Source organism: Alligator mississippiensis, chromosome 3 (genome assembly GCF_030867095.1).
Source record: "Alligator mississippiensis isolate rAllMis1 chromosome 3, rAllMis1, whole genome shotgun sequence".
NCBI classification, from domain to species: Eukaryota; Metazoa; Chordata; order Crocodylia; family Alligatoridae; genus Alligator; species Alligator mississippiensis.
Genome location: NC_081826.1, coordinates 238624756 through 238696844, shown reverse-complemented (window position 1 = coordinate 238696844; position 72089 = coordinate 238624756). Strand labels below are relative to the sequence as shown.

General features: G+C 41.7%; 1 protein-coding gene across 1 annotated transcript; it reads right to left on the bottom strand.

Annotated features, from left to right (window-relative positions):
• Positions 1–27306: 27306 nt before the first annotated feature.
• PCSK1 (proprotein convertase subtilisin/kexin type 1) lies at positions 27307–65100 on the bottom strand. The gene is made up of 14 exons (XM_014597215.3): positions 64610–65100; positions 62840–62944; positions 57788–57898; positions 53476–53622; positions 52240–52316; positions 50187–50275; positions 45173–45345; positions 42048–42260; positions 39293–39393; positions 38104–38337; positions 36341–36498; positions 34236–34369; positions 31865–32026; positions 27307–30604 (listed from the first exon to the last, which is right to left on the bottom strand). The coding sequence occupies exons 1-14, from the start codon at positions 64802–64804 to the stop codon at positions 30242–30244; spliced, it is 2262 nt and encodes a 753-aa protein (XP_014452701.1). The 5' UTR covers positions 64805–65100; the 3' UTR covers positions 27307–30241.
• Between the last annotated feature and the right edge of the window lie 6989 nt (positions 65101–72089).

Sequence of the window (72089 nt, the reverse complement as noted above, 5' to 3'; positions counted from 1 at the left end):
GATTTCTGTCTTTAAAATTAAGACTCTTGAGCTACTTTAACTTGTAGTGTATAATAAGTATTTTGGGGCCAAAATACTTGTATGTTTTCTACATAAACTATTTACTGGGTCAGGACTGGCCACAAATGGGTCCTGGTGCAAAAAAAGTTGAAAACCACTGCTCTAGCCTAAAGTCTAGGTAAGGCTGGGTGGTGCTAAAGCTGAGGCATTGTGCAGTAGAGAATGCAGAATTCATGAGGCCAGAAGCAGTGAAAACAAGGATCAGGACTCAGTGGTCTATTGGTTGGGGCACTTACCTGGGCTCCAGTCCCTGCTTTCAGGGTTTTTTTAATCCAAAGATTGTTTTATATAAAATGTATAGTTTAGGGAATAAGACTTGGAAGCCACTACTGTTCTCTTCCAGATGAGTGCCCTACTGGACCTAAACTACTTTGTCTGGTTCCTGCTTGCACACTGTATTTCTGGATACATTAATCTTGTGTTCATTACTATCTAATGGCAGAGCTTCAATAGAAGGGGTGAACGATATTTTCCCTCACTAGCTAAATTGTTAGGGCCCTCTCCTAGGAGATGTGGGTTGTAATCTCCTTGGGTTGAGAAGGGCCTTGAACTCAGATCTTTCATTTCCTGGGCAAACTCTTGAAACACTAGGCTATTACAGAAAAGATGGAGTCCTCTTTCAGCTGTATTTTTTAATGTAATACGGCTGTATTTTTGTTGAATCCAGTGCACTTCAAACTGGCCTACTCAATCAGAAATTACAGACAGCTGACGTGCCACATCATTTTTTTCTGGAGCTAGCTGCTGAGGTGGGACCTAAAGCCATTTGTACACGACACGAGGGTTTAATTCTCCTTAAACTGAAGTGGTGATTTTTTAAAAACACCACTCCAGTTTAGGGCAAAGTAAACCCCTGTGTCATGTACACCCATGTTGAAGCCTGATCCTTACCTGCCTCTGCAGCAGCGGGGAGGGGAAAGAAAGCTGCTGGTGGGCTGCTGAGCTGCAGCGGGGCTGCTGGTGCTTCCCTTTGTGGCAGCCCCACCCCGCAGGTGGCACCCGCCTGAGGGCACCTGGCATGGGCAGTCCTGGGGGCAATACAGCCGCAGAGGGAAGCACCGGGCCCTGGCACAGCCCAGGCAGGCAGGCAGGCTCTGGGTGGGGGAAAAAAAAAAGATCAAGCTCACCGCTTTTTTTTTTTTCCTTCTGTGGAGCCTGCCTTCCTGAGCTGCTGCCGGGCTGCCTGCACCATCTGCCTGCACAGCCCCTGAGCCGCACGGAGCCCAGTGCTTCCCTCCGTGGCTGTAAAACTCCTTGGAGGTGTTTTACTTTGCAGCACCCCAAAGTCATTTGTTCCGTCCCAAAGTCATTTAAGGCATGTTGTGCCACCCAATGTGCTACAGCGGCTGGAATTAACTCCCAATACACTACTGAATGTGCAAACAGCAATGCCATTAAAGCGATGCTAAAGGTATTTAACCCACTTTAAACCTGCTTTAAAGTGTTGTCTACAAATTCCCTAAGGCTACCTGCTCAGACTATGGTAGTTCTTAAATCTCTTGAGTATATTTTAACAAACGATTTCATGCAGTGGCAGGACACTGACAGTGGTTTCATTTCCCTGCTTTCTCTGTGGCAAGTTAGGGCATTTTTGATGTTTTTTGGACATAGTGCCTGGTAGCTTGTGCAGTTTAAGAACAGGTCAGGCAAACATTTGTAGAACATTATTTAGATAGGGATGATCCTGCCCTGAGCAGGGGGTTGGACTGGATCAGTGGTACCCAAATGATTCAGCCTCACACTCTCCCCCATGGTGCACAGCCCCTGCTGCCAGCAGCAGGAGCAGCAGGCTTTTGGGATACTCATGGCCTTCGGGGTACCCGGCAGTGTGCAGCTCCAGCCAGTTCCAGGAACTGCATGTAGAGGCAAGGAGTGGAGCCAGGCTGGCCCATCTCTATGACACAGGGCTCCTCATGACTCATGTACAGCTCCTGGCACTCACACGCCACTGGGGGGGGGGGGGGTGAGGGAGGGGGGAGGCCTACACAATTGAACCAGTTGCCTTCCCTGCTCCCTGCCACCATGTGCAGCTCACAGGACTCCACTGGGAAGCAGGGGAGTGGGACATGAGGGGCCAGATGAAGATATTTCAAACAGCATCTTCTGTAACTTCTGTTACAGAACATCGGTCTGCTCTGTCTTCCAGCCTCAAGCTGTTTTCAGAATGGGAGGGAGGAAAGGAAGCAGAAGGAATTTAGTCTGGGGTTTTTCCAGCCCCTGCTGGAGGCTGGAGCAGGTGTATTGGGGCCCCCCCCACCCAAGGGTGTGGGGTGTCCAATTCACCCGCCCCACCTTCCAGCACTGGTTGGAGAACCCCTAAAATGAGCTCCCTCTCTTCCCTCTCTGAAACAGGGACAGGCTGTGAGAGAGGAGGGGCCATTGCTAGGGGAAGCCAGCTGCAAGCTCTGTCAGCAACTAGATTCCCCTCCCCCTGGAACCAACAGTGACCTTCTGTTTGGCCCGGGGATCATTGTAATTCAGAATGCTTTCTGCAAAGCACTGTTTCATTTAGTAAATGCCAACATAATATAAAGCAACCAACATATATTCTTTGTTTAGTTGCCACTTGTTTGTTTTTAAGACAGCCCCCACACTGTTTCTGGCCCTGCTAATGAGTGTAGTTGGGTACAGTTTTTAAAAATGCTCATAAAAGCCTTCCCTGCGATGGATGCCATATACACAGCTGCATGCCTAGTTTTTGAGTGTAGAGGCAGTGTGCCAAAGTAAGGGGCTGCCAGTGTTAGCTTGAGTCAAGAATTCATCAAGGGGTTTAGATCATTCCTGGATATTTAACTTTGTCCTTCAGCTATGCTGCAAGCATCCCAATGATCCCAGTCAGTCACTGGTGTGAATGTTTGCCTTTATTTTTATTTAAAACTTCATAACTGCAAGTGAGAAATTCCTATCAGGGCATCTGAGGGCAGTTATTGCACTTCTCAGATGATTAAAATAACTTGATCATCAGCCTTTATTGCACTCCCCATAATTGTTCAGAAATGTGCTATAATATCTTAACGTCTGGTCGCTGCCCTTCTGTCTCCATCTAGTTGCTAAGGCTTATGATTTATCAAGTTTCATTTGTACTCCACTTAGAGCAATTTAGACAAAACTATACTGCATTTTCCTTGCTTTACATGATAGCTTGTGGCTTATGCATTTTGAGCAGTATGATTATCTCTTTTACAGAAGGAAAAGACCTGTGAGATGACACATTCTCTGATTATGCAATTGTACTTAAAGGCAGCTTGATGCTCCACTGTATTATATTTTCTAATATTGTGTCAAGTCTAATTTTTAAAAAGCTCCAAGTGACTGAGTTTCCACTAATTTCCCTTGAAAACTATTCCCCATCTGTGATGTAGAAAGGAGCTGCTACTTCCCTGCTCTGTGATGCAATCCTGATTTGCTTTGGCCTTTGTTACAGCTGTATCACATTGAAACTGTGTGTGTATCCACTATCACCACTTGGGCCCTGTCAATGTTACTGCTTCTTTTGTTTTTTTTGCTCACACCAGGGTAGCAGAGTGCTTGGTTTCCCTGCTGATGCAGTAAACCACCCCTCACCCCCCCAACTACTCAGTCTTTGAAGTGTCAGGCCCAGCAATGAGGAGTAAGGGTATCACTGACATTCATATTCAAGACCTGAGATTCCAACATGCTCCAACGTGTCAGTGACTTGGCACATATGTGCATATGTAGACGCACATGCTTAGTGCTTACTGCCCAGTAAACTATGCTACTTCATAATAAAGCATCTTGTGTAGATGCATCCATAGAGTGAGAATTTCAGATGAATAAAATCTGTAGTGGGAGTGAGCTATTTTTTGTCATGTGCACAGCCATTCATTGTACTGAGAGATTGTTTCTCTATTTGATGCCATCAGGGAAGAACTATTAGTGTAGTCAATTATTTGTCTTATAATGAATGCAAGACTTCTGCTTTGTCTTTTCATGCCAAGTGGGCTCAGCTATTCATGAAGAAAATTATTAGTACACTAAATGAGCTCTAGTGATATGAATATATTGGTGCCTTCTTAAATAGCAGTGTGGGATGCTGTCTGCTGTCTATTCACACCTGTGGGTGTTTGTTTGCTTTGGTTTGGCAACCTCTGTAGAACAGTATCCAAAATGGCTTCTCAGCTATTCTCAATCATTTTTTTCAGATCCATTACTGTCTTGCAAGAAAAAGGTTTCTTCTTTCTTACCTTTACATGTTATCTGTGTTAGAATGACTTGGATCAGAAAAGAATACAGCAAAATGTCAGATTTCAATGAAGCAGTTGAACTTTTTCCTTGTTTCCCCTTTTAATTCCTTTGTGAATCATTTTTACTCTTTTTAAGAGACAACTTGTGCTTTGTGTCCTTAGTCTCTGATTTGTTATGGCTCTTGTTGGTGATGTGCCTGCAAAGAAGTTAAGTGATGAATGCGGTGTTATTCATGATTTGCATTACAGCAATGTCTACAAGTCTCAGCTAAGTTTGGGACCGTACTGTTATATGTTCAATATTACACAAAGGGTTAAATTATGATTAGTAGTTTCAACTTCAATAGGTAGCTTCAACTTAAATTAGTATCTTCAATTAGTAAATGCTGAAGCAAAATGTTACCCCATTCTTCATACTTGTAATATCAGAATTTGATCTATGATAAGAAATGATCCCTTCCTCAAACTACTTATAATCTAAATAGAACACATACACAGAGAAAACAAGAAAAAGTAAAACATCAGTAAAGTTAGAGTCAAGATTAGAGAGTTAATTTCATGGGTTCCACTTTGTAGTGAAATCCACTGTCTCCCTGTAGAAGTCTTCTCTCCTTGCAAGTATGGAGATTAAAAAAATATGTGCCTTTTCTACACATTGGGTGTGTCAACATGTTAATTAATGCACCTTTGATACTGTGCACTTAGTTTAGTACTTCCTTAATAAAGTACTCACTAAATGCATAGTACCTAAAGTTACTGTGCAGCAGCACCAGTACAAGGTTATTTAGTGATGCTTACTGGGCATTAGCCTAATAACACTGTGCAGTGGGCTATTTAGCATGTTTTTTTATTATGACATGCTATTGCGCAGTGTTATTAGGCTAATGTGCAGTAAGCGTCTTATGTAGACGTGCCCATTGTCCTGTCTCTTGAGAGCTGTTTATGCAACAACTGACAAAGAGTGAACTCAGCATTCCCTGAATTTGGACTCAGTTTAGTCCTTTTTGTCTAAATCTGGGTTAGTCTGAAAATAGGGCTGTGTTGAGAATTCCTTAAAATCAGTCTAAAACACAAGAGAATTCCCTGGCAATCAGTCTCAGAGAGTGGCAAGGACACAGCTCTCTGGAAACTGTTAACGTAAGTCACTGTAGTTCTCTCTAAAATTATTTCATCCTTTTCTTTCTTGCTAGGCAATAGAAACCACTTTGTTGGGAAACTTTAAGGGTGTGATTAAGATTCTTTAGCAAACAAGTAATATTTTTTCTGCATGTGAGGGATTTACCACAGGGGGATCATGACAAGAATACTAAATATGAGGCTGTAATCAAAGGCCTGGACTTTGCTCAGAAACATAAAGCACAGCTGTTAGGAAGTGGGATACAGATGATAAACTGTGATTATCATGATTCCTAAAACTGACTGGCTATGATCTGCATGTACAAGTCTATCTCTTTGATAAAATGTCCCTTTTCTTTTAACACACACATCTCCCCCTCCTCTTTCTTATCTATGTCTTTATCTCCATCTTGCCTTGTGTTTTAGATTTCAGGCTAGGAACCAGCTATAAGAGGTGCTCACTGCTTAGTGAAATGAAGCTTGCTGACCTTGATATGGCTTCTGGTTGCTACAGCAAAAATAGTAAAGTAATAAAATAAAAGACTCAGTTTTAAGCAGCTTGATGATAGCAAAATGATAAGGAACAGTTAACAAGGGTTTGTCAAAAGCAAGTCATGCTTAACCAACCGAATTTCTTTCTGTGACAAGATGACAGGCTTTGCTAATGCAGGGACAGCAGGAGATGTAATATATGTGAAATATGGTCTACAAGAAATTGTTATAAGGAAATGCATAGCTACTTAGATAATTGTGCTCAAAGAGTAGTTTTCAATGACTGAATGTCTAGCTGAGAGGAATTGTCAAATGGGGATTTTTAGTGGTCTCTTCTGGATCCAATATCATTCAATATCTTAATTAATGACTTGGAGGATATAACTGAGTCAGCACTTAGTAAATCAGCAGATGAGTTCAAGGTAGGTGAGGTAACAAACATCTTGGGCAGGATTAAGAGTCAAAACAGTCTTGATCAATCGGAAATGGACTGAAAAAAATTGCTGAAATTCAATAAGGTGTTTCAGCTAAATATTCCACTTAGAATGGAAAAATACAACATACAAAATACTCCACATACGATGGAACAATTGAATGCACATATACAAACTGAGGAATGACTGGCTAGGCTGCAGTACCTCAGAAAAGAACCTGGAGCATGGTGGGCTACGAGCAAAATATGAGTCAACAGGGTGATATTGGTGTAAATATAGATAATAGCATACTGGGCTGTATTAACAGAAGTGTTGTTAGTAAATCATGGGAAAGGATTCTTCCCCTCTGTTCGGCATTAATGAGGCCTCATCTGGAGTACTGAGTCTAGTTTTTGGTATCCCATTTTTAGCAACACCTGGACAAATTGGAATCCAGAGAAGAACAACAAAATAATTGGAAGCCTAAAAACAAGACATATGTGGAAAGGCTGGAAGAGGTGGGAATATTTAGTTTGAAGAAGAGAAGGTTGAGGGGAGAGTTGATAACAATCTTCAAATATAAAGAAGGGGTTCTCTGTACCTACAAAAAACAGGGCAGCAAGTCATGGTCTTAAATTATAGCACAGGGGATTTAGATTGGGTGTAAGGAAGAGCTTTCTAATTATGAGGGTGGTTAAGTGTTGGAACAAATTACTTAGAGTGTGAAATCACTGTTATTTAAATTTTTAAGTGCAGATTAAACAAACGTTGCCTGGGATCATTTACAAAGGGATGAGCACTAACACAAGGATGATCATTAGATAATTTCCTGGGGTCCATTCCAGGCCTATTTTTCTGATTCTGTGATTTGAATGATTCTATGCCATTGTGGATTCAGTAATCCATCCCAAGTGTCTAGGTTCTACACCTAAAACAGGTTCTACCCCTGTACCCACTAGAATCTGGGGGAAAAATTCCTGTATCAGGACAGTTAAGAAATTTCCAAACTTGAGGGTTGTTTCTATTAGTAGTTATACAGATGGCATTCCATGCACCTGAACATGAAATCTATCTGAAGATAACTCAGATTTCCACAGCTACAGAGTAAAGGAAAGGTGACTTTGGTCATTTGTCTCTTAACTGTGCTGCTAGTGTTAGTTTTACAAACCTGGCCATCTGTAGTTCGAATAAAAATAATGCCTAAGCAGTGGAGTGGTATTGTTGTGATGCTATATATTCAAGCTGTTGCCTACAACTGATTAGAAAACCTTATCACTCTAAGAAATAATTAACACTGCCTGTGATAAAAGTTAAAATGACACTCATCCTTGTAAATACCTTTATCAAGCTATAAACCAAAAAGTATCATTAGTACCTTGAGGCATAAGCACCAACTTTTATTTTTGCCAGGGGGGGACTAGGATGATGGACATATGGAAAGTTTTATGCATTTCAAGTGACAGCCCTCTTCCGGGGAGGGCAGGGCCCTTGGGCCTCCAAGTACTCAGCACCCATGCCTTGAGGATGAGTAATTCTATTTTACAAGGCTGCCCTACAACATTCAAGTCACTTTACACATTTGATATATTGAGCCTGCCCTTATTTTAAGCTGATCAAGATCTGGAAGCAATTTTGAAGTTCAGAGGAGGTCTTGATTCATAAGGCCTTGATAAGAGCCTTATATAGCTATATCAAACCCCAGCTCTGAGACGAGGGCAGTGCCAGCTCCTACTGTGTTGCTTATGGGGACTGAGGGGGATTTAATAGCAACCTTCAACTATATGAAGGGGGGTTCGAAAGAGAACGGAGCTAGACTGTTCTCAGTAGTGGCAGAAGGAAGTTGAGTTTAGATATAAGGAAGAATTTTTTCACTAGGAGAGTAGTAAAACACTGTAACAGGTTACCCAGAGAGGTGGTGGAAGCTCAATCCTTGGAGGTTTTCAAGACCCAGCTAGACAAAGCTTTGATTGGGATGATCTAGTTGAATGGTCCTGCTTTGAGCAGGGGGTTGGACTAGATCACATCCTGAGGTCCCTTCCAACCCTAACTTTCTGTGATTTTATGAATCAGCTGCTGCTACAGTGGCTACTTTTGCACCCCACCTCCCCCAACAAAGGTACCTAGGGGTGCTGCCTTGGTTTTGCATCCATCAGTTATGCCACTCTATCTCAGTATTCACAACCTGAGTTCACACTAGTGAAGTTACATGAATGTTTTATTGCGATTTGTAGTTAGTTTTACAAAACTGAAAATGTACTGGGATTGAAGATTTTCAGTATCAGAGAGAAGTAAGGCTATAAGGGGCCTCAAGATCATCTAGTCCAACCTGGGATCAAAGCTATGACTTTGGTGTTATTAGCACCACACTCTAACCGACTGAGCTAAGACATGATTTTGCAGTTTGTATTGGGGGGGGGGGGTGTTAAGTTACCTTATTGTGCAATGGAAAAAAAATTCTTATAAATATTAGGTAAATATAGAAGCAGTGGGCATGCTGTTATAAAATTTGCCTTTGCCTATAAAATTAGTGCAAGGATCCAGTTTTTTTTTCCTCAGCACCTGATACTTTGGGTAGAAACGTACTGTACTTGAGTGGCATATGCATTGTGGTTTCACATCAATTTGTTCACAAAGCTGAAGTATCTGTCCCAGAGATTCCAGATAGGCTTCAGTATTTGATAATGTTTTGGTCCCTATAGTCACGTAAGCATATATTACTTTCCCAATCAAAAGACATAGGGCACATCTACACAAGATGCATTAATGAGCGTTAGCCTAAGTTAATGTGCATTATGGGGGTGTGTCTATACATGCACTCCCTTAATGCACATTAACTTAGGCTAATTGCACCTAAATTTGATGCATGGTGCCTGGCTCTGCCCCCACCCCCACCTTGCATCAGGAAGGAGCCGCTGCCTGCCACGCACCACTCTCCCTCCCCACTGGGATGCTGGTGCAGTGAGAAGTGGAGTGCAGCCAAGTAGTAACTTACTGCTGGTAAGTGTCCCATGCTGGCCCTGGTGCCTCTGCCAGGATCCAAGTTTCCAGGAAGCCACAGCCCAGCTCCTGTCCGGGTGGGTGTGCGGCATTAAAAAGTTAATGTGTTGCCATGTGGGGTCAGGCCAATACTTAGGATTTCAATATCGTGCTGTTAGACAAGAGGGCGTGGTGTACAACTGCACATATACACACACAAAAATCAATTAGGCGCGCGCACACTCTAGGTGCAAACACCCCCACCAGGCATGCACACACACACTACCAACTCAGGCACATACACATCCAAAATTACCAGCCTAGGCACATGCACACCTATCACCAATTTAAGCACATACACGCTCTAATGATAATGACATGAAATCATACACAATACACACATACATACACATATACACACAGGTTAAACACTGACTCAGGTGACAGTGTGTGTGTGTGTAAGTGCCTGTGGTACCTATGCTTGGGGTGCTTGGTAACTAAAGCGCAAGGGGCAGAGATCAGGGATGTGAAAGACAGTGGGGATGGGGCAATAGCAAAAAAACAGTGGTTTGCAGGCAGAGAGGAGCTCAGGATGACTGGACCCACAGAAGCATAGGACAGGTGTTGGAAGTGGTGGTGAGCCAGAAGCAGGAGAGGGAGAAATGAGGCAGAAGTTAGGGGGGTGAGGAGCAGAGATTGGAGCAGGGCCAAACCATAGTAAAGCAAAACCCAACTCAGGGTTCCAAATAACAGCTTTATTAAATGAACACTGTACTGTACAGCTTGGTTCCCACACACACTCACACAAGCACCCCCCCACACACTCACACAATGGTAGCAGGAGAAAGAGACTCAGTGGAAGGGTTGAAGTCTAGGTAGGGAAGAGAAACAGAGTCCAAGTCCTTGGTTGAAGAGAGAATGGGGGTGATAGCTACCTATCCAGGCTGGGAGGGGGTCCTCGATGGCCAGTTGGGGCCTTTCTCCAGTAGGTGGTGTCCAGAGGGGGGTCGCCGGCAGGGCCTCTGGGTTGATAGGCAGCGTGATGTGGAGCAGGTCTGGTCCAGGTGAAGATGGCAACCCCAAGGAGTCAGTCTTCACCACCCCTTTTTATGGAGCAGACTACCTCTGATCTCCTATGGGGAGGGCATGTCCAGGCAATGTCAGCCCTGTTCCAGAGGGCTCCAGATGTTCATATTGAGCATGTGTAGCCTGGCACAATGGTGGTTGCCTCATCTTTTGTTTCTTGAATGCTGAGGGTGGTTGTGGTTTCAATGGCTGAGTCATTGGTCCAGGTATTGGTTTTGATGGTGGGGTGATTTAGTAGGGGGTCCTGCTATCATTGTGTTTCACTCATCCATTCACTCTTATGTTTCAGGCATTCAAGGCAAACCAATTTACATGGGAGAGGTTACAGAATTGCAACATACTTACACAACAGGGCATGAGGACAAGATAGGAACAAGATGGGAATGGATACTTGACATCACTTTAGACACAGGCCTAAATCATATAAATCCAATATAAAACAGAACAATTAATACAAAAATAATAGGAACATAATATAATACAATATAAAACAGTACAAATCAATACAAATATAACAGAACACTATTTACAATATAAAGACTATAAAGAAGGGGTTTATTACAGTATACAAGAACTTAGCTTACCTAGTATTACTTGTAATCACTTATAAGGGATAGAGAGGGCAGAGAGAAAGTCAGAAATGGTTGGGGAAGGGGAGGAAATGCATTTAAAAAAATAAAATAAAAAATAAAAATTGGGGGGTTTGCTACAAATGAGCAGCAAGATTTTTATTGTGCACAGCCGCACATGCACGCAGCTTAGAGGGAACCTTGACACTAACTTTAGTGGCAGGTGTGCGCTGCCACTAGGGGACTGGCCTGAGCCCAGCCCCAGGGAACATCCAGGGTTTCAGGTGCTGGGCACCTGCAATGGGGCCCTGCCCCCTAGACCCGCCCACCACAACCCTGCACTTTGCGCTTGAAGACCCAAAATATTGTCTATAGTTTTCCCCTTGCATATAGTTTCCCACTTGTAAGTGGGGTTTTTATTGTTGGTGGGTGAGAAGAGTGGTAGAGGGGCTCTGTTGGTTGGGCAGGTAGGGTGAGGGATGGGGGCCGGGTTTGTGAGGGTAATAAAGTGTTTTTTTGTTTCACCCATGTGTGTGTCAAGAGAGTGGTGCTGGGATTGGGTAGAGGGTAGAGGGTATGTGGGCAGCGGGGCATGTGGGTTAGAGTGAGGAGTGCAGGAGGAGGGAGTCAGGCAGGGCCTGCCACAGCCAGCTCCCTGGCCCCCACTGGTGGGTATGTGGCTGTCTTGGGCTTCGGTTTGGCGGGGGCGCAGAACCTGCTGGGGACAGCACCATGGCCAACAGGAGCACAGAGCACTGGTCATTACTGGCAGGGGCTGGAGCAGTGGGGTGCTGGGCATTTTTGGCAGGGGCAGGGGCAGCCCTGGTGTGGGGAGGCAGAGTGTTCAAGGAGGGAGCTGGTGCATGCTACCCCTGCGATGGGCACGCAGCTCCTGGGCAGGCAAGGCCCTGGCCAGGAATCAGTTTTCCAGATGGCTGCCAGGTGCTGGCAGCTGGCACTGACTTCAACATGGCTGCCAAGTGCTGACAGGAGGCTGGAGCTCCCCCTGGTGGCCACAGGGGCACATGACAGGGCTGCACAGACTTGGGACTAACTTTAGTGCCAAGTCGAGGGATTTGGGACTAACTTCCCAAGTCGCTGCACATGTAGACACCTACCAAAAATTGCTTAATATACATTAGCGTAATGCCCATTAATTTTAGACACGCTTAAATGTATGTGGGGATGTGCCCACAATATTGAAGCTGATTTAATATCTTTTCTTTTCCAAATGGCACAGAGAAATTAAGTATAATCTCCACTGGACACTTGCCAGCACAGCAATGTCAGTCAGGATCTTTTTCTTGTCTTCTTCTTCTTCCTTGCTTCTAATCTCAAAAAACTTCCCATATAGTCTAATTACATTAGCAAAATGTCTATTTAGTGTAGACCAGTGGATCACAACTTTTTTATAATTAAAACACCCCCATTAGACACAAGGCACCTCTCAAAAAGTGATAGCTCTTACTTTCACTTGGTTTTTGATAAGCCTGTGTGAAGCGAGTAGTATTCACTTTGGATTTGGATTTGGCTGATTTGGGGGACAGTGATTCGATTCAGTGATTCGAATCACTGTCCCAAATGGATTCGGCTGAATCTGATTTGGAGATTCAGCTGCTGGCAAATCTCTGAATCAGCCAGGCCCATCCCCCCCAGCCCAGCAATGGCTGCCTGGCCTGCCCCGGCTCCTGGCACTTTGAAAAAAAACAACCCCGGCTCAGTGGGTGCTGCTGGGTGGAGGGGACGATCCCTACAGCCCCCCAGTGCCCCACACTGCATGAAGGGTTCTGCACGAGCCCCCCGACTCCCTCCTCACTCCCACAGCCCCCTCATGGGTGCCCTGCCTGCCCCAGCTCCAGCCTTTTAAGGAAAAAAAAAGAAAATCCCTGGACTCACTACTCCTGCCGGCAGAGGGTGATCCCAGCTGCCCCACCCACTGTCCCGCACCATGTGGGGGGCTCTGCACAAGCCCCCTGAAGCCCCGAGGCTGCTGCAGGAGCAGAGAGACCCAGGGTTTTTCTCCATTTTTTTTTTCTTAAAGGGCCAGACCTGCATTGAGCCAGGCAGCCGTGGGGCGGCTAGGGGAGTGGAGGGGCACTGGGGGGCTCATGCAGAGCCCCCCATGCAGTGGGGGGAAGTGGGGATTGGCCCCCCACCTGGCAGCACCTGGTGAGCACCGGGGCTTTTCTTTAAAGGGCCGGGAGCTGGGCTGGGGGGGAGGTCAGGGGGGCTGGGGGAGCGGGTTTATCTTGTGAATCATGTGTAGGTGTTTGCATACCTCTGAGTGTTTATATTGTGTGTCACACTTTGGCACTCTTAAAAGGATCACAAGGCATCTCAGGGTGCCATAAAACCCTGTTTGAGAATCACTTTTGTAGACAATGTCTAGTCTCATTTGTTTTTAGTGGCTAGCATGGGGCTTAACTCACAGCAAATGTCTTCTTAATTGCTAATGTTGGAAGGTTCCAGGGGATGGAGAGTTGAGCTAGTATAGTACTCAGGCTAGCAAGTAGCATAGTTTGTGAACAGAGTTAAACTCCAATTTTATTCTCTCTACACAATTAGAATGACTGAAGCTTTGAGAGCAGACCTGTTGCTTTGTTCTTCTACATGATAGCTTCTAGAAAGATAACTTCTTCAACTTACCTTCTATCATTCTTTGAGGGTCTAAAGTGAGAAACTTTCCCCCAGATGCAAAGGTATTTAAAAAGTAGGAAGTTAAATACACTGTTAGCTCTTAATAATAATAATAATAGTAATAATAATAATAATAATATTCTGCTCTTCTGAAGGGGTTGAATAACAGTAATGCTGATATATTAACAGTAATTGAGCTGGAAGATCAACCACATTTGTGACCTAGAAAAGAGTAGACTGATCATGCACTAGATGGAGGCAATATCTACTCATTCTAGGTGCAATATAGTAAATATAATGTCTTCCTGTGCAACCATTGCTCCCACCCGCACAGAGGAACTAATTGTGCAACTTCACCTACTGCAGGTGCAGGCAAATGGGAAATGTTCGCATTCTGAGTTTAATCTCTGTTTAAACAGAAAAAAAAAATTGTACTCATCTAGATAGGCAAAGAAAAAAAGCAAAGAATCTCCACTCACATATAGTAATCTACCAGCTTTACATTTCATCACAAACCTTTGAAGTAAAGGCAAAAAGCCTAAAGAAGCGACATACCAAAGTACCACTATAATTGAAAGGATATTGGGCATCTTACTCTTTTAGGTTTCTTTGAACATCTCATCTATAAAATACTTTGTTGGTCATATAAACTCTGCAGGAAAACTGCTTTGTTGCTATAGTTCAGAGCTAACACATGCACCATGTCTAATGTTCCACTCTTGCATGTCACTGAGCTGACATGACTGCACTGGCTCCCCTAGAAATTGGGAGCACAGCTTCAAAGCAAATCAGGCCTTTTCGATCATACATCTCAATATAGACTGTATAACCATTAGGGGTATGTGAAATGGTCCATATTCAATTCGGATTCGGCCCAAATTGGGGACAGTGATTCAATTAGTTGATTTGGATCACTGTCCCTGATTTGATTCTGCCAAATCTGAATCTGAAGGTTCAACGCTGCTGCAGAGAATCAGCGATTCAGCCATAGACACAGCTTTAAATGTCTTTTTCTACATACCTCGAGGTATCAGGAGCAGCTCGTGAATGCTGTGATGCTGGGGCAGAAGGAGCATCCCACAGGAGTGTGTGGCGGGGGGCCTGCCGTGTGCTCAGCGGTGAACCTGGAAGTAGACCAGAAGTGCTTCCAGTCCACTTCTGGGTCTGCTGGGAAGTGTGGGGGGCCCCCCATGTCTCCCCAGCTTGGCAGTCAGCCCCTGGGTGTCTCCCCAGACCCAGGAGACACCAGTCGCTGAGCTGGAGGGGTATGGGGGGAGGCCCAGTGTGCTCCCCAGTGGACCCAGAAGTGGACCAGAAGCACTTCTGGGTCTGCTGCCAAGTGCATTGGGGACACCCTCCCTGGCCCGCTCATTCCCATGGGATGCTCCATCTGCCCTAGCATTGCAGCATTCATCAGCCGCCTGGTACCTTGAGGTATGTAGAAAAAAATTTAAAGCTGTGTCTATGTCCAAATCACTGTCCAATGGTGGGCTTTCACCTCAAAAGTCCTGCCCCTATCTGTAGTAGAGGCTTGTCTCTATCGATCTAGGTGTTGTCAATCTTTGGAGCTCATCACCTGTCTGAGCAGCTTTTTTTTTCCTTTTTCTTCCTTTCATACTCTATCTTCTACACCAAGACAGCTTTAGCACCTCAGCTTACAAGCCGAAGTCTACCGTGATGTCTTGCTGGCCCCTCCCACACGTCCGCGATCTCTCCTGCCACGACTTGTTGTTATGGGAGAAAATAGAATGCTGGGGCTTGTGGGTCTCGACGCTTTGGCTCTTGCAATTCGTCATAGTGTAGTGAGAGCTCCACCAACCCCTACACCCTAGCCCGTTTCACCCGGTGGTAATTCAGTTGTCTCTGCAATCTGCCTTTGAGCAGTACAAAAAAAATGCTCCTTGGGTCTCTAGGTCTGGCCAATCAGTATCCCTGATGGGCCCGGTTGTACCTCACCCAGCTAGAACCTGGCATAGACCTGCCAGTGATCCTAGCCAGTCTTTTTCCTGGCTTTTTGTCCTGATAGTTGTAAACGCACTATCTGGGGTGACTTTCCTCTCACCCTAATGAAAAGGAGAACAAAAAAACAAACTGGCGCTTCTTCTGCCCTTATAGTCCCAACTTTGCGGTACGCTTTTTCTTCATCCCTGCTATTAGGGTCTTTACGGTACCTTCTAATTGCCTCCTGGTGGTTTCTGTTTCTCTCCGGGTGTTTCCTTCAGGGTTCCCTCTCCTGGCAGCTCCCTCCACAGAGTTGCTTCCCTTAAGCCCGGTCTCCCTTGCTTCCTCAGTGCCTCCAGCTCTCCCCGCTGTCTCGCTGCCTGAGTCAGTCACTTCCAGTTTCCTGTGTCCCTCTTTTGCCTGTCCTGTGTCTCCTTTTATCCTGGAGTTCTGGCTGACTCCTCCTCCCTTCCTCAGACACCGGGTGAAGAAGGAGCCCTGCAGAGTTCTTTGCAATACAGGTGGGGCCATTTTACTTTTCTGGGGCTCTTCTCTTTCCTCACAATCACTGAATCTTTCTGAATCAATTTGGAGAGTTCCAATTCGATTTGGAAAGATTAAAGGGTCTCCTGATTTGATTTGAATTCAAAGATTTGGCCATCAAATTGGGTGGAATCTCTGCCAAATGGAATCAGGGACTAAAGAATCGCACAACCCTAATAACCATCTCCTCAGTTGGAGTAAACTGACATCACTCCATAGAAGTCAAAAGGAACTATGTTGATTAACAGCACCTGAAGAGCTGACCTAAGATGCCTGACCTTGGATATTTGAAAATATTGGCCTTTGACTTTGTGGGTTCAGGATAAAGGACATTCTCAGGATCAGGAGGCACCCGGGAGCAAGCAAGTATATAATTTTAAAACAAAATAAAGGACACATGATTCATCAGTATGAGCTAACGAAAGGTCTTTATGATACTACCATCCTGAATCTCCTTGAGAAAATAAGGAAAGGTCAAAAGTAGGACAGTTTCAACATCAAGTTGTTCCACTTATCAAAGAGAATAACGTAGAAAACAGTGTCTCAAGTCTATGATTTCCTGTCTCCATGATCTCTTCCCCTCCTACACAACAATGATCCCTGCTGTGACTCATATCTATCTTAGAGCCAGGTACATTGTTTTCCAGAAGTCCTTTAAAGACAGTGAACTCACTCAGAACTGACATCAGGGCAGTGCAAAATTTGTCCCCATGGTTGTATGTTCTTTCAGTCATGGATCTTTTGTCACTATGTATTTTTAAAGCACTGCGTAGCATGTGATTACATGAAGAAAGTATGATGATATAAATAATATGGTCCAACTTTTCAGTGCCACATGGATACAATTCTCCTGATCTTAAAAAGAGAATTATTTCAGAGGGGTATCCTGAAGGAATCAAAAATGCTTACTAAATAACATTAAATTTTAAAATAAAATAAAATTGTGCAGACAGTATAACTCACAAGCTTAATGGACATGCTGTTAGATCCATAGCATGTACCCTAAGCTTCTGTTTCATTGTCCCACTGCTAAAGACATGTTCTTGTGCACTGACAATTAATTACTTTTCTTCTAAAGGAAAGGGAAAGTGATGCACTACATTGTGCTGAACTCCAGTACAGTGGAAAGAAAGAATCTCATGAGGGGCAGTTGCTCACAGGATGAAACCTAAGCATGATTCATTATATTGGATACAGAACTGTAGAGAGACAAATGGAACATATCACCACATGTCTCCAGCACTCCTGTGTTGAGCCCAATGAGTACCACTTAGAAGCATTTTCCTCCCATTTTCCTCGTGTACCAAATCTCGGAAATGAGGCAGTGTAGTTAGTTTAAGGCAGCCCTGAATACATGCCAAGAAGTTTGCCAAGACAAAGGCCAGGGAGGACCTTTGAGTGCATGTTCAAAGTTGTTCTATGCTGCCTACACGCCACATTTCCAGGATTTGATACATGTGAAGTGAGAGTAGAAGCTCCAGGGCTAGTTACAGAGGTGGGATAGACCCACCCACAAAATAACTAGGAAGAGCTTTTAAATCATGTACCCCTTATTCAATATATAAAGACCCTTTAGCAAGGTCCTTTCCTATTCAGTAAACAATTTGGCTAGGGACAGACTTTATATATAAATCAGTTTAAGTGATCAGAAATTGGTTTAAACCTGCAACAGAACAGATGTTCAGTGCACATAAGCCGGTTTGAAAATGGCTGAAACTGGTTTAAGATAGAGGTGGTTGAATGTAATATCACACTTAACTGATTTGGGTCAAAATGGTTTATGCAATGTCTGTCCCAGACCCCTTGCTGGTTTAAGTTAAATCAGACTCCCCCAGCATCCCGGCATGCTCTCTGGCCTGGGCCGGGGCTCTCTGCTCCACAGCAGGGATGGCCCCTCCCCTCTGCTCCCTGGCTGCAGCTCTGGCAGAGACTTGCAGGCACAGCAGCATCTGCCTGGCTTCCTCCTGCTCCCCCACTCCCCCCACCACTCCCTGCTAAGTAGGGATCTCTCATTCCCCTCTGCCTTACACAGACACACAGCATTACCTAGCAGACCACATACTGGCTACTGTCTGTGCTGTGCCAGACAGCAGTGTCAGCTTAGGGCTTTTTGGATCTAATCAACAGCTCAGCTCATAATGTCCCTCTGTTCCTTTTTTGTTTAAGAAGAAATCTGCCCTTATACTCAGGTGCTTAAGCTCGATTTAAGCATTCTCCTGTGCTTCAGAGGAATGTATTGTAGTACTCACTTGAGTGATTTAGTTTATTGTTGCTAGGGTCCCCACTGCTGTCAAAGGAAATTTTGCCTGAAGTGAGGCTGTATATGAGCAACTGATAGTGCAGCCCTTGTCTCATTGACTAGGCCCAGGTCAACATTTTCAGGACCAGGCACTGATTTGAAGTGCCTCAGCTTTTGAAGACAAGGTTCTTGGGGTAAATGTGATCTCTTTTATTAGACCAACTAAATAGTTGGAAAATTGTTTTTTACAAGCTTTCAGGCACAAATGACCTTCTTCAGTTATAGGGAGAATCTGTTGGTGTTTGTGTGCTGTCCTGAGTGGAATAGAAACTTAAGCCAAAATGCAAATGTGTGGCAGGGAAGATCGGAGGGGATGAGTAATAGGTATGAGACAGGTAGTTGGGGGGCTGGGGAAAGGAGGGAATGCTGACCTGGTTATAGTGCATAACTGGTAAAATGTAGAGAGGTTACCTAGGGTTATCAGATGGCAGACACGTTATAATGTACCACAAATCCAATGTCTATATTTAGTCCATGATTTTTTGTATGCAGTAGTTTTATAAAGTGAAGTTTGTAGGCTTGTCTACAAAAGGTCTTTTGTAAATTCCCTGTGAGGATTAGAGAGAGAGTGGTTGTCTTGTGAGAAGTGCGCACCCACAGGTAACTGGGTATTCTTGTCTTTGATAGATTTTCAGTGTGCATTCATTCTGGTACACAGTTGTTGTTTGGTCTCTCCTACATATTTTCCATCAGGGCATTTAGTGCACTGGATGAGATATATTACATTTCTGGAGGTGCAGCTTTAAGATCCAGGAATGGTGATGGTTCTGTTGTGAGATGTAGTTATTGTGGGAGTGGTGGCGATGTGTTGGCATGTTTTACATTTTTTGTCCTGGCATGGTCTGGATCCAGCTTTTGAGTTCATACTCATCCTGATACAGTTCATGCTTGATATTCAGAGATGGCAAAAACCAGTAACTCCACCTGGTGGAGATAAGGGCTTTTGACACCACTGAAAATTTGACCCCAGCTGGCTCACCTTGGCATACAAAACCTAAAATATCAAACAATTAAAAAATCAATGAATGCTATTTAAAAATAGTAACTGTAGTGATTGAATGAATAATCCAAGATGCAACACTTAACCAAAAAAATCCCTTGTCACACAGATATTTCATTAAAAATATTTTATCTTCTCCATCCTGACACTCCCCAAAGTGATTTTTTGCCAATTTGGAAGACAAATATTTTGTGAGGAATAAAACTTATTTTTCTACCAAGACAACTGTATGGCAGTATTTCAATCAGTTAGCAAATTAACATATTTCAGAAAACAACTGCCACATATTGTCGATATTAATGCCTGACACAAAAGCAGGAAAAGTAAGAAAACAAAACTCAGCTTGGAACAATTCCAATCACACTGCTACTCCTTCTCTTCCACTCTTGGTCTTTCTCAGTATAACCAAGATCTGCAATTGGTGTGAACATATTAAGTTCACATAAATGCATATTTAAATTTATTTCTAAAAGCATATTATGTGTGGCTAATAAACTCCAATTACTTTATAGGTACTGATATAAATAACTGGTTACATATATATTTAATCAACAGTCTGTTTTCTATGTTTCTAACTATTCTTTAAAAATACATCTCCCAGGCTTGCTATAGCAGTCAGAAAAACAATAAATGAAACACTATGTAATGAAACAGAGAAATTAACAGCTGGTTTTAAAATAATATATTTTAATATCCTAGTTTCTAAATATGAGCCACAGGGTATTTGACGTAGTTATTGATGTGTGACACTGAACATGTACATGCCCTTTGGTTCCTCAGTGTTTGCAATGCTATGCACTCTAACCTTGTTGGTCTGAAAATCTAGGACTTCTGCACTAATTCACTACCTTTAATGGAGTTGACATATGGCTTTACTCTATGCCTACCCTTTATTGTTTTATTTCAAAGAGCACTTTGAGAACTAGCATGAGGAAAACTGGGCCCTTAGTTCTAAGTGCACCTCCTTATCAGAATATGTAGCGGACCATGATATTGTATACTTATGATTCGGAGCATAGTGTTTGTTGTTTGTACATAGTTAAACAACAAGTGACAACGTGAGATACCAGCCAACCCATTTATTTCTGGTGAAGAATGTCACAGTGTGTCACAGGTATGCCCTGCCATGTGGGGAGGGGTCAGGGTTCAGAAGCTGAGGGTCACAATACTGGGTGTCAGTTTAAGTCCAGGGTGTCATGCTGCCTTAGGTTGAAATGGATCCATGTTTGAGGCCGGGCCAGAAGTCAGGAGCTGGAGAACTCAGAACTCTTTAGAGTAAGCAGGAAGAAGGTACTGAAGTCTAAGGCAGGGGGTGAGGCAGGAACAAGGGCCAAGGGCATTGGTGATGTATAGGCAGTGCACGCAAATGCATGTACACCCCTTGAGATTGGCTGTGCACCCGCTGGAAGCACCAGCTGCAGAACTGGAAGTGCCACTGGAAGGGAAGTGCACTTCTGGTTTCGCTGCTGGATCAGCAATCGGCCATTGTGGGATCTCCGCCCCCGCCCCTGATCTGGTGGCCCCCTAGACTTGGAAGGCACCAGTCACCCATGGTCGAAGGTCAATGGCTGGAGCAGGGCAAGAGACAAGGCAGGATGGTCTAGGGCAGAGACAGTGACAGAAGCAATGCAGAAGGGTCCCAAATACAAGACTATAAACACTGTTGCCAAGCCAAGTGTCAGGGTTCTTATACACTGTCCATCAAGGGCTTGTGACTTCCACTGGTTCCCCTGACTCACAGAAGAGCTGCGTCTGAGCCCCAGGGGACCTGACATAGTGTGGGAAAAGATATTTACTAAACTACATTGTGCAGAGATATCTAAACAGCTGAAATAATGTAATTATTACGAGCTATTTTCCTGACAACTGTATTCTTTTTATTGTGTCTTTTGATTTTGTTCTGGTATCTGAATGGAACTCACTGGCATAACTGAAGCAGGGCAGTTGCCCAGGCACTGACTTGAGGTTGCACATGGGGGAGGTCAGAAAAAAGCAGCTGCTTTTGCAGCCGCACAACCACACCAGTGGTGCAGCAGGAACTGGAAGTTGCCACTGCCCCTGTGTGTGGCAGCTGCCCCAGGCACCTGGCCACATCATTATGTTTCTGATGGAACTCAACCCTACATGGCTTACTTGTTTTTTGTTGCATTTGCTGCATTTGAGACAACTTTCCATTTGTCAACAGGTCACATTTTTCTCATAAACTGAATGTTGAAATAAACAATATTTTTAATGAGCACCTTGGTCATTAAGTAGCAAAATATTTGCTTAAATTATTTGTATTTATGCTGAATGAGACTGAAGCTCAAGCCTTTCCACCCTTTAATGGGTCAGGAGTGGAATGAAGGAAAAATAGACATTTCCTCAGGCGGATGCTCTCTGTAATGTTGTGTATTTGAAAGTGCCTGATGATTTCTTCTTGTCTGAGGTTACACATTAAGCACAATTCTCTTAAGAAAAAAAAGAATGGTTGTTATGAAAGGAGACCTCTGACTGTTTAGTAATATTTTCAGATGTGAAAGTATGCTGTATAACAATATAGCTAAGGACATGGTAGATTTAGCCTTCAATCATAATAATGATTATCCTACATTTTAAATATAAATATACTTTCAAAGCAGAATGCCTGAAGACTTTAGGAGCCTGTTGCTTTCTCAAGTTTGTAATGTTTACAAAATGCACTGGGAATTATGTTGTAGTTGTAATGGTCCAGAGATTATGCGAGAGGTAAGAAATTCTTAGGATGATATCTTTTATTAGTCTAACAATGCAGATGGGATAAGGTTAGGCAAGCTTTTGAATGCATTCTTTGTCAGATAAAGCAGAGTGAGATCCGATAAAGAATGTTTTGCATTTGAAAGTTTGTCTAACTTTATCTCAAATGCATTGTCATTCCAATAGAAGATATCACATTGGGCACGTCCACATGCAAGCACATGTGCTTACAGCAGCTTAAATAGAAGCAGTGCAAATTTGAGCCAGGGCTTTTTGCCTCAGTGCATGTGCTTGGATGCACACTTTGTTGTGGAGCAAATTGTGTCACTTGGGGCAAAATAACCCTGCCTGGCTTCTCCCAGATCTGCAGCCAGGGGGACCTAGAGCCTGGGGCCAGCACCTGTGCTGTCCCCAGCAGTATAAAAAGCTGCCCTGTCCTGGCCCCAGCAGTACAAAAAGCTGCCTTGGAAAGTAGCTCAGGGCTACTTGCTCTCAGGAGCTTCTGGGGCCCAGCCAATTGATACCTGGAGAAACTACCCTTTGTGCCAGCTGGACTGCTGAAGCAGCCCTGACAGTTCCTTGCACCCTTTACCCACTGCAGCAGTCTGGCAGTGGGGGCTGCTGTCTGGCTGTGACCTGGTGCACACCTGCCAGACCCAGATGGGGACTGGAAAGTCAGTAGAGGCATGTGCCCCTCTGGGCCAGCTGCCAGTGGGCTGTGGCTGCAGGGTTGGCCTCTGTGTGGCACTACTGCCATGTGTACCCCTGCCTGGCCATCTGGGCAGCTATTGCCCAGATGATGTACCAGGTGTGGTGGCCTGCTTTGAACTGTCAAAGCATGTCCTCCTGGCCCCATTTGGCCAGGAGGTCAGCCACAGCCAGCTGGGTCCAAGGTTCCAGCTCTGAGCAGGCAGGGTCCTGCCACTGACCTCCATAGCAGGAACTCTGGTGTTCCCTATTGGAAAACTGAAAAATCCCTGATAAAAAAAATCCCAAAGTCACTCTGTAAAATACCCCAAATCCATGTTCCTCCACAAGTAAAACAAAAGACCACTATAAAGAGAGAGTGAGACAAAGACAGTGATCAGTTGGGCAATGTTTTACTGATATATCTACAGTGTTAAAGCAATGTGGAAGCCTACCAGTGTCTCTATCATAATGATACAGTGAACTCTAAATACATGTATTCATGAATTCATGAAACATGAATATATATTTTGCTTCCCTCCTATAAGGGCTATGGCCCTCCAACAGGGGCTCTGGTCCCCTACATAGGGGCTATGGCCCCCCACAGGAGTTACAGCTCCCCAACAGGGGCTACAGCCCCCACACAAGTATTATGACCCCCCACCAGGGGCCAAATGGCCCCCACAGGGGTACCACCCCCGTGCAAGGCCCACATGCCCCACCCCAGCCCTCTGATTGCTGCCCCACCTGGCCCCAGCCCCTGCCAGCTGCTACAGCCCCCCAATGGCTGCCCCCCCATACCCCCCAATGGCTGCCCATCCCCATCCCCCACTTGCACCCCCAGGCCCCCATGGCTATCCCTCGAATCCCAGGCACTGTCACTTTAAAAAGAAAAAAGAAGAAAAAATGGGGAAAAAAGCCTCTACTTACCCTAGAAACAGGGGCTGGGGAGGGGGGCAGCTCAGGGGCCTCCTGACAGAGGCTGCCCGGGTAGCACAGGGCAGCAGGGGCAGGAGGACCTGGGCTGGGGCCACTGGGGCTGTCCCTCTGCCCCGTGCTTTGCGGGCAGGGCCCCAGTGATACAGACGGCAATTACAACTGCTGGTAAGTGCAGTAGGGGGCGGGGTTGGTTTTGTTTTAAAGTGTTGGGATGCTGGGGGGGGGGATCAGGGGGCTGGGGTGCTGGGGAGGATGGGGCCAGGCAGAAAAGGGATTGGGGGGCTTGGCAGGCAGGCAGGAGGTGGGGATGGGCAGAAAAGGGATCGGGGGAGTTGGGGGGCGGGCGGGGTGTGGGGCTGGGCAGGGCAGGGCTGGGGGGGCTGGGGGAGTGGGCAGGGCTAGCAGGGGTCCCCCCATAGTCCTCTCCCCCCTCCTCCAGCCCCCCCGACCCCTTACTTACGGCACTGGAGCCCTGGTGCTGAAGCAGCTGCCTGCCCTGCATGGGCAGGCCGTGTGTTCAGCACCAGGGTGAGGGGCCAACCTCAGAGATGCTCTGGCAGCCAGAGCATCTCCATGGAGGACCCAGGCTCCAGTTGCCTCAGGACATGGTCCGGGACCATTCCCTGTCCTGCTTTTTTTAACTCCATTTTTTTTAGACCCCTGGATATCCAGGGGTCTAATTTTCTAACCACGCTGCAAGTTTGCAGCACAGGGACCATTTTTTTCATTTCTGCATGTGCCTCTTGCCCTGTCTCAAAGGGATTTGAAACAGGGCAAGAGGCACATGCACACTCGTCTGGACATGCCCACTAAGGCTAGGGACAGACATTACACATAAACCAGTTTAAATGATCAGAAACTCATTTAAACCTGTAACAAAACAGATGTTCAGTGCACATAAACCAGTTTGAGAATGTCTGTCCCAGACCCCTTGCTGGTTTAAGATAAATCAGATACCCCCAGCATCCCAACATGCTCTCTGGGCTGGGCAGGGCTCTCTGCCCCACAGCAGGCCTGGCCCCTCCCTTCTGCTCCCTGGCTAGAGCTCCAGAAACTGTGGGCTGCTTCCCCATTCCCCTTACCACTCCCTACTAAGTAGGAATTCTCCCCTCCCCTCTGCCTTGCTGAGGAGGTGTCTGTATATTACCTACCAGACCACATGCTGGCTATGGTCCCTGCTGAATCAACAGATAGAATCAACAGGTAGCTGGTAATGTCCCTGTGTTGTTTTCTTAATTAGGTGATAAGCACTGTTATCAATTTCCTGCTGGGCTAATCAGAGCTCCTGCCAGAGCCTGGCCACGCCCCACTCAGCTCCATGCTGTGGAAGGAATTGAGGGCTACTTTAGCGCCCCCCCAGCTTCTAGCCTGAGCCACTGCAGGCATGTGCCTGCATTTCTAGGATATCTGTCTGGTTACAAAACTGATTTAGCCTAGCCAGGTTCGACTAACCTGCAAAGATTGAATCAATTCAGGCTCAGGCTTTTTGAATGTCTGTCCCTAGCCTAAGAAATTCTTACCTCTCTGAGAAAGTGGAACTTTTCAGCATAATTCCCTGAGTTACTGCTTCTGTTCCTATTCATATGGAATTGACCGTCTGTAGCACCAGGATCCATAGTCAGGGTGAATTTTAATAATTTCTACTTTCCATGATCACACAATCTACCCATACAAAGCCTCTTCACTCCTAATTTTAGAAATTCTGAAGTGCCTAATATAGTCCTATCTTCTAGTCTATATATAATTTTTAGCTTTTCCATTAAAAACAAAAAATTCTTCTTGGGTTGGAAATATCCAGGCTTTTTTTCAGTTCGAAAGAATTTTCTGAAGGGTGACAAAGTTTGAGAAGAGTGGTTCCGTTAGTTTTAGGTTAGAATATGTGCCTCATTAAAAATACTTTGCACTTGGATAATGCAAAAGGCCAAAACTGGTCTAGCTTGGTGTATTTTATAGATTTCATTGACATTTAATAATCAAGCCAATTTTAGAAAAAATTGGCATTATTATTAGAAAGTTATAGATAAGTAATGGTGTTTGTGCACATTAGTTATCTATTGTTGGAAACACATATTAGTTAAAAGCAGCACATATTTGTTAAAAAGTACTTTATCTATGAACATATTGTCATCTTAACAGGTTAATAACTTTACCACCATTGAGCCAGTTCTCTTCAAACCTGGTTGGTAAGGTAGGTAACTGAAACTTTAAAAAGCAAAACAGAGTTGATTTTTTAAAAAAGTGTTTCTAGGTTTTTGAGTTAGAAAGTTTAAATTTTGAAAGTTCAAGCTTTTTCATTCAAGGCTCAGACCTACTTAGTTCAAGGGTAGATGGGACTGTTTGGGAAACGGTGGATGTATCTACATGTGTGCTATTAATGTGACTGAATAAACTCTGGTGCAGTTCATGCCAGAGTTTATTGCTCCTAGACTCTGTGTTTACACGTGTGCCCAGGACTGCAGCACACCGAGCTGAGGAAGAGCAGACCTGGCTGGCAGGGAGCTCAGGTGGTCAGCCTGACAGCCCGGGGCTGCTCTTACCCAGCTCAGCATGGTGTGGAGGGACATAAGGGTGCTCCAGTGTGGGGCTAGCCAGCAAGCAGCCCCTGCAGTGAAGCACCCTTATGCCCCAGCTAGCCCTGTTAGTGTCTACATGTATGTTGCAGCACACTAAATAACGCCACCATAGGATAGCACTTGTGTTGACAAGTACTAACATACAGTGGCATTTATTAGTTTCCTAGGGCCACACATGTAGATGCTGAGACTTTACTGCAGAGCTAATTAGGCAACTCCTGTATATGCTCCCAGTTATGTCTTCCTGATTGTGTACTAGTACCTGCTTAAGTCAAAAGCAGCTCTAACTTACACAACTGGTAACCAGGTCCTAAAGAACAACACGGCAGTGAGAGACTGTTTTAATGCCTCTGCATTATAGTATGTTCCTTCCCCTGGTGTACCCCAACATGTTATTTCCTTTCCCTGATGCGTCCCTGCCCAAGGATATGAGCCAGTGTTTGAAGCAGGAGCCACTTCTATCAGATTTGCCCTAGCACACAGTTGTCCTCTTCAAAGGAAGCACTCCACAAGCCATTTACTGTGAGAATATAAGGGCCTGTTTACTTCACTGCCTTGCACTCTGTGTATTTATTTTAATACCTTGCAAAACAGAGGTTGAAGGCTTTTATGCAGCTGCAAGACAGTGGAAAATCAAGATCTGTGTTTTCAGTAAAATTCCCCTTATCTTATTCTTGTGTACCTCTTCATTATAAGTTCTGTGCGACTGTAAGGGGACTGCAGACATGCTTTTATATGAGACAGGAAGAAGGAATTTCATTTCAGATCTTCAGGAACCAATTTTTCTCTCATTGAAACCAATAGAGAAGCATCATATGGCTCCAGTCATGAAAGACCCACCCCGTATTTCTTTTTCTGCGTTGCAAATACATATTCTATAATTTTCTGATCATAATAAAGTACATATTTTCTGCTCCCACCATCAAATTTTCTCAGTGATGAGACCATTCATTGTTCTTAAGTCTAATGAAATGTTATATTTCCCAGATAACTGAATCCATGGTTTGACTTTATCTTTTGTTTTCTTTACAAATGTTAAGACCACACACTCTGCGCTCTGCTAACATACTGTATTATGCTATTATTAGACAAATGTAATTTTAACAGCACATCACATACATGTTGTAGTTACTGTTGGAACATGCCTTTTAAAAATACCTTTATTGGATGAAATTTTCTCTTTCTCAAGAAAAATTTGGTTCTTTAATATAATTTATTATGCCTTTTAAAATTCTGTCCGTTTGATAAAATCTTTGATATATTATAAATACCTGTAAAGAAAATATAATTTAAAATTCTGAGAGAAAACATCTTTTTTTCCCTTTTACAGTTTTCACAAAACCCACACAGGCACCAAGAAAAGACTACCAATAAAAATAATTTAAGTCTGTACAATATACTCTGGGTTGGAAACATTCAAGAGACAGACTTTCATCAGATTAATTTTAAAGCTGTTCTCTGATGAAACTTTGGCTATAACATTGGAATTGGGCTTAAAACAAAGGAAAAGTCATGTATATAACTTATATACATATAATGTATTTAACATGAATACACTGTTTATGGACCATTATTGAATCTGCTGTTACTAAAGCGTGAAGTAATCATACAGCAATGGGGGTTTGCTCTTACTGCTGCTCCCTGAAGACAGTCGCTGTTAAGGCTCATGACATAACAATTAGCTCCCAGTACTCAAAACTAAAGCAGGAGTAGAAATTAGCTCGTGTACCCTGCTGTCCACTCCTAGCTATGAAATGAGTCATGTTTTCCTGTCAGCACCTCTCTAAACTGCCTTTCTAAGTCTTAGTGTTAAGGGACATCATAAGAAACACAAGAAAGCTTTCTGGTTTCAACCACTTCCATGTTTTGACCACTTCCTACCTCCAAGAAAAACTTCTAATATAACAGAAAGAGAGTGAGGAGGAAAAGAGAGAAAGACAGAGAAGGAAGAGGAAATTTAGTAATAACACACTTCAAACAAGAAGTCACTGCCTTGAGAGTCTGAAGATGTACAGTAGGAATTCTTAAGCCAACTGAGTTAAATCCAATTAAAAGTGGCATAGTGCAGAATTAAATCCAAGAACTACATGATACCATCTGAATGAATGAGAAATCTGAGTTTTTTTTTTTAAATTCTTATAAAAGAAGTCCTGTTGTTTTTTTTAAATTGGTTACTTTATCAGTGGGATTAACTATTGTTAGAGTACCTAGGTTTTTATTTTAAATATGAGGATTTAACAGTGGTTTTGAAAATCTGCATCCATGCAGAGCAAAGTTCCCAGTTTGGGAGACACCAGTACCACTCGTGAAATGGAGATACTGGAACAGTGATATGTATTTCTAAAATCTATTTGGAAAAGACATTTAGAGACATTTGAGAAAAGGAGGTAAATCTAGTCAGCATTTATTTAGACAGCTTTGGCATTGTAATTAATCACTGCCTTTATTCTACCACTTGAAATCCCTGTATTCCCCTGCCCTAGGTTTCTCCAATTTTTACCTGCTTACAGAACTACATACTCTCTTTTCAAATTTATGAGTAACAAAATATATGCCAACTCACATTCCCATTACAAATGTGTGTCTGAAGTATAGTTGCTGAGATGTGTGCTGCCCTTTCAGACCATTCTGTTCCAGCAAACCCCCCACCATCCAAGTCAAACTAGCAGTTTACCTGCTGTCATTCAAGGGGATTCTCTCCATATTTCTCTTCCTTCCCTATTTTCTCTTCTATATTTTGTCCTTTTTTTTCATCTTCCCTGTCTTTGATGGCTGCCTTCCTTCTCCCCAATTTTGTTTCAACCTTTTCCCCATTTACCTATTCTTTTCCTCCTTTTTTCAGTTCCTTTGCCCATGATAACTTCTTCCATCTTTTTTTACTCTCTGTCCATTTTCCTCTCAATTCACCAAAGGATTTAAGAATTGTTGCAATCAACCTCTGACACTGTCATCCCATTTTACAGAATCTCTTATGGAAATATCTTCCCTATGCCTACTTCGAGCTTGCCTATACCGCATCTGCTGCAGGTCTCCGGGAGAACAGGACCCAACTCCATTGATGAGGTCCAGAGCCAAAAGTTTGCTGGTGAAATTGCTCTAGACTTGTCCCCAGTGCCTGGCCTCAAGCCCTCAGCCCCTGGTAGGACTAAAATCCACCAAAGATTCCTGAAACATCACTGATAAAACAAGCTGATTACAGACTTTGCTGCTGTACTTTCTACAATACCACTGGTGATGGGGATCATTGGCTTGATTCTGTCTGCGTTTTTATATATCATTTTAACTTTCATTTTAGTTTAAACTCTACTGATATGAGATCAGAATAAAGTCAAATCCTTTTTTTTTCAACTGTGGATAATGGAGTCTTCTGATTTATAGCTGTCTGCAAAGCTCAAACGCACTGCAAGTTTTCCAGCCATTCTAGATTTCTTTCCTATAGAACAGAGATCTTAGGGTTGGTTGTCATCTGGAAAATGGCCAGGGAATCTGTATTTGTGATAGCATTTGTAGCTAGTGTTAAATCTTAAGTGGATGCCATGTGTGATAAGGATTGATATATTTATTACAGGCCTGGAGAAGGCAGTATCTCCCCATAGCTTTGGCAGTTCAGTTGAGAATGGCTTGACAACCCTGATTTTCAAGCTCAATGCTTGCTCAGAGAATAAAGTGTGGAAAAATAAGTAAAAGAAAAAGGGTTTGAACTTGAGGGCTGCATTTTCTGAGGCCTACAGTTGTATTTCATGCCACAGGAAAGAAACCATCTACTTTGATAGTAATGAAGAAAGACCTTGAATACAGCGATCACAAACACCCATAAGCTTAGTACCTCACACTTTCTGCTGCTTTTCCCTTCTTGACATCCTTGTTAAGGATGAAGTGTTCAAAACAGTAATTGTACAACTAGAGTGTAAAATACAGGGCTGGCAAGGGAAGAGTAGGTGGGGGAGGAGGGGCATGAATATTTCCAACTCCAGTGCTGTATCATACATTTTAGTTTTCTTCATTCAAAATATCAACCAAGGCCTGCAGCAGTCTATCATCTCTATGCTTGTATGATTTGGTGTTGTAAAAAAGGTCAACGTAGTCACTGTATAGACTTTCCTCTGAGTCTCTTAACTGGGAGGGCTTGTTTAATTTTTCAAGGGCTTGATAGAAATGTTCATATGGAATAGTTAACTTTTCACTTGGAGTCTTCTTTGGTGCTCGATTCTGGGACATCTGCCTGCTGAAAGCACTTTGCAATAGGTGAAGCATTGCCTCCGATGGGATTTTGTCTCCCATTTTATCAGTGCTACTGCTGGTACCTCCTGTGACTTTGGATTTTTCCTTTAGGTTCTCCTGCGTGGTGTGGTCCTAAAATACAGAATAGGATCAAAAGCATTGGGGATCAGTGAAGCTTTCTCTGAAATTGGCCTTGTTAACAATAGGAATGTATGTGGCTCCAGGAAAAAACCCAACTAAAAATGTCTTATTTAATGTATTTTATACAAGTAACAGATTATGACTATATTATATTATATTATATTATATTATATTATATTATATTAGCTGATAACTGTACAGGTCTCAATCACAGTATATTATGATTGTGTGAAACCAGCAGATTGTAAGAGAGTTAAGCCCAACTGGACTGATGAGAACTTAGATGAGAGACTTTTATAAAGACTGGTTATGAGAAGGTGAGGGTGACTCAACAGGCATTTTCCTCTCTTATGCAGGAACAAATAAATTTCACAGTATAATGAATACAATTCTGCTGGAGGTGCTGTCTTTCAGATGAGACATGGAAGTGATGGCTGGATTATGAGCGCTTATCGTACATCTTCGAGGAAGAATAGGAAAGTGAATACCACATTTCACGTTGGAAGCTACATTTTGCCCATCGTTTCCCCCCCTGCAGTATCTATTAAATACAGTTTACTTCACTGTCACTTCTGTGTTCTTACATAGCTGCTGCATTTCATCCCAGAGTCACCTGCACTTCTGTTACTGATGTACCCTTATGAACATACCTACCTACTAATGGGAGTTGTGCGTGGTTTTGCTCTAAAGCAGAGATGCCTAACATATTTTATTTGTTTTCCATAAATCATTATCAATTCCTCTTGAAGGTGAAGAAATAGAATAAAATGCAGTTGGAGCAAGAGCTCTGGTTACCAGGATAATGTCCAGGCCTGGAGAGCCTCTAAACCCATGCCGAATCATTTGGTAGTATGCTTCACTCCAACAGTCCTTGCATCTATTGGACCTGGGTCAACAATTCTGGGCCCTGACAGCTACTCCCACAGAAAACACTAGAAGTGATCAGAGCTCTAAACTCAAATTGTTTGGAGAAGTTCCCTCTACAACCATTCAACCTTTTTAGAACTGATGTTATAAAATCATCTTTAAGTCCCTCAGATCATGCCTTGTCAAATGGGTGAGTAACTGAAAGCATTTACTTAAGGGCATGGATCACATCACAGTATGCACACAGCTAACAAATGAGTAAAGGTGTGGTGAAATAAGTACATGCAGGTAAATGAATTCAGAAAACCCCAAATGGTATATATTACTTTTATGCTGTTATAACAATATGCACATATATGGAAAAAAACATAAAGTAACTGATACCTCTACAAAGTCTGTCATCTTCTCCACTCCCCTTCTGTCATTTTGCACAGCATTGTAGTTTGTGTATACACGAGGCTGTTTCATATGTTCAGGTTGGACAGAAGTGCCATGCAAAATCAGTTTCCAGTTCACAATCCTCCCTTCATTTTGGATTCTCCTGGACTAAAAGACAGACGTTAGCATCATATTAGTACTGGATGAAGGAAGATGAAAGAAAAGATAGCTGATGTTAACAAAGCCCCAAGCCAGTTAAAGAGGTTAGTGCTTTTAACAAATGTAAATTTAGATGCTGATGTATGAGCAATGAAAGATACATTATTGGGTAAAATGCATAACAGAAGGGGAGATTTATTACAAAGATTCTAAACCAGACCAGATATGCTACAAGTACATGACTATTGTAACACAGTATCATTGATAATTAATTGTGTTACCATAGGTGAAATTCCATTATTTTATGGGATGTCAAACATTATTAAACCACATGATATTTCTTGTTGTTACTGTCTGCTGAGGTGCTGTACACCAAGTTCTGTGCAAGAAGTTCTGCACAATTGTTTTAACAGCCTTTTTTAATAACGTCCTCTCACGCTGTACAGCAGAGGTGTAACAATGCAGCTGGGCACCTGGGGCAGCTGTGAAACATGGGGGCAGCGGTGACTTCTGGCTGTTGCTGTGCAGCTGGCATGATTGAGTGCCTGTGGCAGCAGTGATGTGGCAGCTGTCCTGGTCACCCAGTGTTATGCTAGTGTTGTACAGTACAACTTAAATCACTACTCTCTACTGTGAGCTGTGGAGTTTTAGAATAGTATTGCTAAAATTTAATAAAGGGAAGAGACAGGTAGGGAGTTGTCTGATGTTTATTTTTAACAGACTTCATTATCAGAGCACTTACTCTGCTGTCTGCCTCCACTGAGGTGGTTGCTGAAGAGTCCTGTCTTATAATAAAAAGCCTACTTTGCAGATAAAGATTACACATACAGATTGAAAGACAACTAAATTAGCAGTAAGTCTAAGCGAGGCTCTTGTTAGGTAGGTATGATTAAAGTAAGGGTTCATTAGTGTGAAGTAACAAAATGCCAGGAACAGTGTGGGGGGTGGGGATTCAGGAAAGGGAAAGCTAGGTTTATTTTAGATTTCAGGTACCTCTTATTTGCACAGAAAACAGACTAGCCATCTAATTAAAGGAAAGCCTTTGCATTCCCTTAAAAAAGTGTGGTGCCTTCTATGAGCTGCAAACTAGGGTGTCTGTAGCTGCCAGGTTATCTGATGGGCTTACAATTCTACAAGTAGTGTTAACTCTGCTCCTAGGCACCATGTGGAAAATAATGTTCATTTCTGCTACCTTGTCCACATGCTGGGTGCTTGGCCTTACCTTACTGTTTATAATGCCCTCTGCTTCCAAACCATGCCATTTATTTCGCTGCATCCTGATCTACTAATTAAAGATATTCCCAGAGAAGAGAAAAATCAATGCTTCATTTCCAGCCCTGTGATCTAAAAGCCAGATCCTGAAAGTTACTGAGCACTTTTGATGCCTACTGATTTCTGCAGAGGCCAGCAGAGGTTTGACACTCGGTATCACAAAGTTAACATTCACCCCCTGACAGGATCTGATCCTTAGTGACAAGCTAATTAAAAACAACTTGAGTGAAATTCTCCAGTGAGCCAGCATGGATTGATCCCTCTCCCTTTGAAGGCAGTGATTTCTCAGTTTCCTACCAAGCAGCTTCTTCTGAAAGCTCTCACTGTTATAATCCATATTTCCATCTGGTTTTACTAAACATACTTATTTTATATCTCTAGATTTTTTCATTATAATCCTTGCTGGTCATTCAGTGGTAATTATTTTGAGAAAGAATATAGGGGAAGATATATATCAGAATAGGTCTCTAAACTCTCCGGAAATTAATTAATTCAAAAGCTTTTGAATCAATGAAAATTATGCACATGTACCAAAAAAAGAGAACAGAACTTACCTCATGCTTGCCTTCACAGAAAAAACCTAATTTGCAACTAATCATCTATAAATTCCATTACATATTCAATTCCAAAACCATATAAGATTGCATTAATAGGTTTCTCTTCAGTGGGAAGAGGAGTATGTACCATGAAAGAGACTATATAACAGCTACATTCTGCTAATAGTTACACTTCTAGGAAGTTATCCTGGTTTTGCACTGATTTAAGAGACAACAGAATTTGGTCTTATCTTTTGAGTTTGCATCATTTGGACTGTCTCTTATTCAAGTTTTACGTTAACAATAAATGACACCGCTAGTTTTTCACAAAATAAAATATTTTCTACATGTCTGATAGCAGTTTACAATCCACTGGTCTATATATATGGATCATTGGCATGGTTACTTACCACATCAGTAATTCTTAAAACCCAAGTACCTGCTGGGTTCTCTCCCCATGTGTGAACAGACATGAAGTCCCAATTTTTAAAGCCATTGGGAGACTTATCTCTCTCCCTTTCAGCCAGTAGAACAGTGCTGGTGCCTGTATTTGTGCAAACAAACAAGCAAACATTAATGCTTATTGATCCAGGGCTTTTTTTCCCCCATCTTTCACACAATCAAAGTACTGATTGCACTCCACTATAACCTGGAGAAGGTACTATTTTATACTGACTTTTGGTTTGTTTAAGAGATAGCAATATGTTGCTTCTAGCTAATAGCTATTCAAATCCCTTTCCAAGAAGAATGTGTAAACCAGGATTGCCATAAATCCAGTTGTCATGGAGTATTAGTGTCAAACCAGCAAGGAACACGCATGACAGCAGAGTAACATGCAGCAATAAATAATTAGGAAGAGCCCGTCATGCCCTCTTTTCATGTTGTTCAGTACTAGCAAATTGAACTGAGGAAAGCTTCACCACTTTAATCTCCATGGTTCAAATTCTACTCTCAGTTCTGCTCTGGGGTTTGCCTGGCTGTAACTGTGGGCAGAATTTGTTACTGTAATCTTAGTGAGTGTGTTTTCTTACAGCCTCATATGGGAGAAAGACATTCTCATTGTTGTATGACTGGCCTGAAAAAAGACTACTGCAGTCTAAAAAAGCATTTCTGCAGCAGAAGGGATTCTGATGCAAAGTAGGAGGCTTGTTTGTGCTCATTTGAATATGAGGAGATACCAGGGGAACTATATTTACATAGTCTAGAGAAGCGAAGCTGTGGGGGAAGGGAGTGTGCAATCATAAGCTGTAAATACCAATAAGTAAACAACATAAATATTGGGAAAGGAATGGCTTATGTACTTGGTGGGCATAATTTATAGGACAGCAAGCAAAGGCATGAACCTAGGAAAAGAACAGCATCATCTAGATATCAATACAAAATGATACTGTACCATCATATAGGAGCTAATCAAGTACTGGGTAGCACATGGGGTCAAACAGCCCTTCCCGCTGAGTACTGCTGTTCTAAAGAGGGTGTATTTCAGGCAGTTGTGGCCATGATCCCATTTTCCCCATGAACTAGCAGCAGAACAATATCTGTGCAGTTGTGCCCAGGCCAAAGGTAACCAGTATAGGTTCTGTAGCCAGTGACACACAAGGGAGTGATGAGGACAGCTATCTTTGACTCCCCTATATGGCCAGGCACCCATTCACAGCTGGTTCAGCTGGAGACAGTCTTCAGCGTAAGTCCAAAGCAGGGCTCAAACTCAAACCTCTGGAGGTTTAGCAAGATACTGTAACCTCTCTCCCACTACACATCAGCCAGGGAATGCAGGCTATCCCTTTATAAAATCTTCCCTCATCATTTGAAGTGCCCAAATCTATCCCCAAATCTACCCCTGGAAATTCAGAATTACAGTTAGGCTTAAAAGACACCTGGACAAGGTATGGAAATGTACAGCTAAGGCCTTCAGACAACTTTAGCTCTGCCTTCTTGAGACATGATGGAGTAATCACATGACAAAGGTTGGGGAAGTTTAGTATTTGTGGCCCCAGATTGTGGGACCCCCACTTTGTGGCCTTGTTAAAGGGCAGAGTTAAGGCTACTTGGTTGTTCTAAATAATTTTAATGCATCCATCATTTTATCTGTGTGTTTGGTACATGCATGATGTATCTATTCAGACCATCCAGATAATTCAGCTTCTGCCCCCGCACAGATTTTTTTTGGCTCACTGAAGCACAGGCTTTCCCATAGGAAGTATGAATAATAAGACGAAATCATATTGAATATAAGATGCACTATGGAAGTAGGGTTGGAGGGAGACAGGAAGAAATGAATGGAGATAGTGGGACATGGGCATCCAAACCCTTGCTTTGCCACATGCATCCTCCAAGCTGGAGCTGCTTAGGAGGAAATGAGATATTCCCTAGAGTGTATAGTCAGCCATTTCTAATTTGGGAGGGAGTAAGCACTGTATACATAGATATACATAAATATTAATACGGTGAAACTTGTACATTGCAAGAGCACCAACAAGTAATTTTTCTGAATACATTTCTTGGCCTTCCATACCTGATGGGGAAGTGAGAGTGACGTGCAGATCACCTCTGCGGGAATATTCAATCGTTGCCTCAAATTGCACATGTTCCAAAGATGCAATAGAATTCTCTTGCCCTTCACAAGCTTTCGTGGGAATTTCGATGGTTACTTCACCATTTGCTCTTAATAACCTATCAAAGTTAGGGAAAGTATATGATTATATTGCTTAGTACCATCCAACGTCAGTCCCTCTGATGTGTTTTATGCTAGTATCATGAACAGATCAAACTGAGACTGTATTCCTGGCTTATCCAAAACGCCCAGTGAAACCCAGGCAGGTTCTGAGAACCCAAGGGATTCAGAAATCACACAAGCATGACTAGTTTAAATGTATGGAGCCTGTTTTTTTCTACAACCATGGAAGCAAGCAAGCTTGATAATTGATAGTTTCTGTCATGGCTATATTGTAAGCTTGATGATTGATAATTTCTTTCAAGGTTTCATTGTCCCACAAGAGACCCCCCTTAAAAGCATTCTCTGCAAACAACCATGTCACATGAGTGTATCAGATTTATAGGTTATGTACCTCAGTAAAATCACCAGCAGGCGTATGTACCACTGTGTAGTAAAATGGCTGGAAAAAACAGCAGCAGGTGTAGCTCCTTTAATCATTTGTAGCAAATTCTAATTTAGAGCCTATACCTTCCCTAGATTTACAGAGCATTGTGTACTGCTTTCTCTTCACAGTTTCCAGTAATTGCTTCCATCCCCACGCAATGCATTAAAAATGTAGGGCTTTATGAGCATTGTGTTTATAATGGAACATGAGAGGATTAAAATCATATCAAAATAATAAGTTTTATATACCTCAGTTCTCTGTATTAAATTCAAAACATAGAAGGAAAACATAGCATATTGGCACAGAGAGAGGGAGAATAAAAATAGCGCTCTAATAAAAATAGCCCAAATAAGCAGGTTACCAAGTGGTGACACACTGTATAGCTGTATCAAGGCCCTGGAGATTATGTAATTTGTAGATCTGTGAAAATTATGTTTATTCTAGAAAGCAGAGCCATATACTAACAAGAGGAGACAAAAAGGAGGTCTAAAGATCCTTATTGATTTAACATGTTAATTATTAAGAAATTCATTGCAGTTTGTCTGTTTATGTGCAGCAGATAGAGAATTTTTGCATGTCTGGCCTAGAGGGTTTTATCTGAATGCATTTGTAAAAGTGCATTATACAAAAATGATGTTATGCATGTGAGTTATACAAATACATATGGATATCAGCTTTTTACCATATATATTGAATACCAGGTATTCAATGTATGCCACACATTAGATAAACTTTATTTTAGGAACAATTTAGAGATTTTATTTTAAAGTCCACTGGTCCTTTTTTGGTATCCCTTTTTTTGTCTCTTACATAATAGCAGCATAAGACAATATAATATCTTTATGCTTCAACTGGTTGGATTTAGTGTTCCTGTGTTAATAATCCTGCATGTGCAAGTACCCACATACTAGTTACATGCAAGCGTACGCAAATAGTCCCCATCCCTGATTAAGTTTTGAGTGATAGTGCTTTTTTATTAGCCTTACAGTGAATTGCATAAAGTAAGAGTTGGGGCATTGTTTGTTACTTCTTAGATTCCTGAGAAGCATGACAAGGCAAATATATCAGTCTCATTTTACAACTATTTGAACAATTTAGTGCAAGATATTATCTTACAGCATTAGCTTTGGGAGATAGAGACTGATATTAGATATGAATTGTCACTGCAAAGTCTTACCTTGGTTCAAAACTGCTGTCCTTGACTATACACTCTTTCTTTTCAGGCACACTTTTCCACGCTTTAGGATCAGCTAAATCCACCAGTGCCTTGGCATTAAGTAATCCAAATCCAAATCGGCTATTCACCATCAACCCTGCTCCATTTTTCTTCCATCCTGGATTACCAGCCAGTGGGTCATATTCTGATGTCCAGACTACCAAATGTTGCATATCCCTCCATGTTAGATTAGGGCTATTGAGAAAAGATTGGTTAAATTTCTATACAAGTGTCTATTGACTTTGTCATAATGGTGCACTGTTGCCTTACACATTAAAAGTTGTTGAAAAAAGTAAAATCTAAGTGATGCTCCATTTATTGTAATACTTAAGAACCACACATACAATCTGTAATCTGTTTAATACTTCTCCGAAGTAGGGAGGCGCCATTATCTCCATTATACAGATGGGAAATTGATGCACAGAAGGACTAATGTCCAGTTCCTCAAAGGTATTTAGGCACCAAAAATGGAGGCTTATTAGGAGTTTAAAAGGTTCGTACCTCCTATTGATTTCACTGAGACTTAGACACCTGGGAACTGTTGAAAATTCTAGTAGGCACTTAACTTCATCTTTGGGTGCCTATACACTTCAGAAATCTAAATGTCTGTGATGGGACAGGGTCTCCCAAGTCTCATGTTAATGTGCTTCCTCTCATAAAGTGCATATCTTCTCTGAGAATATTTTTATGAATATGCCATTGTAATTCTCTGTGTCTTTAACAAGGACATATTTTTGAACTACCTGCTCTGACAGTCATACCTGGATGCTTTACATTTCATGCATCATCACTAGTGTTAAAGGTTCTGCAGACTAAAGTGATACCTCACTGAAACCTGTACAGCCGTATTGCCTTCAAATTATGTTCTCACAAGTATGTGTGTTGTTTCATTACTTTCATGTCCAGCTGACCAGTCCTTAGTAAGCAAACTGTTGCTGCTGCACAGAACAAAGTAGAGTCACCAGCTCACTGTCTTTTTCTTGTGTTGGCTCTGCCTGGCTAGCAGGTGTGAAGACTGGTATTAACCAATCCTTTTGTCAAAGTTAGTAAAGTTAGCAGACCTGATTCTTGACAGGAACTGGACATCCTGAGAGATGTGGTCTGATAATAAGGGTAGGGCATAAAAAGTGGAAAGTTTAGGAAGTCTTACTTTGCTTCAAGGGCTAGAGCAAAAATCCCCGCTGCCAATGGAGCAGATGCAGAGGTTCCAGTGTGAGTCTCTGTACATTCATCATGAAGATCAGCACTTGTCTGAAATACAAACATCGCAACCACAGAGACCATGAAAAAACAGCTCCATAAACATTATTGTATCCTCACATAAAAACACAGCTTTCCATAGTTTCTCCCGCACAGTTTCATACACCTCAGAAAGTCCCTTCCTCAGCAAACAAAATGATGGATGTTTAAATCTGCTGATACTTCAGTCTATTTCATTTATTGCATTTGCTTCAACTATAATTTTTGTATCAAATCCCTTGTGTTGGAACAAAATACTCCCACACTGAATACCTTGCCTTATTCTAACATTTCAACAATAAGAATAAGTGTTTCAAACTCACTGGTGAATCATACAAACACATCATTGTGTTTGGTCTAGAACATTTAAAATTACTGCCTGCTTGAAAATTGCTCACAGGATTAGTATTAGTGTTCTATTCCCTCTTCAGCAAAAACATTATAATTTGCAAATGAAACATGCATTTTATTAGAAAATTAAGAACCTAACTTATCTGCCCATGTACCTGCAACATATAAAAGTGGGTGCACAGAGAGCTTTACATTTCAGCTACAAGAGAAGCCACTTTGCAAGGGCAGATGTTTTGACCTACTGGGGTAAAGCTGAAATGAAGTTATTTTAATCTCTACCCATACAGTTCACTGAGAGAGAATCTTCAGCTTGATAAGAATGACAGGAACAGCTCGTCAAATAACAGCTTATTACAGGGATCCTCTTTAAGATAAGGCTCATCTATTTGGTATACATAGGTAGGGTGCCTAACAGAGCGGGTTCCCAGTCCTTGACTGGGGCTTTTAAGCCATTCCCACAATGTAGATAATTAAGAAGGATAATTATGAAGGAGGCATAGATAGTAACCACCTCTCCGACCAGCAGAGACTCCCTGTGCCTGATGAAGGGTGACTGCGTCCAAAAGCTTGCTAATAACTTTTTTCCAAATACTTAGTTGGTCTAATAAAAGATATCACTTCTACCCAAAGAAGCTCTTGTGTGACTCTGCCACCTGTTGCAAGGTTCTGAGCCCCTCTACTACTGCTGTAGTCAGTGCCCAGGATTAGCACAACTGAGCTCAGCATTTGTACTAATTAGCTGGAAAACCAAATTTTTTCACTCCAAAAATTTTGGACCAAAAAACCCTTTTTTAATTTTCCTGTGGAAAGTTCTGCTTTCTGAACTAAAATTTTGTTTCAATTTGATATTTTTATTGAAAAGGCCATTTTATTTCTTTAAAACTGAACACCTGAAATTTACAGACTTATTTAAATAGCTCACTTGGAATACCAATTCAGGGCTGTGAGTGCATTTACTTACCATTAATGCTACAGCCACATCTCAAAGGCATTTAAATAATCATCTCAACAGGAACTCAGCCAACCAGACACCTATTAAAACTCCTTTCCATCCCTCCATTGTCCTAGGAACTAGAGCCTCAGCCCTCTTTCCAGGGTCCTCAAATTCAGGCAATTTCAGCTTGGAGGGTGATGGAAGCAAGTTATTGGGTTCTGGAGCCACAGAGAATGCAATGCCAGCTATTTCCTTTTCTATTATAAGAAAATAAATCTCACTTGAATGTCCCTACCAACCAAAGAAATTATATGAATGACATTTTAAAGTGCAAATTAAATGTGAATTTCCATTTTATGTTGATTTTTTTTGTCAAAAAACTCCCAAATTTTGTCACTGGGATTGATGTTTTGGATGATGTTACTGGAAATTTTGGCTTTCATTAACCTGTATTTTTGAGGAGAAAAATCTGCATCCAAAAATTTTCAGCTGGTTTTAGTGATAATGATGAGCACTTAGGCTAACTGAATGTTAATGATAAACAGTAGAGATGAAATTCTTAAGGCATCTGGAAATTCTACCTTAGGAGATAGTGTGAAAAAGTAAAATCTAGGGCTACCTTCAAATGCCTAACTCTAGTCTCAAAGAATATGAACATAAAGCCATTTTCATTCCTAAAACTACATGATCCTCTTAGTACCAGATCATTTTTGAAGTATTTATTTTTGTATTAAAAAGTTCAAGGTTCCAATTAGAAATGGGATTGAGAAATGTAAGATCTGTTAGCAGATTTGAACTCAAACTGCCCCCAATTATAGGATTTCTAAGTCAGTTTGGATTTAGTTCTAATACTAATGGATCATACCTCTGCTGTCAGATGCTTACATTCTAAAGAACATTTGCTATTCCAGCTGAGGTCAGCAAGAATTTACAATTCCTCTAGATGTCCTTTTGTTCTATCATGTAAAACCAATTTGTTTTGTATTTTTATGATTTGTATCAGCTCACATCCCTGTTCGGGAACTGTCCCAACACAGAGATGGATGAGAATCATTCTGAAGATCTGCCCTTTTTGCAGAACGGGCGGATGCAGAGACATCCATCACACAAAAACAACAAAACATTTCCGAGACCAGCAATGCTGATTTAATGATATCATGCATGTACTGCTTTAGTGTAAAGTATTTTAGGAGTACAAATGACTTTGTAATCCTCATTGTCCAGGGTTCCAGAATGAAAATATTATTGCTATATGAAGCATAAATAAAGTAGGCACTTAAAGTCAGACATTTAAAGTTGTTTCTGCTTCATAGTTTTCATATATAAATGGTTCTATGTGTATTCCTCAAGATGTCTGTTAAATCTGGTAAAAACAACCTACAATTCTCTGGTCAGTATAATCCCCACTGCTGTATGCTGTGGCCAGAGTTGAGGAGCACTTCTCTGCATACCAAGGAGAAAGGCCTTGTTGGGAAGCACTGCTAATGGAGATAGTGTAGATACTATCTGTGTAGCCATCACAGTCACAGTTATCACCCTGACGACCACCATTCCCAGAAGCCCATACAAAAATGGAACCTTTTCCATTTCGGCCCTAGAAGAAATGAAAGGAACAGTTACAGTCTACATTCTCCAACTTGTTCCTACCAAAAATCTTATTCGTGCTAGTAAGGCCAGGTAGAGACATTACACTTTTACCAGACTAAGGGATCAAAAACAAGTTTATACCCATAACAGAAGTTTGGCACACAAAACTTCTGTCTATACTCAGAACAGAAGTTTGGCACATATAGATTGGTTTAAAAATGGCGGAACCCAGTCTAAGACTTGCACCTCCCCGCAAACGATGACCGTGTGTTCTGTTTGCTACCAATCTAAACCATGTCACTTACAGAAAACTGTGTAACACAGATTTACTCCCCTCAGGCTTTTTGAATGTCTGTACTTAGACCATATGACCAGGAAAAGGTAACTTCATAGGACACATAGAAGTTAGACTAGAAGAGACCTATTAGGTCAGTGAGGGCCAGACTTTTTGGCAGGTATGCCACAAATTAGCCCTGCACTCTCTCTGAACACCACTCTAATCCCCTTCCACTACTGAATCTGCTGCTTTGCTTTTTACTACCTGCTCTGTGCTCCCTCCCCAATCTCCTGCTCTGCCTTCTGCTTCCTGCCCCATCTGCTGTTGTATTGCTTGTCCCCTCCCTGATCTGTCACATGCCACATAGAAAATCTGCCCATGCCACTTATAGCATAGTTGGCCACCCCTGTGTTAGATTCCAGTGCAGACAGAAGTGCTTCCTATAATACACCTCCTTGTGATTTGTCTTTTGTAGTTATAAATATCCCAGGTAATGGTGACATCTACCACTCTACTGGAAATAAGTTTCAGCTCAAATAAAAAGTGGTATCAATAGAATATATTTTCACATGAGCATATTCGATGTAGAACATGTGACAACAATCAGTATTTTTTAATAAATGGAAATTTCATCATGAGTTAATTCCATTCGCATTTGTTATGATCACAGTAGCACTGGTGAGCAGCATGAATGATGTGTGATATGAAATTCTCATAGAAGTCCCTTTTAATTAAACCTTTCATAGTTTGACATTTACTTGATGAAAACCAGCAAACCAATAAGCTCATTTTATTGCAAAATCTCCCCTCACTTCCAAATCTCTAAGGCCACAGACATTAGTCTCAGGGTACAACCAACTCCATTTCCTATTCTGGTCTCCAGTGTATAGTGAATTAGTAGCAGCTATACAGATGCTGGTAGCTCAGGTCATGGGGTGCCAGAGGAGCATGAAAACCATCACATTTCTTCTGGATTGAACAAATATTTGCCATTATATCATAAAATCTGATAGCCTTTCAGTGGAAAAGTTCTGCTTAATGGGAAAAGCAGAAGCCTGTATTTTAATTCAGTACTAATGTATGCATATTCAGTACCAAGAGCAATCAGAAATGCAGATCATCAATTAATCCCTGCTGATGATCTTTGAAGTTGCCAGCTCAGGGGCAGAGGGACCATTGCTGCACTTTCAAAATAAAAAAAACAAAAAATAAAAAAAAAACAGGGATAGAGAAATAAGCTACATTTTTTTTCCATTAAAATTACTGGGGGCTTCCCACAGAGATGACAATGAAAGGAATCACATCTTTTAGCAAGTAATGTCCCAATCCACCAAAATACTGGGGAATTTGAACAACCCCATTGCCTCTGGGAGCACTATACATAGGCTACTCACATGCTTAAACTTAAGCATATTCTTGAGTGCTGTACTGGATAGACATGTAAGGGGCTAATCATAAAACTAGATGAGAATATTCACCTGCAGTTAAATGGTGGAAGGTGAGGGCATATCCAGCCCCTGCAAGATGCCTGAACTAATGGATTAATTTACTTTGATGCAAAATAAAACCAACATGGAAATTGAAATGGAAATAGTTTTGCACTCATGAAACAGACTTTCCAGACTGTACAGAGGGACCTTTGTGGTACTGGGTCACCATGCCTTGCCTTGCACTTTCTCTTGCCACCCACCTGGCAATTTTTGTCTTTCCCATTCCAAGCCTCCATCTACCTCCAACCTGCTCTCTTTAGTCTCCTTCTGTCCCTTACCAGCACTTTAATTATCTGTCAGTTTTTTCTTCACTGTCAGTGCCCTCAATGTCTCTCCCTGTTTCTGATGCATTTGGCTTCTTCTTTTCTCCAGACTCCTCTCTCTCTTTTGCTGCAGTCCCTCATGCTTCAGGCTCTCTTTTTTTCTTCATTCACCTCTGTGCTGCAGTTCTCTTTTCTTTATTATGTCTACGTCATGATGTGGTACCTTTTCACCTTCCCCTGACTAAATGTAGGAACAGTGTTTGTGCATATACACAGCAGCTCTCATTCAATCCTCTAATCAGATCTAAAGGGATACCATAAAAGAGAACTTAAAAGCCACCATTTCAGTATTCTCTAACATGCATTCCTACTATCTTCATTTTAACTGGATCATGTTATGTCTCAGCTTATGAACTAATGCAATTAACTCAGTGTAAGTAACAAGAAGACAAAGCCCATCCACATGGTGCTAAAATACAGCACAATTTTACAAAGTGAAATATTCAAGAAGCAGTAAACTTCATATTAATTTTTTATAGGAGCTCGGTGCAGAAATCCAATTACTATTCAGAGCAAAACAAGCCAACAGAGGAGGGTGGGGGAGGGCACTGAAGGGAAAGATGAAGGAAGAGATCTAGACTGCAGAGAAATGGCTTAAAAGCAGAATATTGAAACAGCACTTTCATGAAAGTCAGGGCCTGGAAGGTAAATTTCACTGAGCCTTACTATTCATATTTCTCCAAAGAATGACTCTGTTTTTGAAATGGGTTTGGATGAGGAAAGCACTTCTGCAAGGATGAAACAAAGAGCATTCCATTTTCTCTCCATTTTAAAATCTGGTCTACAAGCTTGAGAAAATTTCAGCTTAACTGTCTGTTAGATATCTTACCTGGTTGATCCCATATTCAAAAGCCTTCTGTGCTAGTCTGCCAGGACCCTCTACAGTTTTACCATCATCATTTGGACCCCAGCTTGCACTGTAAATATCCACATGTTCTGGATTAAAACCGATTGAACTGGCTTCAATGGCATCAGTGACTATTCCATCCAGCATTCGTATACCTGAATATCAAAAGTGCAGGTAGAAAGGGTAAAACATGTTCATTGTACATTATTGTCATCAGGGCCCAGCTTTTTCATTGCCTGCCCTGATCTAGATTATAACCCCTAAATTCTGCCATAATGATCATTATTATTTCCCTTTCACAACATCAGTCCACTTAGGGCCTCAGTGTGCTTTGCAAACATTAAGAGAGATCTAAAAATTGGGTTGTGCCTTTTCCTTTTCTTTCTGTTAGCAAGTTTCTGAAAGAATTTATGAGGTTTGTCCTCAATTCCCCCCTCCCCCCCCCCTTCCCGGTTGCTTGTTTTCCATCTTTGAAATTTTAGTAAAAATCAAGTCTAGTCTATACTGTTTTCTTTGCAGATCTCTGAATTTCTCAGTGCAGGTGCATTTTACACATTTATTTGAAATTCTTCATCTCTCTTTCAGCATTAGATCTTTATCATAGGCTTCCTTTCTTCTAAAAGTCAGTCCAGCATTAAAGCTGAATATATGATTTCAAAACCAGACTTTTCAAAAATCTTTGTTCTCTACAAATTTTGACTAACTCTGAGAGTTGTGTTTAAACAAAGAATTTTAAACAGTCTGAAGAAAATCTCATCCCCTCTTGATCAGATTAAATTTTCATTGTTTTGTCTTGTATGGTATTGTTATTTCAGTAGCTCTTCAATCTTCACAATACAAGGAGTATTGCACAATTTTCCCACTGTCATTAATATTGCTTGTTTGCACTACTACTAGCAATGCTGAAAGCCCAGTGAAAGAAAGCCTTTAACATTTTAATAGGAACTGCACAATCTAATCTAGTTCAGAGCAACTCTAATTTCTGTATGCTTAAAATTCCAGTGGCAGCCAGTGGCTCATGTGCACTACAGCTCCCCAAACTGCTAATGTTCTTCCCTGCCAATCTGAGAAATGGTAGGGATTTTTGCAAAATTCCAGTAATGATGATGCAGCTCTACCAGTGGTAGTAACAATACAAATATTAGTGTAGTCCAGGTTCCAAACAGGTTTTCCTGGCATCACAATTAAAATGCCTGGGCTCTGTCTACACTGGCAACCGAGGACCATAATAGCTGCTCCATAAGAGGACAGGGGATGAATAATGGTCAATCATTTTTAATGTAGATGTTCACATAGTTATTTTCCAAATAAGATCAACAAGATCTGAGTCTCTCAATTTCTTGAGCTTTTTTATTGTTAAAATGGAAAAAAAGACAAAAGTTAATTGTCTGCCCTTTGCAGATGGCCTTTAACACTCCTGATGCCTCAAAAAAAGTTAACTATTATAAGGGTGACCATATGGGACCATAAGAAATATAGGACACTGCTCTCCCCCATCTCCCTTCCCCCCCCCCCCCTTTCGCCACCACTCTCCCAAGCCAGCGGCACTGCTGCAGGCAGAGGCGGTGGAGCATGGTGTGCCAGGCAGGCAGGCAGCAGCAGTGCCTGCCTGCCCACCTGTCTGGTGCACCATGCTATTTTAATTCCCTGCTGGACTGTGCCCTGTGCCCCTGTGATTCCCAGCCCCCCAGCCCAGTGTCTGTATCCTCTCACCTGGCACCCCCTTGGCTCCCAGCTGCAGCATCTGGAAGGAGGTGCAGACTGGTGCTCAGGAGGCACCGGGCTCTGTGCAAACCCAGGTGCACAGCACCCGACAGCCTGCATAGCCAGACCCATGGCTCTGCCATCCCCCTGCGCAGGCAGCACATGCAAGCACCTGGTACAATGGTGGTTGCAACCAGGTGGCCTGTTGCTGCTACTGCTGCTGCTGCTGCCGATTGGCCCAGCCTGGGCAGGGCTGCAGTCCCAGGGCAGAACCCAGACCCTGGAGCTGCCCCTCCCAGACATGGGTCCCTACTGGCAGCTGGGTGGGCAGGCGTGGGAGAGGGACCCCTGCTCAGGCAGAGGTCTGACCCACCCCCCAGCATACCCCTCCAGACACACATATACAGTGTGAGCAGCCCGCGCTCACAGCAGTGCTCTCCTCCTGCCCTGCCTTGCCCCAGCTGATCCCTGCCAATCTGGGCCTTTTGCTTCAATTTTCACCAAGTGGCAAGGATGCTGGGACAGCCTAGGAAATCCAGGACTGTCCTGGCCAAACTGGGATGTATGGTCACCCTGGTATTGCCTCTATTACTTATTAGTAAATGAAGCACAAAATGACTCAACCAATGTCACTCCAAATCAATGGTAAAACTGAGACTAGATTTAGGAATCCTGACATCGAAGCCTAGGCTGCAACCATGAGAGAGCATACATTATGTATAAGCATGCATACATTATGCTTGTTATGTATTAGCATACATCAAATTAAACTCTGTTCCTGAAATCAGTTCACCATGGCCGGTTCCTTTCACTAATGTTGAAAGGAACTCAAGTCAATGATGGGCTTTGTACAAAGGTAAAAAATCTGTTTGGGTGGAACTGTCTGCAAGACCAGCAATAGTCTGTAACGAAATATTTAGCATTCAGGAGCCAGCATAAATAATCTAAAGATGTGGCCAAGGTGATACAGCCAGCGAAGCATATTTTAATATAATATTAGAAAAAACAATATTATTCTCAGAACACCCATGAAAAGCAATTCAAGCAAGACTGCTGTTTCAGTTCTACTTTACAAAAACCTGTAACATTTAAGTAAACTCAGGAATGCAATTACTGCAATGGATATTTTTTCAATTAGTTTTTGGGTAGTGTCCTATTATTTATACATACTTTTCCTTTTTGTCTGTTTATTTCCTATCCTCAGCCTCATGAATTCAAAAGCAAGCCAAAGCAAAAGGAATTTTCAGGCAGATACATGTATCTGCCTTGCCAAAGGCTATTTTTAGTAGCACATGCACGGTGCTAGAACTCTCAACCCAGTCCTTCATAAAATGCAGCTTCTTCATCATTTGATTTCCATGGCAGCATCAGGAAAATAGCTCAGTGCTGTCGTTGGGCATGTGTGAATAAACATGTTCCATTTATTGGATGACATATAACAATAGCTGCTCTGAGCCTTTTGGACAGGGCAGGATATAAATCTAATAAATAAAACATTGCATAAAGCACATTTTTTCTATGATACAACATTATAAAGACTATGTACAAGTGGACAGCAAATTAAACTGAAAGGCAACACATTTAAAGATGAAATAAGGATGAGTTTTTCTTCCCACATGATGCATGATAAACCCGCAGGACTTAAGGACACAAGATATGAATAGGACCAAAAATTAGCAGGCATTAAAAGACTGAGAATTTAGATATATAATGAGAGTATTTATAGTTATAATGGTAAAGGAACAAGAGTTTTTGGAAGGAATATAAAATCTCATAAAACCTCAGGGCATACCCTGAGAATATGTTATTCCAAAATAGCTTGCTTCAGGGTTACTTCATCTTGGGCAGCTGGTACAGACCTTGTCAGACACAATACTGGACTTGATGGACCACTAGACTTTTTCTGGTATGATAATTGCTAGGTTCAAATAACAGCTTGAAATATTAATCCTGAAGTATTTGGAGCTGTTATTGTTTCATACACCTTATACTAGCAGCCATGGATATAGAATTCTCTACAAAGAAAAGCCAGATAATAACCTTCCTAGGTTTAGGTGTTTATGGTGTACAGTAAATCTTCCTTGAAGTGTGATTCTTGTCACATCCTTATCCCTGGGGATTTGGCCGATTTTGCTTCCAGTTCCCTTCAACTTTATGCCTCCCTGAATTTTCTTCCTCTTTTTTTTTGAAAGATAATCACCTTTCTGGATAGTTTTTCAATAATTTTTCATTGTCTTTTCTCCATTACTTTCCTTTCCTGGACACAGGAAGCAGCAGAGATATATCTGCATTTACAAATTAGGCAATTGTTCATACAGATAAGTGGGCAGTACAGCGGGTATATTTTTTAAATTTCTGCTATTCCACCCTGCTCTTAAAATCTGGCATCTTCATCTAATGAGTGGGGTATTTTATTTAAGCAGGCTATAAAAGTATAATGCAGAAAGGCAAAGGTGGACTGAAAAGTGACATTTGTGACAGCTCAAAATCCAGAAGAGAAAATAGGAGCTCATAAACACCAGACTGAAGTGGCAAGAATAGTAATCTCAGCTGTCAATCTCATCTGAGCTGTCCCATTTCATAAAAGAGCAAGAAAAAATGTGAAATTGAAAAACTACAAATCTACACGTCTATCTCCTTTTGTGCTAAATAACCACTTGCAACTGATATTTTGATCATGTCTATTTCACAAACCTATAATAGACTAGACTTCCAGTCATTTTTTAAAAAAAGGGCAATATTGATTGATGGATAAACAAGCCTCTACTTCTTTTCAAAATTAACATATAATTGACATGGAGAAACAAGCAATTGAAATCAAAATCACAGAAATGTGAATTTCTCTACTGCCATGACCTTTCAATTTAACTGTATAGACACTCTAAACAAGAAAAGACAGGAAATTGGGTTTTCTTCCTTTTACTCTTCATTTAATTTTGTGCCGAATAGATAAGGTAACAACCAACCATTTCTTTATTTAAAAATAGGCTTCTAGATTTGGTTAGAATGAACAGTCAACTTATAGATTGAACCCTGAGAAGTTGATGGATGCTTAAGACTTGAGATAAAGGTAACTGCTTACACTATTTCACCACACTCTCAAAAATTCCAGTGCTGTGGAGTGCTGAGTAACTCCTGAGAAATGCTGAGAGTTTTTAACACAAATGGATGATGGCTGAGAATGTCCAGTAGGGCACTTGGTACCTTGGGATGGCCAGTTCCCTTTTTCACTTTGTTTTCATTCACATGAGAAATAGTAAAGTTGATGGCAAAGTACTGCTTGTTTTCTTACCTCCCACTTTGGAATTATATGCTACTCCAACTCCACACTTCTTGTTATTGGCTTGCATGGCAATTTCTCCTGCACATCGTGTCCCATGCCTGAATGAAATAAACTTTTTAAAAGGCTTTAAAATCGAACTGTAACTAAATTCATGTGCTTATGTTACAGTTTCACCACTTGTATGGTTGACTTGGTAGAGGCTTTTCTCCACCTAGATGTAAGACAGCTTGTTGAATATTAAATAGCCTTGGAATAGGTCTATTTGAAAAAAAATGGCATATTTATCCTCTGATTTTGATCATTTTAACCACTCAATTTTCAATGGATTGTTAGGCAGAGACAATATGGGCCTGCTCCAAACTTCAGTGATGTCCTTAGAGTCCCAGTAGCTTCAGTAGCTTTGGCCAGGCCCTAACTGTTGTTAATTGTCCACCATGAGGTATAACATGGTGGCTAAAGCAGATTACAAGAGCAAGGAAAATTTGGAAAACTAAGATAATACTCAGTCCTTAAAAATAACTAAAAAAAACAAGTTTTAAGCAAATATTTGGATATTCTTTTAAAAATGCTTGAATTTATTTTGATACTAAACTAGGTAGCATTTAAAATAATCAAATACCCTCAACAAGGCTAAATTATTCCTTGAATGAGGTATTTTGTATTCAGATTCTTTTGTCACAAAAGAATCCTACCCCTCAATAGATAAGAACAACTTACTTGTAAGAGATTTTACTTTATTTAGTACTACTGCTTGGTACACAGTATCGTGTTTGGATGTGTGCGGGCTGAATTCCATGTATATATTACTAAAGATTGGAGATAATGAAGGTAGATTTCAGAGATAATGCCATTAGTATCAGAGAACAGTGGCCACCCACTGATAGCTAAATGCTGTAATAGAGTAGAGATATCCATTTTTTAAAAATCATGGGACATTTATCCTTTGAGTGATGACTTTATTTCCATTGCAACTATTGATTCATGATTTGGATAGTGCCTAATAAACAAAAGGGAACCAGAGTGTCAGTTCCTCCTTGTATCTTTTTTAACAGTGGCATTTTAATTGGTTGAGGGAATCGACTCATTCTGTGCTACAGCTGTTAGAGGACTGTAGCATGGGATTCTCTTCTCTGTGGACAAAACCCAACATGAAAGAACGTAACTTCAATAGAACCCCCATGGTGTTGTATGACCAAAGAAGAGGTCATAAGACAAAGCTCCTCACTTGTTTCTTGCCACAAAATGCTGTAAAATGCTCCTGAAGAAACTGCGCACAGGTAGGGAAGGAGCCTGCTGAATCCCTGTAATAGAATATTCAGTGGACATATTCCTCCGACACCAAACTTTACTGCCAATAGGTGGCTCTTCATTATCCCTAATGCTTAACCAGGATTAAAAGCCTAACTGCAGCCATGAGGTACTTAGTCAGATGGTGTGCCCTATAACACAGGAGCACTTACACAAAGGGTTTTTTTTCCTTTGAAGCCTGCAGAGGTGCTATTCATATTTTACACACACGAATATAGGAAGAAGAAGGTTTCAGAATGTAATAATTCTTACATAATGGTAACTTTTATTAGACCAACTAAAAAGTTGGAAAATTGTTCTTTGCAAGCTTTCAGGCACAAACACCTTTCTCCAGGCATAGGGGTGACTCTCCCTATACCTGAAGAAGGTTGTTTGCACTCAAAAGCTTGCAAAGAATAATTTTTCCAACTATTTAGTTGGTCTAATAAAAGGTGCCACATTTACCCAAAGAACCTTGTCTGCCTATGTCCTTAGACCAACATGGGTACAACCAACAACCCCGATACATACTGCGTTGTGATTTATCAAATGTAATAATTAAACGAAAAAAGCTCATACTTATCTGGAAATTTAATCAAGTTCAATATAGAATTTACATCAACATAGTATCATTTTTCCCTTTAGCACATACAGTAATCCTATTGGGCACAGAGCCTTTTCAGGGTAAATGGCGAAAAGCTCTGCCTTTTTCTGTTCTAAAGCAAAGAATACTATTTTACTGCTTTTTCTTTCCATAACATGAAAGACTACTTACTTGTTTTCATTTGTTGGATCATATCTAGGAAAGGGATCATGATCATTGTCATTGAAATCGTAACTTGCCTGTGGATCCTAAATTTAAAAAACAGATATTGTAGTTACCAAAAGAAAAAAAAAACCTCTAAAACAAATGTATAATGTGATGCTTAGTCTTTATTTAATATTCTAGATTAGGTATTGATTACTCTGTATTTGGAAACTATTATTTTGAAACTACTAAACCTTTGGCAGCTTTGGCTATTGGAAGGTTTGTACTGGGATGCCTGCTGAGGGTAAGGAATGGAGGAGTTGGGATATTTGGCTGAAGGGCACGGGATTATCAGATAATTTAACAAAAATTCACTGATTCTGCAAAATTAAAGCTAGGCAGAATGTTTATCACTAAAAGGTTTTTCCATTGAAAAGTGGAAAAGCTCTTTTCAACCAAGTTTTTTACATGAAGCATTGTGGTTTATTTTGTCTAAAATATGCTTTTTGATGAAATAAGAATGATAGCCATTTCAATAATATATTTCTGAATCCAATATATTATTTTGTTTAAAAAATCATGGCATAAGAAAGGTACATCTTAAAAGTGTTTGAAAATTGATTTTTTTATGTAACCAATTTTTAGACAGCTCAGCTAATAACACCACTGAACAGTAAACAAATTATCTCCATTTTACAGATGGGAAGACTGAGACACAGATTAAATGGCTTGCACAAGAATACAAAATGGTAGTCAGTACTATGACTATAACAGACCTCAGGAGCTTCCACGTTCCCAACCTGTCTTCAAGTGATTTTCCATCACAGCTTTTAATATATTTCTTTGCTGTTTTAATTTTCTGGGGCACAGACTGTTTTGTTTTTTTTCAAATGTGTCTTGAAATGGATTTCTTATCTGCATCTATTTATTTATACGTGTTTTTGTGTGAGGTAACAACTAACTTATTAAAATCTAATAGCTATTAACAGATAAAATTCACAAATAGCTAAAAGGTTTTTAATAGTCCAGCATTAAACTATTGTGTCTAAATATGCCTAGGTACTAATACACACTGAATAGCTCACTATTATTCAACTCCCAGTGAGACAACCCAGGCTCTGAATTATGCTTGAGGCAAGTATTTCAGGCTCTGTCATGTGGGAGCAGCCTTTCTGACCATGGAGCAAACCAGACTAGAATGTTTTTATATAAAGGTCTGCAAGTAATTTGCTGACTTTGCAGCATTCTAATGAACAAACTTACATAGTTAGCATAGATGTCAGTGTGATTCCACTCCAAGCCATCATCCAGGACAGTTATAACAACACCTTTGCCTGTAATCCCTTTTTGCCATACAGGTATAACATGGAGATCTAGCTTAGGCAGAGAGGGAGTAATCCTTGTATCTTGCTACAAAAAAAAAATGATAATAAGCATAAATTCATACAAGAGATGTCCAAAGTTTCCAGGCCAAATTGCTAAGAAGCTTTAAATCAACATTGTTTTGTCTTTGTCCTGAATTCACAGATTTTTACCCAGGTTTTTCACAAGGATGGACTTGTTCAAACAACATATTTTCCATAGCCAGCCTCCCTGTTTCATCCTCAAGAAGATTTATTATTCTTCCTCAAGATATCTCAGGTAAGAAGAGTGTATTTTAGCAAGACTGGACTGGTTGCACCCTAAGGCACTGAAGAAATGGGATGAGGTAATTTCAGAGCCATTAGCTATCCTCTTCAAGGTTAGATGAGGTCCCATATAATTGGAAAAGGACAAATATAGTGCCCAGATTTAAGAAAGGGAATGAGGAGGTTCCAGGAAATGACAGACCAGTCAGTCTGACCTCAATACCTGGAAAGATCATGGTGCAGGTCCTCAAGAAATCTGTTGTGAAGCACCTAGAGAAGAAGAAGATCACAAACAGCCAACATTCATCAAGAGCAAGTCATGCCTGACCAAACTGATTTGTTGCCATGATAAGGTTAGAGGCTTTGTGAAAGGGGGGAGGGGGGAGCAGTGGATGTGATATACTTTGATTTTAGCAAGTCTTCTGGCACTGTCTCCCATGACATTCCTATTAATACGCAAAGGACAAAAGTACTGTTAGGTGAATACAAAACAGATTGGATCATCATGTTCAACAGGTATTCATCAATGGCTCATTGTCCAGTTGGGAGGAGGTATCAAGTGGGGTTCTGCAGGGATCTCATCTGAGTCTGGTACTGTTTAACATCGTCATTAATAATTTGGATGATGGGATTGAGTGCATGCTTAGCAAATTTGCAGATGGCACCAAGCTGAGTGGCATTTCAGACACTCTTGCGAGCAGGCTAGGATCACAAATGACCTGGATAGACTAGAGAAATGGTCCACAATCAATCATATGAGATTCAGCAAGGACAAGTATAAAGTCCTGTATTTGGGATGGAATAATTGCGTGTACAAATACAGACTGGGGAATGACTGGGTAGGCTGCAGGTCCTGGAGTATGATGGCAGAGAGTAGACCATAAGCAGAACATGAACCAACAGCGTGCTCTTGTTGCTAAAAAAAAGCCAACAGCGTACTGGGTTGTATCAATGTAAGTGTTACTTGCAAATCAAGAGAAGCAATTCTTCCATTATTTTTGGAACTGATGAGGCCTTACAAGGAGTACTGCATCCAGTTTTGGGCCCCATACTTCAAGAAGAAAATGGTCAGATTGGCAAGAGTCTACAGCAGAGCAACAAAAATGATTAAGGATCTGGGAAGCATTATTTATGAGGAAAGGCTAAAAGAACTAGGGTTTTTCAGGCTTGAGAAGAGAAGACTGAGGGGGTGGGGAGGAATTTGATAACTGTCTTTAAATATCTGAAGAGCAATTATAGATCAGGGGAGGCAATCCCTCGGCATGCATGCCAGAACGTGGCATGGGAAACATTTTACTCAGCATGTCCCAGCCAGCCCAGGCTCTGGGCAGCCCCCCTGCCACTGCAGTAGGTGACAGGGAGGCTGCAAGCAGCTGCAGTGGGGTCCATGGAGCCCTGGCCCAGCTTGTTGCTGGTGGTGGGTGCATGCATGACTCTGGTTGACAGTGGAGAAGGGGCTGGGGTTATACTGCCACAACAAGGATCAGGCCTATCACAGCTTCCCTGCCATCAGCCTCTGGCATGCCAACATCTTACAAGTCAAGGTTGTGGGGGGTTTTTGGAACTCTGCCCAAAAACATTGTCAACCCTGGTTATAGAGGATAGAGATGGGCTTTCCTCTGTGGCTGTAGGGGACAGGACTAGTAGCAAAAGCCTCAAGCTGCAGCAGAGGACATTTAGGTTGAAGATTAGAAGGAATTTTCTGACAATGAGGGTGGTCAAGCTGTAGGACAGTCTACCAAGAGAAACTGCGGAATGTCCATCCGTGGATATTTTCAAGAGCAGTTTAGACAGACACTTGGCTGGGATGGTTATTCAGGGATGATCCTGCCTTGAGAAGGGGGCTGAACTAGGTGACATTGTGGGGGTCCCTTCCAGCCCTACTTTCCTAAGATCCTATGTTTAGTATATCTGTGGCTGGGCAGGAGTATGATATGCTAGTTTTGGAAATCATCTTCCATTCACTAGAACCAAAGTAGAGTATCTTCAATTCTTATCCAAATCAGTAGAAATAGAAAGAACTCAAGACCTTGTTGAACTGAAGCTTTATTCTCTGCTGGAATATGCAGGATTCCAATGCTATGTTTTTTCCAATGGTGCCTCTTCCTTTTATGTCCAGATTAGCTATTGGAAAACAATTAATAGCTAAAGCAATTTAGTAGTAGACTAGATATGAAGGACTGTACTGAATCACAATGTGCTGTTTATTACTTTCACTATTGTTCCACTGAAAAAAATCACTTGGAAATGTGACTTATTTCCTCATCTCTTTCAAAGACTGGTCTTTGAAAATTAAATCTGAAATGGATCATTTTTCTTGAAATGGTAAGTCTCTATATTTTTAATATATAAAAGCTTTATTAAGATTACCATTAAATCCCAGGCATAGATATAGTCAATGTTTTCTTTGCATCTCTCAGAATCTTAATGTATTGTCATTTTTTAACACCTTTGCATCCAAAAGAATACTGAACAGAATGTAAGACCCAGGCAATGCAGTATATTATGGGAGCAAGATAGCTTGTATTTTAAAGCCTTATTATCTGATTGCTGCAGTTCAGAGAATTACTATTAGGTCACAGATATCTTCCATAGCACTCATCAAATAACTGTTGTTCCGATGATGCTCGAGTATAACTTGAGGCAAGAATACAAGGGGGCTCTATTTTGTCATCAAAGCAGTAAACAATTGCTACATTAGAAGAACCTGGAAGTATTTTGGCAGAAAATTCTTCTTATTTAAAGAGTTCTTTTAATCTGAGGATTTCAAAATGCTTTGTAAAATAGTGGAACTATCATGCTCTATATTTTACATATAGAGAAAATGAAGTGCAAAGACCTGAAATGACTTTCTCAGCAAAGAATTAGTGCCTGAGCTTGGAAAGCAAACTAGGTTTCCTGGACTGCAGTCCATTGCATTTTCCATAAGAACAAATTGTCTTTCTATACATGGATGTGGGTGCGTACACCCACACGTGCACTTGCATGCATTTGTGGCCAAGTCTGTGTGTACTCCCACTGGAAATTAGTCTAAAAAGTACACAGAGTAATGTCTAGGATCTAGCTTCCTAGAAATTTAAGATTCTGAATATTTTCCATTGCCTTATTAGATGAGAGTTTTTAGGAAACTCTACTGGAATAATTTTCCTAGTATAATTTAAAATTAAAGTCTCCGCGCTTGAACAAGAGAAGGAAAGGGCCAAAGAGATTCTGTAGGTCAGAGTGCAGGTTACTCTCTGACCTGCAATGTGGACAAATGCAAGTCCTCAAACCATTTAGGCCATGTTAGTATTTGGAGATATCTGTTGCCTGAGAATCCACTCTTCCGGCTATCCCCTCCTCTGGGTGTACACAATACTGCCTAAAGAGACAGGCATGAGTAGATACATTGTGCATTCAGGTGAATTTAGCTCAGTATCACAAGCAGCTTGTAGAAAGCATGCAGTCTCCTGAAGGATTTGACCGGATGAGAAACAGAAACAGCATCTTCAACTCCAATCAGTGTCAGCAGAAGCTGAAGTAGCTCAACACCTTACACAGATAAAGCTTTATTCTCTGCTGGAACATGCAGTATTTCGACAAAGAAATATGCCTCTGGTCACAGGGTACAACTGGAGATGTTGATGTTATATGTAAAGAGGAAAATGCTTATGTTATTGTTAACATGGCTCTTAACTGTTTAAAAGCCTTGTAATGTTCCCATAATTTCAATCATCAGAAATTCAAACTGGCCTTCATAGCCTTTGCATGCACTGTGGTTAAAAAATACAGAATGTTGCTCAGGGATATCAAGTGCTGAGGTCTGTAGTTTCCATAGGCTACACTAATGAAAGTGGCTGCAACCTGCTCCCTCCTGTGCAACCTCTCAGACATCAGTGAAATAACACAGCTGATCAGTAAAACTCACATTCCTCACCCACCATTATTACATAAAAATAAACTCTTACCAGGTACCACTGCTGATTCCACATAGGATCATTGAAAAGATTTTCTGCAGAGTCTCTCAGGGCTGCACGCTTAGTTCGCTTTTTTTCATATTGCTGCTCTGCCCATGACACCTACAAGTATTTTTTTTAAAATAAAAAGCAGCAAGTAAACCTCCAGAGGTTAATTGGCTTTGAGTGTTTCATTGTAAGACAAATTCTTACTATCAAATGAAAAAAGTGGAGGGTTCTCTCCAGAGATGTGCATTATCTGCATTAGAGCAGAATGCACCTTAAAGAGGAGGTTTTGGTGAAAACATGATACTATAAAATTATTTAGAGTATATTTAAAGTGAAAGTCTTTTATGTGTGAATGCCACATAATGAACATTTTTGTGATGAAAGTATATTGCAGTAAGAAGATTGTCTAATCTGAGGGGGTGACTCAAACTCGCAAAAATACCATTTGCTTCTCTCACCAGCCTGTAATTTAATCTCTCTCTCTGTGTACAGTGAATTTTCAGAGAGGGAAAAAAGCCACTCATGCCACAGTCACAGGGATGTTGTTACTCGCAATCCGTCTGACCCTCAAAGCCCCATTCCAAATGGCACCTATGGTCACATTCCACTCTAAAGTATCAATAATCAGAAAGCTGTGAAAAATAGGTTGGATTCAACTCTAGTGAGGTTCTGTTAAAGGCAGTAGAAGTTACACCAGAATTAATGCAGTCTGCCATGTTTGTGTATATGTCTACATATTTAATTGCATGCCTGTTACAGATATGTCTGCCTATGTTTCATTTCTTTGGCGGTGTTTTTTCTCCTTTAATAGATTCATAGATGTTAGGGTCGGAAGGGACCTCAATAGATCATTGAGTCCGACCCCCTGCATAGGCAGGAAAGAGTGCTGGGTCTAGATGACCCCAGCTAGATACTCATCTAACCTCCTCTTGAAAACCCCCAGGGTAGGGGAGAGCACCACCTCCCTTGGGAGCCCGTTCCAGACCTTGGCCACTCTAACTGTGAAGAAGTTCTTCCTAATGTCCAATCTAAATCTGCTCTCTGCTAGCTTGTGGCCATTATTTCTTGTAACCCCCGGGGGCGCCTTGGTGAATAAATACTCACCAATTCCCTTCTGTGCCCCTGTGATGAACTTATAGGCAGCCACAAGGTCGCCTCTCAACCTTCTCTTGCAGAGGCTGAAAAGGTCCAGTTTCTCTAGTCTCTCCTCGTAGGGCTTGGTCTGTAGGCCCTTAACCATACGAGTGGCCCTTCTCTGGACCCTCTCCAGGTTATCCGCATCCCTCTTGAATTGCGGCGCCCAGAATTGCACGCAGTACTCCAACTGCGGTCTGACCAGTGCCCGATAGAGGGGAAGTATCACCTCCTTGGACCTATTCGTCATGCATCTGCTGATGCATGATAAAGTGCCATTGGCTTTTCTGATGGCTTCGTCACACTGCCGACTCACGTTCATCTTGGAGTCCACTAGGACTCCAAGATCCCTTTCCACTTCTGTGCCACCCAGCAGGTCATTCCCTAGGCTGTAGATGTGCTGGACATTTTTCCTCCCTAGGTGCAGCACTTTGCATTTCTCCTTGTTGAACTGCATTCTGTTGTTTTCTGCCCACTTATCTAACCTGTCCAGGTCTGCTTGCAGCTGTTCCCTGCCCTCCGGCGTGTCCACTTCTCCCCATAGCTTTGTGTCATCTGCAAACTTGGATAGTGTACATTTCACTCCCTCGTCCAAGTCACTGATGAAGACATTAAAGAGTATCGGTCCAAGGACCGAGCCCTGCAGGACCCCACTGCCCACACCCTTCCAGGTCGAAGCCGACCCATCCACCACGACTCTCTGGGTGTGACCCTCCAGCCAATTCACCACCCACCGGACTGTGTAGTCATCCAAGTCACAGCCTCTTAACTTGTTCACCAGTATGGGGTGGGATACCATATCGAAGGCCTTTCTGAAGTCTAAGTATACGACATCCACCCCTCCTCCTGTGTCCAGGCATTTCGTAACCTGGTCATAAAGAGAGACTAGATTGGTCAGGCACGATCTGCCTGCCATGAACCCGTGCTGGTTTCCCCTCAGCATAATTTGTCCTGCTGGGCTCTCACAAATGTGAGCCTTGATAATTTTTTCAAAGACTTTGCCAAGGATGGAGGTGAGACTGACTGGCCTATAGTTGCCCGGGTCCTCCTTCCTCCCCTTCTTGAAAATGGGGACCACATTGGCCCTTTTCCAGTCCTTTACCTACTTACTCAAGAAAATGCAGCTGTGATTATGCCAGATTTTGAAACCCTTAATCTTAGTGATATTTTACAAGTAGTCCTATTTATTTCATTGGGTTTGCTCATGGGAGTAAGCTGATGCTCAGCATGAGTAGGGGTGTCAACCTTGTCCATAACTGGCATCCAATACAGACTAGTTTTTGGCCCCAATTTCCAGCTGGGTAAAGCAAAAATCAGTACTTTGCTAATATCCTACTTCAAGTTTTAAGCTCCAGATGCTTCTGGATTCTAAATCCTTGTTCTAATCTCCTGAGTTGTTTTGTGATCATTATTTGTTTCTCTGTCATAATCCCAGATCTTTATGCATCTGTCACAGAATGGAGTCAGTCACAACTGGGACTAAAAAAATTACTAATCCCATTGTGGAAAGTTAATGGAAACTCCACATAAGAAAATATCATGTGAATGTTGAGGTCACTACAAATGTGTCATTTGAAAGCAATTTATATAATATTGGTTTTCCTTGTTTGTATAAATTCAGTGGTAGAAAAATACTGCTGACTGATAGCCGGGGATACTATAGATCTCCTTTCATCCACACAACGGGGTCAGCATGGATAGTATCAGAGCAAGAAATAACCTAAAAATGCCTTAAGTATAACTATTGGCACCATTTATATGCAAGGGTTATTATTATTTCCTGCCCAGGCCCAGTCAATGCTTGGCCTTTCTGTCAGTCAGCACTAATTAAAAAGTGGCATCAGCTGTGCTCATCATTTCTGTGTGTGAACAACTGTCCTCCGGGAAGAGAGATGAGACCACTGAACACACAGACCAGTGAAACAAGCCAAATGTTTGTCACTCTGTAGTTGGTCACGATTCAAACTGTCAATCTATTATAGAGGCTCAGTGCTCTGTACCAGCCCTCTGGGACCCAACCATTCATTGATATAGGAGATAATTAAAATTATCCCTTTAATTTCATATAATGCTATTGATAGAGAGTGGATTACAAAACTGGTTCTAATATTTTAAAAATTGACAATAATATGACTCTACATTAAAAAAATAAACAAACACAATATACTGGTACATTTTACAGCAAATGCTGGGCCAGATCCTTAGCTGCTGCAAAGCAGCATAGATCCAAGACTTGTCATATTTCATTTAGATAAACCAGATTAATAGTCTAAATACCATGGCCAAATTTTGCCCTCATGTGCACTCATACAAATCTATTGAAGTCATGCAATTGTACAAGCATACCTAAAAGCAAGATTCTATCCATTGCCTTTTTCTAAATTAAATTTTTAAACTAGTTTGCTACTGAATTAATATAGATTTTTAGAGCAGAGGTTTATGTATAATTGCATAGCCTTACATATTGCTTTGTGCTCATATGCTTATATAATTATATCTCAGATATAGCTTATTTAAATACTAGAGGGGGAATAAGAGGCAAATTAGAGATGACTTGGCAAATGTCACTTGCAGCATCATTCTGTATTTAAGTAAATAAATATACAATAATGGTCATTAATATCCATAATGGAAATTCCCCATTATCTGTGCCTTAACATAGACATATACTATACATAACAGTAGCAATATTTTCCTCCAGTAGTGGATATATTGCATAGAATTAGCCCAAACAGAAGAGGAACTGAACCAAAACTCAAGCTCAGTATTATAGGAGAGCTGAAAATTTGAACCCATATCATGATATGAATTTGAAAACAGTCCCTTTGTTTACAGTAGCTAAATCAAAATCTTGGATATGAACAGCTGCAATTTACTGTGTTCACATTGTGCAGAGTGAACCTGTTACCATCATTAAAGGAAACAGTTACAGTAAACTAGACAGAGAAGAGGGTTTCTGAAACAAACAAGTAGAACACCGCCTCGCCTATTTTGCTCATTTCTATCAATCTTCTCATACTGAAAATTTCCTTCTAATCTATATCCATGCCCTAAATCTTAATCTCTCAGTAGCAGATGATCACTTAAATATTTTTTTCTCAAACAGCTGTTCTTTTGTTCACAACTGGATTTCTAAATATTATGCCTGTCTTAAATTTAGAATATTGCTGGTTTATAAAATACTAGCTTAATTTTTAATTACATTTATTAGAAATAACTTTTAAGCAAGGCTATTCATATGCTGCTGAATTACTGAAAATCTATGAAGTGATACAGTATGTTTAAAAAGCAGATACCACCTTTATCTTCAACAAAACTAAATTAGTGGGGTCTGTATCAATATTGTCTGTTTCTCCTGAATAGTTAGGACCCTGAGCTGCATCTGACTTCAGTGGGAGCTGTGAGGAGCCAAAGACTGCAATACTGGGTCCTGTAACAAGGTCTGTGAAATGAGAAATGTTGGCTAGAATGCTAGTCACTGAAGCAGCATACTGCAGCAGAATCGCAGCACATTTTTCTAACATTTGTGTAATATTGAAGCACTTTAAACTTAGCCTTGACTTCAGAAAGGGTCTGATTAAAACCAATTCACATAATTGGAGGGGCCCTTATTTACTTCACTGGATTTGGAATCCTGCCCTAAAATTCTTTGCATGTACTTTCCCCCACCACACACAAATACCTCCATTCAGAATTATTGCAGTGTTGGAATTATTATAAAAAAAATCAACTTGTAGAAGAAATTCTTGTTAGCTTAGAGCCAGATCCTGCCAGTCAATGGCAGAATTCATTCATTGAACAAGGTTTTATTCAACATGATTAGGGGCTTACAAAATGTGTTAAGTATGCCTGTGACCCTATGAGGAATCTAAACAGATAACATGGACAGTGTAAATGAAAGAGAGTAAATGCAAAACTTACCCGCTCATCATCAGAAAGCCTCTTAGAGATATGAACAGCACTTCTTCGAGACCTTCTTGGATGGCTTTTATGTCTGAATAAGTAGTGATTTTTGAGTGATCCAATCTATAATACAGATGAGTATTTTAAATATTGAAATATATCTCAACACAAACAAACATCAGAAAGGATACATGATGGCTGAAAATTTGAATGCGCTTATTCCTTCAGAATTTTAATTCAGGATCAAATATTCTCTGAGGAGAGATGATGTTCACTGGAAAAAAACTGTGTACTAATAGGAGGAATGTTGGGAAAACAAGGGTGCAATCTAATTCCACTCAACTTCAAATCGTTGCCCTTGATTTACACCAACATCCACAAAAAGAAAACCTGATCCTTTAATTGCACAGCTTAAGACTTTAACACATTTTGAAACTAGACTTAATTTCTGGCCATAGCACTCAGTATTGCTTCCTTTCTCTGTAGTGCAGAGGGACTGAATAATCGGATCTATTTTCTTCCCATATGCAAATATGTAGCCAGCCGCATTCATCGCTTTGCGCAGGCAGACTAAACTGATAGGGTTTCACTGGCCTGTTTCAGCTCCACTTACAGCTCTTGGGTGTATATTTTCATATATAGGAACTTACTGCTTCGATTCAGACCCTAGAGAGAAGACAAAAACCAGCAGACTCTCCCTATGCCAGAGGAAGGGTGCCTATGCCCAAAAGCTTGTAAAGAACAATTTTTCCAACTATTCAGTTGGACTAATAAAAGATAATACATTTACCCAAATAACCTTGACTGAGAGAAAGAAACGAATTTGAACACCTAGGCTAATTGCTTCCATTTAGATGGTGCATTCCTTCCCTACGCAGTTGCTCCTGCTGACAGGAAAGTCTGTGGAAATGATGCCATTGAGGCTGAGGGTAGCAAGATCAGGTCATAAGCAAAGATCTATCTAGCTATATAATGCGCGCGCGTGTGTGTAGGTATATATGTATGTATATATAAGTATGTAGGTATGTGTGTAGGTATATGTGTGTGTGTGTGTGTGCATACACACAATAAATTAAATGTATGTGTGCCTGTGTGTCTGTTTTATACACCAGTGGCTCTTAATCTTGTTAGACTCAAGGCACCCTTGGAAAATGCCAGTTCTTAGCTTTCTTTTTTTTTTTTTTCTGGCTATGGAAAAATACTAGAGCATGTCTTTCCCAGCAAAGGCCTCGGAAAAGCCACGACAGGTCAAAAGGGCTTTGACCCCATGGATTCCTCTTGGGCATCTTGGGGTTTGCGTCGTGAAGGAAGCGCAGGTGCTTGCCCGCCCAGTGGGGCGAACATTGTGTGGTGCCTCCAGGCCCCCTGAGGCAGCCTGCGGACAGCCCCCGCTGCACCCACCCCACACAGTTGGGTGTGGGGACTCTCCGCTCTGGGCGCGGGCAAGCGGGGACCCCAGGCCTGTCATAGGCAAGTCGCCCTCCGTGGTGCAGGGAGCCCCCGCCCGGGGCCGCTGCCAGGCTCCCTAGGGAAGGACCCGCCGCGGGGCTATGACGTCAGGGCACTTACTCAGCCCTGACAACGCTGACGTCAGGGCACGGCGGGCGGGCGGGGGCGGGGCAGCGCGGGGTCGGCTGTAGGGGAGGGCAGGGGAGGGCGGGAAGGGAGCGGGCGCCGGCCCCTGTGCCGCCGAGTCCCGGAGGACGGCTCTGGGCACGAGTTTCCCGCGGTCGCCCCGCGCCCGCGGAAAGTTGCCGGCAGCCACCGGGCGGGGGAGCGGGCGCCTACCTGCCCCAGCAGCTCGTACTCCAGCTCCTCGGCGATGGCCCGCGCCGCCTCGGGCCCCCCGGGGATCTCGGCCGCCCATTCATTGAGGAACTGCTTGTCGGCGCCGGGCCGCGCGGCCAGGCAGGCGGCGCCCGGCAGCACCAGCACCAGCACCAGCAGCAGCGTGGCGATCGCGGCGGGGCGCGGCGGGGCCATGGCAGGGGCTGCGCGGACACACGCGGCTGCGGCGCTGGCTCCGGCTCCGGCTCCGGCTCCGGCTCGGGGCTGAGCGGAGCCTCCAGTGCCGGGCTGGAAAAGGAGCGCCGACACGTCAAAACTACGAAAGCCACCGTGACGTCAGACCTACCTGGCCCCGAGCCGGCTGGTTACTCCCCGGGGAGCGGGGGCTGTGCTAAGGGAAGGGGGGTTAGGGGGGGGAGGCGGGGGCAACCAGCCAGTCCCCACCCAGGCGGCTGCCGGGAGCTGGAGCCCTGCGCGCGCCCACCCCAGCCCCGGCGGGGACAGGCTGTGGGCCAAGTGGATGCCCGCTCCCCCTTGCTCTCATCCCATCTCATCTCCCCTCCGGAGAGCCCAGCCCGCGCCTCCCCCCCGCCCCCGCCCCCGCCACGGATTGCTTGCTAGGAGCCAGCAGCCCAGAGGTAAACAAGGCAGCAGGGAGCTCGGCCGCGGGAGAGCCCCAGGCTTCAAACCCGCCAACTTCGTTCACTTCCCCGCTCCCCCGGCGCGCAGCCCGGGCGCACGGCGGCACGAGAGGCAGCGGCGCGGGGCGGGGCGGGGCGGGGCGGGGCAGGGCAGGCCGGGGGTCCCTGTGCTTGTGCCACATCGTCCCGGGCACCCAGCAGACGCCAGGCACCTGCTGGAAGGCTTTCTCCCTCCCAATAAGAGCTGTTCGCAGCCTGTGGCATCCCAATGAGTTTGCCCAGCGTCCTAGGCGTCCGTGGCTGTTGCTTGAGGGTGTGGAGGGGGCATTTCAGTCACATAGGAAAAAGCCTGATCTTTAATACATGGCTAATATCTACTAAAGAGGTAAGGGCAGTTCCTAAAAATAGAGTGCAGCCGGAGAGAAAGAAACCCACATCGTCAGGGACTTCAGGGACGTAGGTAGAGTTTAGATGACGGGTTTGTATGAGCTGTTTTGGCTGATCCTGCCTCAGAGACCAGCTGGACTCTGGAGGTGCCTCCCAGCCCGACTCCTCTTTAATTATTTGGGGGTTTCTGTTGCTGTTTTATTCGAGGTCAGGAAGAGTCCCCCTCGGGCTTGGTAGGGGAAGACACCGAAGACTACAGGATCCCATCTGCCTTCAGCACAGGTTGACTCCACTGCAGCCCAAGGCGGGGCTCACGTTTCAGCACCCCCTGGCTGGACAGCGACACATAGCCCCGCACCTCTGCGCTCCGCAGCCCCCGCCGGGTGAATCCCGGCTCCAGGCGAGGCTGCTTTGGGTCAAACCGGTTTCTTTTCCTTTTCATTGCATTTTTTAAAATACTAAAACAGTCCTTGAGCTGGGAGGGAGTGTGTTGGCAGACGCCCGCAAGCGCCTACTCAAGGAGAACATATGGCTGCTATTTGTCTTGCAAACCCTAAAGAGTCATCCTGTGCTAAAAACTGGAAATGAGTAAAGATTTTGTCATCTCATTAGAAACAAAATCTTCCCGGCGTGGTTTTATTTATTTATTTTTTTTAAGCTCCCAGCTATTGATGGGAGGAGCTGTGCTCAAATCAGAGCATCCATAAAAGAGAAAAGCTGGGAGAACAAAACATTTTTCAATTAAGCTAATAAGACAGGACCTACTGTGCAGTAATGCTTGATTAATACACATCATCCCCTGACACCTCCAACGTGCCATAGGTATGCATTAATCTGCACTGCTACCCAGTCTGCTTATGTAATATCTTTAAAATAAAGGGACAATTGCTAATTTTTAAAATAATTGAACGGTGATTGTACCACATCAAATACTCCACATGATGCTGCTCCTTGGTAAATATTTAAAATTGTTGTCTGTAAATTTAATTTCATCCTTTTACTCTCTGTTCATCATTTGCCCTCTCCTAGCCCTGTTGCTGGTGTCATTTTCTTTCCTCTCTTCACAGCTCAGAATGTTTCGCTAAAACTAGTTGTTTTGCTCTCACCTTACCCAAAAAGAATGAACCATCTGTCAACTCCATGTTATAGGTGAACAACTACATTTAGGACTGCTTCACACTCCCAATTTATTTGTATAATGTCACAAAATATGGACAGAAGAACTGGGTACTTTAGGGATATAATTGAATATGACATTTGTACACACATTTCTTTACTGACTGTCCATCTGTCTACCTCAAAAGCACATTACCCATTAGGTTTCAATCTAGACCTGCTATTACACAAAATGAAATGATAGATATTCTTTTCAAAGACATGTTATTAACTTTATAACTAGAAAGTTCTACAGTGTCATAAGAAACATTAACCTTACATGTTGGAGCACACGTGGCCTATGAAACGTCAGAGAGCTGCTACAGTAGAAAGGTCAAATTTTGCCCTCTAATACAGTTGTGTGAGCTCACTGACGTTAAGTGAGTGAGTCACTGTCAAAGCAATATGGTGCAAGAACTAAAAAAGTTAAAATGGCAGTTTTCTTAGCATTACTCCTGATCATTGCATTTATTGTCTATTTTCTTGGACCATGAAACATGAAAGCAATAGCAAGCTTACAGCAAAATCTCTCTCAGATCCAGAAGCAAACCTCTCATTTGATATATGATTCTTCCACTACCTAATGAATCAGATACTGAGGTACTCAGCATTCACAGCAATGAGCTCAGAATGAATAGCTAGAATAATATGCAGTATACAGATAGTCTTGAAAGTGGTATTTTGCCATACATATCTAAAAACAGAATTGTGTTCTCAGATGCTTATTATAAAATATAACTGGCAATAGTAATATATCCACTTATATGGAGGAACAACTTGTAATATTGGACAAACCTATAATTACTAGAACACTTTTCAAAGGAAAAGAAAGTAGCTTATACATTTCAGAGAGGAAACTTGGGAGAGTGGTTTTGTATTCTTCTACTAAGTTCCTTAAACTACCACCATGTTTGAATGGCTTGTGATACCTCTAGTTATTCAACTGAGCTTCTCAGCATGGGAATGGTACTGAGGAAGAAAAACAGAAGGTGAAAAGGGGAGTGAAAAAAAATATATGAAGTGATTATTTACTTTGGTATCTATGGTCCCAATGCTGGAACTGATATCCCTTGCTTGGAGGGTCCCAGTGATTTCAGCAGGGCTTCACCTGAACACAGGTGCCCAGACACGTGAAGTGCCTGGTGAACTGAAGTTGACATGCTGAACAAATAAGGTACAAAGAAATGGAAAATGACTGAGGTTGGTGAAAGTAAAACAAAAAAAGACTTTGGTAAGGGGGGTTATATTTGCAAGAAAGCCATAAGAGGTTTAGAGGGGCCAAGGCAGAAAAAAGATGATTCAATTAATAAACTATAATACCCAGTCAAATAATACACTGGTATTCATATTGATATTTGGAAGGGATATTCTTTAGGTTCATTAGGGTAATGTAGGCTGAGATTGTCAAAGCTGAATAGGGGAGTAGGATATATGTGTGTATTAATTTGCAATCATTTTAAGCACCAATAAAACCAAGCATAGGATTTCTTCAGGCTCCTGAACTGAAGAATCCTTCTTCAAGGATTCTTTGTCTGATTGCTTTGCTCTGTTCCACTACATTGCTAAGGCCTTTCCTAATTGTTGTAATCACTCCAATCAGCACTTTGGTTTACCCAGATATTTCTTATTTTATTAGTATCAATACTAAAACATTGCAAACCCAAATTGCTCTTTGGCCCTGAATTCACATCAAATTTGATTTCAACGGGATATTTTTTTCATACAAAATTTAAATAGCTCAATAGAGAGTGCATATGTATAAGATATTAAGTCAAAGCTGGATAAAAGTGACTCAAATTAATGATAGAATTTCAATGAAAAATCTGGGGATGGATAGTTATATCTCCTGGATTGTTTGCACTGGTTTGCAAAATACTGACATATTTGAATATGCTAAGCCTACTGGATATAATTTTTTTGGGGATTTCAATTAAATTCCCTGTAGAAAGAGAAATCCTGAACTGTGCTAGCAAATGGACTGTGTGCAAATGGTTATGTGACCATGTAGCTAAGGAAGGATGTTGTTCAGCCCATTATACTCCTATCTAATAAAACTGCAATGTGAAAGGAGCAGCCTGCCTGACAGCATCAAGTGAAGTCAAGAATAATTGCTTCATGCTCCATAAACACCTTGGCCGTGTGCTGTTGTTTACGAGTGACAGATTTATTTATTTATGGATACCCAGGGGTATGGTGGCTAAATATATGCCAGTGTACAAACACTGCAACAAATCACAGACAAAATTTCTTAATGTACCACTTCAATTTAACATAAAGACAAGCTAATTTTCTTAGATCTTTTTTTTTTATCTTTCTTCAACAAAGACTTGCTTCTTGAAGGACATAGGTAGATGTGCATAGATATGGACCTCTTGGCAGACAAATATTACTGAAAAGACTATTTTTCAGTCAGTAAGAAAAGAAAAATCATTATATCCCTTGAAGGGAAGATGGATTTTATTGTGCAGGTGCACAAGGGGGAATCTCTTTATCAGTGCATTTGTAATATGCCTATCACTGTAGTATCTGAGTACTTAAGGTGAAATCCTGACCCACTGAAGTAATTGGTAATTTTGCCAGTGACTTCCTTGGGACCAGCATTATATTTCTTGGATCCTGATTTTGGTGTAATGTTGGTGCAAATCAAAAGTAACTGTTCAAAATTAGATACCTCGCTATAAGAGCCTATATCGTTTCTCATTTCACATGCTAATTAGTTGAGCAACCTTGGTTAGTTCCTTATGCTTTTGAATTCCTACTGTAGAATAACTCCCTCACAGGGTTGTTTAAAGGAATATTTCATTAACATTTATGAAATTACTCTAAGATCCTCAGCTGAATGCCACGTTTAAAAAAGTCATTATGCCCTGTTGATGAAATCTTCTGCTATTTTCTCTAATGGGGACAACTACCACTGACTTCAATGGGGCCCCAATTTTTATTGTTCTTTGCATGCCTTTGTCTATATATCTGCAGCCTGAGCTACATTTTTTGCACATTTATTTCTGAAGATACAAAAGAAATGCTCCTTACGAAAGAGGCCATTTTGAAATCCAGAACACACTGTCATATGTCCATTAGTTGTGGTAAAGATAATATTAACTGTTTTAAAATCAGCAGCTTTATTTTCAGAGCTCCATTCATGGTTTAAATGCAAGCTGCAACTGAGGTACTGTACCATCAATTAGGATCACCCTCATGCAGGTTTGACTAAACCATCATAAACAGAAATTGCCTCTATCAAATTGTTTAAACATTGAATGAAAAACTGACCCTAAATAACATTTAAATTGGTGAGCAATAGGAGTGAAAAAGCAAACTATACTTGAAATACTGTAATACTGAGAAATATGAAACAACCAGTATATATCTGGGTAGTCTTAGGAACTACTCTGGGTAGCTATCACAATCAAGAAAGATATAGACAGTTTGAGTTGTAAGTGAAGCAAAAAGACTTCAAAATAGCCATCCGGGAAATTGAAGAAATAATTTTCTAATAGATGCAGTAAGTACTGATGCTACTAAGGACTGAGTAAACTGACATAGATATTTTTAATAATTGTATAGTAGCCATAATCCTCCCAAACATCTGCAGCTTCCATTGACTTTACTGAGAATTGCAGGTGCTTAACATTGCTCAGGATCAGGCCAGTTTATTTGTTAATTCTTAAGGACTTTATGTAGAGGATCTGATCTATGTATTGCACTTGATTAATGTTATAATGGAGTGTTTTTACCACAATCACCTGAAGAAACAGAATTATTCTAAGCTGCTGTGGTGAAATATTAAATCTAGTTCATAGGAACATAGATCAGCCTTTTTCTATATTGATTTTTTTCTTCCAAAAACTTAAGAGTTAGAAGTGGAAGCACATATAGATATCTTTCTCAGTATCAAGACACCTAAAATTTCCCCTCAACAACTATCCTTTCTGTCACTGCATAAATTATACCTCTAACATTCATGCATGGATCTGTTGCTTGAAAGAAGTTATATTTCCCTGTGTATTATCTGAGGAAAAATAAAATGATGAAACAGTGAATGAAAGCTGATGTCACTGGTTCTGTGCCTCTCTTTGAACAGAAATGGAATTTACTAAATGATAAAGTCATAGTTTAACCAACTGAAGCAGAAAAGAAATTGCTATTTGTTTTATAAAGGAAATTTATTATTAACTGCTATATTGAGTTAATCTCCAACACAACATCTCCAAACATGTTAGCTTTGTATTGTGTGGGTGAAACTCACCCCTTTTTTGCAGATGCTGAAACAAGACATCACATGGACAATTTACACACCTGGATTATTTGGCTTTGACCTTCTGTAGAATCTCTGCACTGGGTCAAATTTCATACCAGATCAGTAATATATTTAATATACTGATGCACTTTATTCTCTGTTTTTGGTATGGACTGTTATAGCCCAGTAAACTGTTATAGCCCAGTAAACTTGTAAGGTCAGATCCATTGCTAATATCATCAGGTGCAATTCCATTGATATCCCAAGAACTGCGCCCATTTACACCAACAACACATTTGATCCATAAAATTTCCATGCAAGGTATCCCTCAATATACACTATGAGTTACAACCTGATAGAGTCAATACATCTGGCAAAGTGAGAATCTTACTAACATCTCTGAATGGCAGCCTATAATTTAAAGATATTGGTTACAAGAACATAATCAAAATGCACAGGAATAAAACAGTGAGACCTGGCAAAGTGAGATCTCACTGTTCTGTTCCTCAATTATCAAAATCATCAAAATCAAAACACTATGAAAGGAGCTCCAAAGAGGTAAAATAATATGTCCTGATCTTTACATATCTTGGAGAAGAATATAGTGTGGGTCAATGACAGAAACTTTTATAATAAAGACAAAGAGCAGACAAAAAATTGTTTTTTTTCTCAGTGGAGCCTGCTTGCACAGGCTGCCGCTGGGCTGCACAGCCCCTGAGCTGCACAGGGCCAGGTACTTCCCTCCATGGCTATTGCAGTTTGCTAGGTAGCAAACTAAAACACCTTGGAGGTATTTTATTTTGCTACATTGCAAAGTCACTTAAAATGCAATACGGTGCCGACAGTATAAACAGCAATACCATTAAAGTGGTGCAAAAGGGCATTTAGGCCATTTTAAAGCCCAATTTTGTGGCATGTACAAAGGCCCCACAAAATTAAAATATTTTTCTTTCTTCATGGGCAAATTGCTACTAGCCTAGGTGATAAGAAAAACTTTATTTATAAAGACAATGGAGAAAATTGATTGGTTAATTGGTATTCTTTTGCTTTTTCTTGT

Coding starts and splice junctions, on each gene's coding strand:
- PCSK1 (XM_014597215.3), bottom strand. CDS start 64,804: ATGGCCCCGCCGCGCCCCGCCGCGATCGCCACGCTGCTGCTGGTGCTG. Junction 62,945..64,609: donor AGTACGAGCTGCTGGGGCAG/GTAGGCGCCCGC, acceptor TCTGTATTATAG/ATTGGATCACTCAAAAATCA. Junction 42,261..45,172: donor TTGAATATGGGATCAACCAG/GTAAGATATCTA, acceptor CATTTCTTCTAG/GGCCGAAATGGAAAAGGTTC.